General features: G+C 46.8%; 2 protein-coding genes and 1 long non-coding RNA gene across 15 annotated transcripts in view; 2 read left to right on the top strand and 1 right to left on the bottom strand.

Annotated features, from left to right (window-relative positions):
• Positions 1 to 47, top strand: part of ETV4 (ETS variant 4) — a 16797-nt gene extending 16750 nt beyond the window's left edge. For 8 of the 13 annotated variants that reach the window (XM_021066917.1, XM_013980928.2, XM_005668784.3 and 5 more), the window contains one exon: positions 1 to 44. This exon is cut by the window's left edge and continues 848 nt beyond it. The gene's annotated coding sequence lies outside the window, so the exon portion shown is untranslated. The other 5 variants (XM_003131377.5, XM_021066923.1, XM_005668782.3 and 2 more) reach the window with 3 other exon arrangements.
• DHX8 (DEAH-box helicase 8) lies at positions 1024 to 33834 on the bottom strand. The gene is given in 23 exon segments (XM_003131379.5): positions 1024 to 3951; positions 4980 to 5159; positions 5632 to 5828; positions 6001 to 6129; positions 6875 to 7012; positions 9551 to 9706; positions 12267 to 12407; positions 14838 to 15019; positions 15676 to 15886; positions 16017 to 16202; positions 16498 to 16692; positions 18717 to 18898; positions 20295 to 20442; positions 21662 to 21759; positions 23988 to 24075; positions 24754 to 24957; positions 25049 to 25193; positions 25871 to 26206; positions 27079 to 27188; positions 28080 to 28165; positions 28588 to 28660; positions 29167 to 29252; positions 33687 to 33834. Coding segments are annotated over 23 exon segments (3639 nt in total). The 3' UTR covers positions 1024 to 3731.
• Positions 51526 to 66152, top strand: LOC106505424. The gene is made up of 3 exons (XR_002337100.1): positions 51526 to 51555; positions 53665 to 53754; positions 65264 to 66152. It is a non-coding gene; the product is annotated as an uncharacterized LOC106505424 (long non-coding RNA).

Genomic DNA, 71856 nt, shown 5'->3' on the forward strand with positions numbered 1-71856 from the left:
TCCACTACACCTGCCAGACCTAATAAAGGCCCCTGCTTCTCCTCTTAGTTCCCCTTTGTCCTCTTTGTAGTCATCAGAGAAGAAGCTGGGGTTGAGAGAACTCTGGCCTTGGGGGCAGAGGACCAGAGTTTGGGGCTTGGCCCTGACACTTAACTTGCTGTGTGGCTTTAGGCAAAAACAACTGACCTCTGACTTTTTCCTCTGAAATCCGGGCTCAGTGATACCTGCTCTTTCCCCCTCCCAGGATTATGATGAGGATGGCAAAATAACAGACAAAGGGGACATTGTAATCTGGCCTGGTGCCTGTTGGGCCCCTGCAGTGCGGTTCCCACAGCCATCTCCCTGCTCAGGTAGGGAAGGGGGGCAGGTAGGGCTCCTGAGCCTTGAGGCCTCCCGGAGCTTCCTCGGGCCGGGTTTGGCCTGCGCTTTCTGTGATCTCAGTTGTTCCCGTGACCACGCTATCCACGTGTCTCCCCTCCTGCCGTGGCTCCAGGTTGCTGTTTGCTGACGTTGGGGACAAGAGTTTGTATGGAGGATCTGGGAGAAAAGAAAGGCACCCAGGCAGGAGGTGCTAGGAGGCTGGACCTTTGCAGGAAAGGGGAGGGGATGGCGTGGTGTCTCCTTGCCCGGATCTGAGACAGACCAGAACCTGGGCCGAGTTTTCAGGGCTCGGGGGAGGCCAGGCTGGAAAGGGTGACACCTAGAGAGGAGGTGTGACAGCAGATATGACAGAGGTGGCTGTGGAGGTGGGAGGGCAGAATGGGTGGTTCTAGACCCAGCCCCTGTGTAAACAGCTTCCAAAGGACCAGGCGCAGGTGAACACAGGTGCCCCCCATCCACTTAAGTCAAGCGGAGGGCACCACAGTGGCGCAGAGGCTGGGCTGGCCAACCCAGTTACTGCCCGGCCCACTACTAATGCCAAGACCGCAGGAAGACACCTACCCACAATTTTTTGTGTGTTCTTCCCCAGAAACAGAAAACATAATGTGCTGACGTTTATTATTTAGAGCAAAGACCAGAACGTGTTAGGAAACAAAAATATACGATTTATTTGTACACAAAAACCAAGGTATCATGGTGAGAAGGGTGAACGGTCGAGTGGAAACCCTGAGGCCCCCAGTACGTGCGCATGAGGTGCGCAGGGATTTAGGAGAAGCAGCCTTCTCGAAAAGGTTTCCACGGGCTGAGGCATGTGCCCAGTGCCCTCTGAAATGCTCTTAACAAGCCATCCTCACGGCTCTGTTCAAATTCTCATACTTGGAGTGCACTGCTCAGGAGAAAAGATGCTACCACGACTGCAACCACCAGAGAGAAGTCTCTGGCTGAAGGAGAGAAGCCAAAGCCACATCGTGCTCCAGACAATGAAGGTGAACCGTGGGCCCAGGCACCTGACCCAGCAGCAGGGCTTACACGTACCCTGTGGGGATGGTTCCCCGACACACAGACAAGCGCAGACTCAGCACAGGGGCAGGGCAGGAAAGTCCTGAGCCAGGCTCCCGCAGGGATGGGGTGAACACTTTAAATGGGCGAGAAGATTCCAGCTCCCTGCACGAAGACCCACATCCTCTCCTGGGCTGTCGCTCAACCTCGGAAATATTGGTTCAAGGAAGAGAAACAAGGGCCCATTGTGTAGGAGCAGCAGGCGAGTCCTTCCCAATCTGGCCCGGAGCCCCCTTCTCCCTGGAGCAGGCTCGGCAATACTGCCTGCCTGCTGTTTCCTGATGGACAGTCAAAAGGTCAGGCCCCAGCCATGTTGTCATGGCAGAAAAGTGACCCCAGGTCTTGGGGGAGGTGTTCAAGGAACACCTGCAGGGCTGGGGTCCTTCTTTTTGCTTTTTTCATAACCTAGGAAGAGGACCAGCCAGCTGGTCTCTCATCCTTGGCTTGTTAAACATCCACTTCTCAACTTCAGCTTAAACCCCAAACCTCCCTCCTTGGGGGTGATGACCCCAGGGGTGCCAGGGCCATTGGTGCCAGTCACTCAGCTGAGATGGGCAGGCTGCCAACCAAGCCCAGAGTTTATTCCTAAACTGGAGAGACCTGGACTGGAATTACGACTCGGGAGCTGGGGAGTTCCCTGGTGGCCTAGCGGTTAAGAGCTCAGCATTGTCACTGCTGTGGCTCGGGTTCAATCCCTGGCCCAGGAATGTCCACTTGCCACGGGCACAGCCAAAAAAATAAAAGACTGGGGAGCTGGGTACCCAGCCCGTTTTCCGCTCAGTTTCCTCTGTCGGCACCTGCCCTGTCTCTCCCCACCAAGGCCTTAAAGGTTAGCATGTAAAGACCTGCGCTCAACTGCTGGCCTGGACTTCCTGAGAGGCGCACCCAGAACGGCAGGCGCTCGCTGCGCTCTATAGAGGGGTGGGGCCCTACAGTCAGCAGACTCTGCCAGGTCGTTGCAGAATGATGTCTCTGGAGGGGCTGGTTTGCTGCCCGATGACAGATGACTTTCCCGCACATCCTCGTATGTCCTCCAGCCTCCCCCCGTGTCCAGCGCGCCATCGCTCAGTACCTCCGCCGTTCACATCATTTCCCAACTTACTTGGGGGGAGGTGAGAGGCAGTTTGGGCCATAACACAGGATGAGCCCAATAACCCCACAAGACCACCTTTCCAGAAGTTCCACAGTCTGGCCTGGCAGCAACTGCCTGATGTCCCAGAGCCTTCTCAGGAAATGTGAGAGGGGCACTCGGAGGTGGCCATCCCCAGCAAGATGCTCAGAGAAAACAAGAAGCACGAGGCAGGGAGCAGAGACGCTGGGCGCCACAAACCAGCTCGGCTCTGAGAGGTGTTAGGTTGCTTTTCAGTTTGGGGCAGAAGAAGGGAGGTTTTGACCAAAACACCCTTTGTTAAAGACCTCGGAGGAATAAAAATAAAAACAAAATAAACTGAAAGTTGTGTTCTTCCTTGCATGTTTCCAAAGGAAAGAGGACACGCTGCACGTCGTGAGCGCGGCGGTGGGAGAGGGCGCCAGGGAGAGGCTCTGTATTGAGCAGGCAGCATGTGTAACCACTCAGGCGCCTGTGCGGTGAATGCGGCTCGTCACGGGGTCGCCCACAGCAGAGCCGGAGCAGCACCGCTGCTGCGAAATGAGGCTGGGGGTCTGGCCGTGGGTCACCTGCCCGTCTGAAGAGGCCCTGGGCTCTGGTTTCAGGGGACTCTTCACTGAAACCAGGGATACCAAATCTCTCCACCCGGTGCCCAAGAGAATACCCTAACCTTTCAGCTAAAAGAAACAGCCATAGAAAACCATCTTTGTTTCCTTAAGAAAATAAATATTTCTAGGAAGTTAAGCAAAAGGACAGGGGCTGAACAGGGGCAGGAAAGGGGGCCAACACGGTCGCAGAGCTTCTTGCCTCCCTCCTCCAGAGAGATGCCGGCCAGGGCCTCAGGGCCTCCCCGAGTCCAGGAGTCAGATGCCCTGACTCCCCTTTCCCATCCTAGGGTTCCAGAAGTTGCCTCCTTCTTGCAGGTGATGCAGTGGGCCCCCACGTTGGCTGTGAGCCCCTCTGGCCCAGCGCCTTGGGGGGTGCAGCCTGGAGGCTCTGGTCAAACCAGGCGTAAATCCCTGTTTCTATTTTCACCACCAGGGAAGAAATGGGAGTCAAGTTTAGGAAATGCCTGGTTCAGATATCCAGTCCCTGGACAGCTGTATCCTCAGGACGGGCATCGAAGAGAGCGAGGCCGAGCCCTGGCCCACGGCTGCAGGAGAGGCAGACAGACGCCTGTCTTTCAGCGCCGCCGGAAGGCTCGGGATATTCTCCAGGCATTGGGTTCCTCATAGCGGTTGTACAAGGGTTCAAGACGCTGCTGCTTCTTCTGCTTGCTGAGCTTGGTCGGGTCGGAGACCTTGAAGAAGGCCGGTGCAAACTCCACGAGCCACCGGGGGTCGATGGTGGTGACCTCGCGCATGTACTCCTTTGTGGTCAGCACCAGCTCGTGGTAGACCACCCTGGGGGGCACAGAGAGAGGGCTCGAGCCTCCCACACGGGCCCCGCTGCACGGCCAGCCGGGTCCCTGGTGGGCCTCAGCTGAGCTTGCCCTTGACTCTCTTACCTCCCCCGCCTGCTCCCCAAGGAGACCACGGTCTCTGTTTACAACGGCCACACCCCAGTCCCGAGGAGCCTGCACACCTCTAACCACCAGAAAGCCGCCGGTGCAATGAGTGAGGCGACACGGGGCCAATCACATCCCTTCCCTGGACCTCAGGTTCCTGTTCCGTGAAACAGGAGGGGGGTGTTCTAGGCTGTCTCCGCAGAACCCTAGGGCCCCGAAGAGGACCTCGGAAGCTGCCACAAGGAGCTGGGAAGAGCCAAGCAGGCCTCTATGCCTCCAGCCCTCCTCCACCACCACGGTGGGAAGTATGGTGGGATATAGTTTTCAATCAGTTTTATGTGAGTGGCTAAGATTCCAGGTTTTGGGGTTTTTGTTTTTTTTTTTTTTAGTGCTACTTAGAAAAATTTTTTAACCATCTCACAGATTATCTCTAAGATCCTTCCCAGTTCTCACCCCATGATTTTATTTCTCTCAAAAGGGCCTGATATTGTGTCTTAGATTTCTGCTGCTCTAAAAATATAAGCAGGAGCTCCCTTCGTGGCTCGGTGGTTTATGAACCCGACTAGAATCCATGAGGATGCAGGTTTGATCCCTGGCCTTGCTCAGTGGGTTAAGGATCCGGTGTTGCCATGAGCTGTGGTAGAGGTCACAGACACGGCTCGGATCTGACATCGCTGTGGCTGTGGTTTAGGCCAGCAGCTGTAGCTCCCACTCGACCCCTAGCCTGTGAATTTCCATATGCCACAGCTGTGGCCTTAAAAAGCAAAAAAAAAAAAAAAAAATTAAAAAATAAAAGTAAATAAATAAAAGCAATGCCCGAATAGGAAGTGCTGGGGGTGGGAAAAGACACAAACACCAAGGGCCAGTAGATTCACAAGTTCTCTCCACCCAGAACAGTCCCCAGACCCAGACCCGTCCACCTACCATTCGGGCTGCCTGTTGAAGAGAGCGCTGGAAGGATGGATGTAGACCACCTGCTGGTCAATCAGGGTCCGGTAACCTTCCTGTGGGTCTTTCTTGGCAGCGTTCCGGAAGAACCCACTGCAGATGGCCTTCTGCACTCGGACGGTGGACTTACCACAGGAGACCACGTCCAGCTTGTGTCTATCAGGAGAATCAGTCAAGAGAGGACAATGATAGGAGACTACGCTGCTGTCAGAGGTTCTATCTTCCAGAGTGATGGTGCCCAACACCCCCTTCTTGGGGTCCCCAGAGTAGGCACCAGGACCCTCCTTTTAGCTCTAAGAGCACTACAGGAGCAGCTCTACACAGTGGGCAAGACAGATGCCAGGAGACCCAGACACTCGGCCTGGGTTACAGAATTCGACCCAACTAATAATGCTGCAGATATACGTCAACAAAGTATTTGCAACAACGAGTAAGTCATCTTTCTCAAAGTGATTCTGAGCTGCATCCTTTGCTGGGGAGGAGTACCACACACACGGAAAAGCTGGAGGAAAACAGGTAAGTGAGGGGCAAGCGGACAGGCGCCGACAGCCTCACAGGTACATCCAGGGCTGAAGGGACATGGCGTTCAGGAGGCTCAAGTCGAACATGAGACGTGGCCAAACATTACCTGTCCATTATGCCTAACATCTGCTTGCGAATGTCCTGGGCCCGGCGCAGAGAACGCGCCTGGATGAAGTTCTCGTAGCACCAGGGGTTGGAGAACTTGTTATTCTTCCAGGAGTTGTACACAGCCAGCAGGGTGAGGTGGTCCCCTTCAGTCTGGTGGAATTTCGCCTTCTTCTGATCTGCAAGGGCTTGTTTATCCTGCAAGCAATGGGAAGAGGATCCTTTTCCGCCCACCTGCTACTAACTGAACATCTAGCCGTTCTGGGGAGCCCCTCATGCCGCCGTCAAGTGCCCAGCACTGCAGCGGCAAGAGACCAATGTCAGGCAGCTTCACCCGACCCTTATCTGAACGTGGGTCTGCGCTCCCTACCTTGGGCCTGTAGAAGACGTTCTGCACAGACAGCATGGACACAATGGTCAGCATTTCCTCACTGCAGCCGAGATGCACAGACATGATCAGCATTTTGCACAGCATTGGCTCCAGAGGGAACTCCGCCATCTAGAGGGAGAAGAAGAAACTACGACTGCTTCCCTGTGGCAGACCCGCGGGTGTGCAACTCTGGTCAGAGTGGGTGAGAGACCACCAGAGCTTTACCTGAGCGTCATGATGTGGGATGCCTGGCTCTAACAGAAGAATATTGGGGGTGTTTTGTTTTGTTTTGTTTTTTAATTTTCCAAATAGACCACAAGAACATAACCACTGTTGGGTTAGGGTTGGGAATTTTGCAGGCATCTTATCAAATTAAAGCTAGACTCAATAATATACCATGAGGTAAAATTAACTGGATTTCGTTTTCTGTAAAGAAGAAACAGTTTTAAGTGATAGTGGAAAATCCAAGTTAAAAAGAGGCGTGTAGAATTCTACTCAAAGCTTAACCAGGGGAGTTCCTGTTGTGTTGCAGCGGAAACGAATCCGACTAGTAACCATGAGGCTGTGGGTTCAACCCCTGGCCTTGCTCAGTCGGTTAAAGGATCCTCTGCTGCCATGAGCTGTGGTGTAGGTTACAGACCCAGCTCGGATCCCGTGTTACTGTGGCTGTGGCTGTGGCCGGCAGCTGTAGCTCTGACTTGACCCCTAGCCAGGGAACCGTCGTATGCCGCAGGTGTGGCCCTAAAAAGCCAAAAAAAAAACCAAAAAAACCTTAGGCAGGTCCTCAGAGCTTAATTTTTTACACAGAGTAGAGCACGGGAAGGTGAGCCAGGGAATCTTCCCCAAAGCACCAGGAATTAGGGCTGTCCCCTACCCTGCGGCCCAGTCGAGTAAGTAGGCCCTCGTCGTCCAGGGCCCCCAGCGTGTACAGCTGCTCCATGGCTGTGATCAAGGTTTCCATCGGGGGGGCATCCATGAAGTCAAAGGACAGCAGGTCATTGATGCCCATGGCCTAGAATCAGAAGGAAATAAAGCGTGTGAAGGGAGGGTCAGCCTCACCAGTGATAACATGGAGGGAGCCTCCTTGCCAGCTCCGCTCTTATTCCTTCAACTGCAATTAGGAAGCCACCAGGAAGATCAGCGGTAACATCCAGGGCCAGGCCACACAACATTCAAGACTGTTAGAAAGCAAAACTTTCCTGGGAAACTCTGAAAAACAGTCTCTCATAATGACAGTATGCACAGCTCAACACAAAAAATGACATCCATTTAGAAACTGGGCAAAGGTAGACAGTTCTCCAAAGAAGATATAAAAATGTCCAACAAGCACAAGAAAAGGTGCTCAGCATAACCAGCAATTAGGGAAATGCAAACCCAAACCACAATGAGATACCACTTCATACCCACTAGGATACCCACTAGAGCTATAATTGAAAGGGAAATAAAAAGAAAGAGAATAACAAGTATCAGCAAGATATTGAGAAATAAGAATCTTTGTGCATTGCTGGTGGGAATGTAAAATGGTGCAGTCACTGTGGAAAACGATTTGGTGATTTACCAAAACATTAAACACAGGATTACCAAATGGCCCAGCAATTCCACTTCTAGATACATACCCAAAGGAACCAAAAGCGGGGACTCAAACAGATACTTGTACATTAACGTTCATAGCAGCATTATTCACAACAGCGAAAAGGCAGAAACCAGCCAAATGTCCATCAAAAGATCATAAACAAAACGCCGAATATACATACAATGGAATATCATTCACCCTTAAAAACAAGTGAATTTCTAACACACACTACACTGCAAGGTTCATGAAAACATCACGCCGAATAAAATAAGCCAAATCAAAAGGACAAATGAATAATTCCATTTATATGAGGTACCTGGAATAGGCGAATTCATACAGACAGAAAGGAGAATAATGGTTATCAGGGGCAAGAGGGAAGGAAGAAGGGATATTTTCGTTTAATGGGTACAGAGTTTCGATTTGGGATGATGAAAAAGGTGTGGAAATGGACAGTGGTGATGGCTGCACAACACTGAATGTACTTAATGCCAATGAACTAGATATTTTTAAAAGATGACAACGACAATGTGTTGTGTATTTTATCGTAATTTAAAAAAAAATAAAGACAATAACCAGCTTGTCCTGTCTCTTGCACACATAATTTCTACTCTGCATCTAAGAGGCGCCCTGTATCACGCTGCAGGGATAGAAGGATGATTATGCAAGTTCCCTTGTGGTGCAGCAGCAGGTTAAGGATCCAGTGTTGTCACTGCTGTGGCTCAGGTTGCTACTGTGGTGTAGGTTTGATCCCTGGCCTGGGAACTTCCGCATGACACAGGCATGGCCAAAAAAAAAAAAAAAAAAAAAAGATCAAGATATAGTCCCTGCTCTCACAGTTCACAATGGTGAGACATGGACCAAAAAACCACGACAACACAGTGCAATCTGTGACAACACAGGGCAACTTGTGTGCCTGCCACAGAGTAGGCATTTGATACATCTGTGAGCTAATTTAATGAATAAAAGAAACAAATGAATGAAGCACTATCCAAGTGCATATCAAACGTGAGGTGGTAGGACCTAAGCTTTCTGTTTCTTTCCCATAATGTGACAGTGACCATAAACACAGCAGGTGTCCAATAAATGTTTACTGTATGAATAAGAACAAGGAATTATGTCAGCAATCAGTAAGCACTGTGCCAAGCGCCTTTACCTGCATTATCTCATTTACCTTCACAAGAGAGATTGTTAACAGCCTCTCTTTTTGAGAGAATACAGAGCAGAGGGCCGAGCAGATAAATCTGCCAAGGACACACAGCTTAGAGCAGAAGTTTGAGCCACAGATGCCTCTCTGTTCTTACTCCGGAGACCGGAGCAGGTTTTTTTCTGACGCTCTGTTCAGCCTCTCTTACAGGGAATGAATAATAAATTACAACAGAGTACTCGGCACCACTGAAGTGCCAGGGCTCCAGGGCGGCATCGGTGTCGGAGGCGCGGGGATGCCATCATCTGGGAAATTACTCATGTGGCTCCCCTGCCAAAAGAGAATGAAGGTCCTCACTGGGGACTGAGAGAGGAAGAGTGACGATTCAGAATGAGAACCAAGCCTCCAGGGGCCAGTCTGAAACCTGTACTGACAGTTCCCTTGCAAAGTTTCTGGACTGGGAGTTTTGCTTCTGTTCTAAAAGGTTGGATCCGAAAGTTAAAGGGTTGAGAGAAGTGAGTTTGTTCACAGTTTGGCACTGATTCGATTTTTCTAATATCCTGTTAGAAAACGCTCCTAACTAAAATCTGTTATAACCAAATATCCTGCTAGTTACGGTGGCAAGAAAAAAAATGTCACAGCACACACGCCAATTTAGCCCCAGAGCCACAGTGGAGAGGCTGTTATCACAGCCATTTGCATTCCACTCAAAGGGACTGGTTCCATGAGGTTGCTGAAGTATTTAACGAGGTTCATAAAACTGAGATTCATCTACTAAGGCCATAGGATCGGACTGTTCCACCAACTCATTCTAACAAGACAGAGATTTCTACCTTGAGCGAGAGCACTGTGCTTGCCAGGTTGGTTCTCTGGATTTCCGGCACATTGGTGGTCAGCATTTCGTCTCGGTAGGCACGTTCTGTGTACAGCCTATAACACTTCCCTGGGCCTGTTCTCCCAGCTCTGCCAGCTCGCTGTTTTGCCTGAGCCTAGAGGGGTGGGCATATAAAAGTAACATACCCATTAAACACTGCTTACCGGCTTTTCCCAGGGAATCTGTTAAAAGGGGGGCCCTCGGCAACAGGCAAAATCCGAAATGGGGTTTAATTCACTTCCTTTAGGACCACATCCAAACCTACCAATGCTCCGGGAATTCCCGTCATGGCTCAGTGGTAACGAACCCAACTAAGTAGCCAGGAGGACCCCAGTTTGATCCCTGGCCTTGCTCAGTGGGTTAAAGGATCCGGCATTGCCACAGCTGTAGCTCGGATTCAGTCCCTCACCCAGGAACTTCCACATGGTGCGGGTGTAGCCATAAAAGGAAAAAAACAAACAAACAAAAACCCCCAAATCTTAATGCATACATACAAACTACCAGAAGTGAAAAATTAGGAAAAGATACCCTAAAATGTTAACTGTGGCCCTAACTCTTACGATAGGCTTGTAGATGAGTTCTATTTTCTTTATCAAATATCTGACATTGAACATATATTACCTTAATAATCAGGCAAATGAAATACTTAACCAAAAATTGCACACTTACTACGCTAGAATTGCAACCTGAAACAAATATGGAAAAAAGATGGGCAAGAAAAATATCAAAATGATGATAGTGGCTGCTGGTAGTAGGACTATGGGTAATTCCCAGAATAACGTAATATCGCTTCTGTACTTAAGGGAGAAGGGTGCTAATTTTTGAAATGAAAAAAAAGAAATGTAGTTTAGTCCTAGGTTGCTAGGAAACAGCGCATAGCAATGTGAAGAGGGCCATTTTCTGACAAAACCATCTGTCTTGTAAACAGTATCAGAATTTACAAATTCTTATGCCAGCTCCAAACCAAAGGATGGAGGATGAAAGGTCGCTACCTGCTCGAAGGCAGGCAGCAACTACACACTGTGGCAGATGCCACAGCATCCTACAGCTGTCTCTCCAGATCAGGGAGGGCAGAGGTAAGCACTTTCTCCATCACTGCAAGTTGCATGTGTCACTCCCAGGAGAACTGGTACAGGGCACACATGCCACGGCCAGACTGGCCAGGTTTAAGTCCTGGCTCCGCCAGCTGTGTAACCTTAGGCAGGTCACTTGACCCCTTCGGTAAGTCTCATTTGTGAAATGGGAATGAGAACAGCTACCGCAAAGGATGTGAAAGTACCCGGGACAGTATCTGGCACTGAGGAAGTACCCCACAAGTGTCAGCTGGTACTACTTCAGTTTCAAAATGAAAACAGCCTTATGATTTTATAGACTGTCAAAGTAGTACCTGCCTCTTGGAAAACGTTAAGACAATACACGAGAGTACTGGGAAGAAAATGTGCTTTCCCCATCAGCACAGTGACCAGCCAGCAGCACCCCCAAGAAATGCCCTCAGCTAACACTGGACCTACGTGCTTGCAGTCACAGGCACGTGCACGCATTTTGTGCACAAGCACACACCATCTATTTTTAAACAAAAATTGGATTATACTACTCATGCTATTCTGCAGCTCACTTTTTTCAAATAATAGATCACCGTTATATGCTTATGTCATTAAATATAGATACACAACACCATGTTAGTGTCACAGAACATTCGATGGCATGAATTTACCATATTTTATTAAACCACGCACGTCTCTGGCGGAGCTCATTTAGAATTGGTCCAGGTTCCCTCCAACAGAAACAATGCTTCAGCAAACATTCTTTTCCATTACCTTTGGATACATAGTCAATCATTTCTAACTTTCGGGTGTTTCTAGAAGCAGAACTGTTAGGTTAAAGAAATGAGCTTTTAAATTTTGGATACAGTCTGGCCAAACTGCCCTTAAAAAAGGATGATCAGGTTATTCATTTTTAAATATAATTCAGGCAGGAAATTATTCCGTAATTACCAAGGAAACATATTATCATCTCATGAATTATTACCACCTCAGCTATCTGTGGCTAAGTGCAGTACTTTAAAATAAAAAAATAAAAAATAAAAAATAAAAATATATTCTTACCACCTATATTAGATAATCTAGGGTACTAGGATTCAATTTTTTTTTTTTTAAGTTCCAGTTTTATGAGGCTTTTTAATGTTGAAAAACTATTTTAAAGATTAAAAACAGGAGTTCCCGTCGTGGCGCAGTGGTTAACGAATCCAGCTAGGAACCATGAGGTTGCGGGTTCGGTCCCTGCCCTTGCTCAGTGGGTTAACGATCCGGCGTTGCCGTGAGCTGTGGTGTAGGTTGCAGACGTGGCTCGGATCCCGCGTTGCTGTGGCTCTGGCGTAGGCCGGTGGCTACAGCTCCGATTCAACCCCTAGCCTGGGAACCTCCATATGCCGCGGAAGCGGCCCAAGAGACAGCAACAACAACAACAACAACAAAAAAAGACAAAAGACAAAAAAAAATAAAAAAATAAAAAAATAAAAAAAAAAAGATTAAAAACAAACAATGTTAAAATCTCCCTTATCTTAAGAAAGCAACCCCTATCTTAAAGCAATAAAGTTCAAAACACAAAACCATAAAAAATTTCAGAAAGGCCCTAACCAGGATTTTCAGAAAAGCTGTTGGGAGAAGCTGCCATACCTGAGAAATAGGAGTCACCACGAGCTGGTCGATCCCTGTCTTGGAATTGTAGACCTTCTGCTTCACGAATCCAGGGTCCACCACATAGTAAATGCCATCGATAGTCAGTGACGTCTCTGCAATGTTGGTGGCAATCACAACCTGCAGGCAAGAGGGACACGGCGGCACTGAGCTGCCCAGACACCCTCCCAAAGGGACTGTGTGGCTCTCCCTCTCCCTAGATAAAACGGGAGGTACCTTCATCTTAAGGGCTAGGGGGGTGGGGGCTGGGGGGTGGTACCTAAGAGGAATGCAAAGGGAAAAAGCAATGGCCAATCAAAGCCAATTTCATTTGGTGCAAATGGCTACATAGCTCATTTTCTAGATTCAATGTTGATTACTACAATTTTAATTTTCTAGCACCCTGGGAAAGCAGGGATTTCCTGGCTTCACATGTGCCAGTGCAAAATGAGATTTTCCTTCCCGCACAGGGACATCTGGACTACAAAATGGGATGTTTGTGTATGCGGAACAAGAGGGAGATTTTTTTTTTTTTCTGATCATAAAATGAACCACGAGGCGGCAGAGGAATTTCACAGTTTGTGTGCATGCAGCAGTATGTGTGATCTAGAAGATTATTGGTCTCAGTTTGGCACTGCCACTGTTCTTCCACCCAGAGGTTCAGACAATAAAACACAACTGCTAGGAAAAATCATTGCTAGGAGGCACCAGAACATCTCACATCATGCCAGCATCTTACCGGCCCTGAAAGATTTCTATCTGCCACAGAGTTACCAAACCCTCTCGAAAAAAAAAACGCAATCACCAGGAACAGAAGAGAGGAGGAATCATCCTTCCCCCGTCTGCCCCTCCTCCTCATTTCCCTGCTCAGTACCATCTCCCGCCTAGCTGCCCAAGCCAGAAACCCGGCAGTCATTCCTGACTTCTCTCCTCTGCCCTTCCTAGACCTCCAGGTACCCACTCTGTCTTGACCGTTCTAACTCTCTAATGTTATTCAAATCCATCTGTCTTCCAGATGGTTATTAGACTTCTCATGGTGATCATTTTATAATTATGCAAATGTCAAATCACTCTGTGGTGCCCCCAAAACTAACATAATGTTGTACATCGACCATATTTCAATTAAAAAAAAAATCCATCTGTCTTCCATTCCTAGGTATGTACTCAAGAGAAATGAAAACATATGTCCACACAAAAACTCGTAAATAAATGTTCATAGCAGCATTATTCATAACAGCTAAAATGTGGAGACGATCCAAAGTCCATCAACTGAGGAAACAACAAAATGCGGTACATTCTGTTCCACAACAGAATATGACACAGTAAAAAGAAGTGAAGTACCTCTACGCAATATATGCACGATACGGGACGAACCTTGAAAACAAGCTAAGTCAAAGAAGCTAGTCCCCAAGGACCACATATTCTATGATTCCATTTATATGAAATGTCCAGAATAGGTGACTCCAGAGTGACAGAAAGCAGATTAGTGGTTCTCAGGAGCTGAGCAGAGAGGTAACTGGGAGATGACGGCTAAAGGGTACAGGGTTTCTTTTGGGGGTAATGAAATTGTTCTAAAAAATTAACTGTAGTGATTTACGATTAATGATCGTAATCATTAATCAATGATTTAATATTAATCATAATATTGATAATAGCTGTACAATTCTGTGAATGTACAAAAAATTCTGTGAATATACTAAAGTGCACTGACTTGTATGATTTTTTTTTTTTTTTTGCTTTTTAGGGCCACACCCGCAGCAAAAGGAGGTTCCCAGGCTAGGGGTTGAATCGGAGCTGTAGCCACTGGCCTACACCACAGCCACAGCAATGTGGGACCCAAGCCAAGTCTTCGACCTACACCCCAGCTCACAGCAAATGCCAGAGCCTTACCCTACTGAGCAAGGCTAGGGGTTGAACCCGCAACCTCATAGTTCCTAGTCGGGTTTGTTTCCACTGCGCCACGACAGGAACTCCTGAATTGCGTGCTTTAAAGGGGCAATTGCATGGCATGTAAATTGTATGGCATGTCAATAAAGCTACGATCTTAAAATTCATCTGTCTCCTTTCTCACTGTCTCATTCACACTCACACAGTCAATTTCAGCTGCTGCAACTACACAGCTCCCTCAAATGGCCCTGCCCTCTCACCCCTAGACCACAAGGCTGTTCCGTCTACTAAGAATGCGTGTTCTCCTGCCCTTACTGCCAAGATGAACACCCAGTGTTCTTCAGGACTGTAAGAATACGGGTTGGATGTCCCCCACCACCCCGGGGCGGGGGGTACCCAACACACTAGGAGCACTTTCACACTATATAGTTATTGGTGGATGTCCCACAGCAAGAAGCCTGTCCTCAGACTGTGGCCCTATGTCTAGGCCAAAGCCTGGCAGATGCTCAGGAAATAATTGTCAAAAAAGGAAAAAAAAAGAGGAGGAGCAGGGAGCACATACAAGACCCTCACTCCTTAACAAACCGGTTGGACTACTTTCTAAAACACAATAAACAAGACTCACAAACACCTTAAGCAATCCCCACTAGGGTCAGCTGCATACACCGCAAGGGCCTGGGTTACCTTTCTGCTGCCAGGTGGCGCTGGGTCAAAGATTCGGGTCTGCATCTCACTGGGAAGAGCGGAGTACACCGGGAGGATGATCAACTCCGGAACGTCGGGTCCCAGGGATTTCATTCGTTCATACAGGATCTCGCAGGCGGTATCGATCTCTTCCTGACCCGTCAGGAAGACCAGGATATCACCTGAGAGGGGAACCGGAGCAGTAAGGGACTTTCTCATTCTGCATGTGTTCTAGGCAGAGGCCACAGTGACATTCATGGGACTCCAAATGATGGAAAACACACTCATATGCTGACCTCCAACAAATCAAGAGGTTTTCACCTCTCCGTGTTTATTCTTTTTTTTAAAAAAAAATGTTTTTTAATGTGTCTATGGAAGTTCCTGTTGTGGAACAGTGGTTAACGAATCTGACTGGGAACCATGAGGTTGCAGGTTCGATCCCTGGCCTTGCTCAGTGGGTTAGGGATCCAGCGTTGCCGTGAGCTGTGGTGTAGGTCACAGACACAGCTCGGATCTGGCGTTGCTGTGGCTCTGGCGTAGGCCGGCGGCAACAGTTCCGATTAGACCCCTAGCCTGGGAACCTCCATATGCCACGGGAGCGGCCCTAGAAGAGACAAAAAGACAAAAAAATAATAATAATAATAAAATAAAATAAAATGTGTCTATGTTTAAATAGATGCATTTAAGCCCTGCACACCATTATTTATATTTTCATCACCACCATTTCAAACATGCAAACCTGAGACTTACAGAGAGATCAATATTTAAAAAGCACTTTTAAAAAGATGATCGAAAAAGACCCAAGTTAAGACTTTTGGCCTAAGGCTCTTTGCCCCACCTGGTGGCTCCGTTAAATGGATCTGCATGACAGTGATCAAGCTGGCATCCAGATAATCTGTCTCGGGCTCCTTTGTGTACAAGATTTCCACAGGGTATGTTCGACCTGGGATGGTGAAGATGGGCGCTTCATAGAAGTACTGGGAAAACTTCACTGCATCCAAGGTGGCTGAGGTGACGATCAGCTTCATGTCCTGCCGTTTCTGAACCGTCTAAAGGGAAACGCGACGCAGTTTACTAAGAAGGACTGCCCAAAGAGGCACGGAGACCAAATCCAATTCTCCGAACGGGGAGAACCATCCTCCCAACGGGTAGAAGCGTCACCAAGGAGCACCTGGTTACCTTTTTCAACAACCCAAAGAGCACGTCAGTGTGAATTGTTCTCTCGTGGGCCTCGTCCAACATGATGATCGCATACTGGGTGAGGTCGGGGTCAATCAGGCACTCTCGGAGCAGCATCCCGTCGGTCATGTACTTGATGACTGTTTCGGGGCTGGTGCAGTCCTCAAATCGAATGGTGTAGCCCACCTAAAGCAGAGCAGAAGCTGAAACCTTAAGACACCAACCTCTCCGCTTTGCAATCGCCAGCCCAGACTATGATCCATGATCCTCATGGAGAGAAGCGGACGAAGATGTACAGGGATTTCCTCATAACACAATCTGCCTCGGATGTGATTCTGCACAGATCAAAGACGACCATGAGAAGACCCTCTCCCTCAGGAGAAGCCTGAAAGAAGGTGGTATGATTCCCATTTTACAGCTAGAGATCTGGGCCTTTATGCTTTCCTCCAATCCTTACACAACAGTTGCGCCACCCACTCACCTCCTGGCCTAAGCAACAACCAAACTCCTCCGACACTCTTTTGGCCACTGACATGGCTGCTACCCTTCTGGGCTGGGTACATCCAATCTTGCCCCTGGAGGTGTAGCCCGCCTCCGCCAGGTACTGGGTGATCTGCGTTGTCTTCCCAGATCCTGTTTCTCCAATAACAATCAGGATCTGGTTATCGTGAACAGCCTGAAAGCAACCGAATATAAACATGGTCATTAAAACGTGTCACACGTTACTCTGGAGTAAAATGATAATGTTCTAACACGCAAGGAGAAGAGGAAACAACAGCACACCTATGCAGGATGATAATCAGGGTTTAAATTATTTTTAATCATGCATAGAAAAAAAATTATTAATGGTGATTTTTCTATGGGCTCTTTCATATTTTAATTGCCTGTACGATAAATTAAAGGCTTTACACTTTATGGGTTTTCTTGTTTTAACTGACTCAAATTTATTTTTTTTAACTTACTGGTCTTGTTAATTTCATAAAAAACACAAAGATGATGCTAAAAGCATAAACTATCACCCATGTAGCCCTGATATTTTATTTTATGCATGTATATGTATGTTTCTCCAAGTATTACATGCATATGATTAAAGAATTCAGTAGTAAGTAAAAAACATACAGCGTTCCTTTCTTTCCTTTTTTTTTTTTTTTTTTGTCTTTTTTTTTTTGTTGTTGTTGTTGTTGTTGTTGTTGCTATTTCTTGGGCCGCTCCCGCGGCATATGGAGGTTCCCAGGCTAGGGGTCGAATCGGAGCTGTAGCCACCGGCCTACGCCAGAGCCACAGCAACGCGGGATCCGAGCCGCGTCTGCGACCTACACCACAGCTCACGGCAACGCCGGATCGTCAACCCACTGAGCAAGGGCAGGGACCGAACCCGCAACCTCATGGTTCCTAGCTGGATTCGTTAACCACTGCGCCACGACGGGAACTCCTCCTTTTTTTTTTTTAATTTTTTTGCTTTTTAGGGCCACACACAAGGCATATGGAGGTTCCAGGCTAGGGGTCTAATCAGAGCTACAGCCATTGGCCTACGCCACAGCAACGCAGGATTCAAGATGCATCTTCAACCTACACCACAGCTCATGGCGATGCCGGATCCTTAACCCACTCAGCAAGGCCAGGGATGGAACCCGCAACCTCATGGTTCCCAGTCAGATTCATTTCTGCTGCACCACAGTGGGAACTCCTAGCATTTCTTTCTACTGCTACTCCCAAATCTCCAAAATCTTACTCTCCAAAATCACCCAATTTCTACACTGTTTACAACAGCAAAGGACTGCCATCAACCCACATGCCTATTAACACAGGACTAGTGAATAAGCCAGAGCATATACATATAACAAAGCACTTAAAGGAGTTCCTGTTGTGGCTCAATGGTTAACGAATCCGTCTAGGAACCATGAGGTTGCGGGTTCAATCCCTGGCCTTGCTCAGTGGATTAAGGATCCGGCATTGCCATGAGCTGTGGTGTAGGTTGCAGACGTGGCTCGGATCCCGCGTTGCTGTGGCTCTGGTGTAGGCTAGCAGCTATAGCTCTGATTAGACCCCTAGCCTGGGAACTTCAATATGCCGTGGGAGCGGCCCTAGAAATGGCAAAAAGACCCCCCAAAAAAAAAAAAAAAAGCACTTAAAAAAAAACAAGAAAAGAATAATCTGAGTTACACCATTAAAGGCAAAAAGCAAGATACAAAACAATACATACAATATGCTGCCATCAAGAAATACATACAGTATGTGTAAAACATATATCTGTGTGTGTGTGTACATGTACTTGTGTGTACATACACATTGGCTTATATATGTACAAGACATTATTGAAAGGATTTGCTGGAAACTAATAACCTCAGGAAGGTTTAGTGGTCTTAAATCAGATCTCCAGAAAATGGAAATAAGTACCTGAAGCAAGGACTTGCCTCAGTGGGAAGTCAAGTATCCCCACTTTTCTTATTGACCAGAGCTGTTGGCCTGTGTCCACCTGTAACTGCTCCAAGGATTCCCAGTTCAAATAGACTGATTTCCTCATAGGAAAAAAAAATGTGTAAACTAGTATATACATACCTTTTAAGTACCTGGAGATGTTATGGTTTTCTTCCATCCCCTTTGAAAAAGCCACTTCGAAAGTGCTAATTTCAATTAAAACGTCATCTTCCTTTTAGAAAACACCCTGACTCCCCCACCAACACCCAACAAAGGTCTCACCTGGACAAGCTGCTCCTTCAGTTTGTAGATGGGTAGGCTCTCTCTCTGCTCGATGATTGACATCTGGGTCTTTTTTCCATAAGAAGCTTTGTTGCCCCCAAAAGCATGCTTCTTCCACTCAGGAATGTCATTGGGCATCATGCCGATGCCCCGCATGTTAGCAGCAATCTGCCTGCCTTCCGCTGCAAAGGAAAATGGGTGACTGATTATCATCCTCAGGCTCCCTCGCTGCTGTCTCTCCACACTCAACAAATCACCTTTCTCCAGTACATCCCTCCATCTCTCTCCACTACTACAAAAGCCTCCTAATTCACTGCACATCTACCCTTGCCCCTTCCAATCCATTCTGCAGGGCACCCTCAATAACCTTCGGAAAGGCAACTCAGATCTTGCCACTGTCCTGCACAGAACTCTGCCGCATTTCCCCACAAACTTGAGAGTTAAGCTCCAAATTCCTAATGCCATCTCCAAAATCCTGGTGGCCACACCTCAGCCCCCACCACTCAGCCCATTGATCTCTTCCAGCCACACGGGTCTTCTTTCAAAGCCTCAGCACAGGCGGTTTCTCAGCCTGGAACATGCTCCCCAATCCCCAAGCCAATCCCTCCAACAGATTAAGTCCTGTTTATCCCTTGGGTAAATAGGACTACCCAGGGAAGTGACCCACCATACCCAACTACACTTCCCATACTTTTTCATGATTTTGTTAATTACTTATTTGGTTAATTCCACCTTCCTCATTATATTGTAAAGTCTTAGTAAGGATCACGTCTTGTTTTCTCCACAGCTATATCCCCTGTTACCTAACACAAACTAATAAGTACCTGTTAGGACTGTATCTAGGAATTAGTTAATACTTACTACACAGTTTCAAAACATTTTAAGTTATTCAGAAGAAAATTCAGCCAGTCTCAATGATTTGACCACAGTTAAGGAAAACATTTAAAAAACAAAAGCTGGAGTTCCCGTCGTGGCGCAGTGGTTAACGAATCCGACTAGGAACCATGAGGTTGCGGGTTCGGTCCCTGCCCTTGCTCAGTGGGTTAATGATCCGGCGTTGCCGTGAGCTGTGGTGTAGGTTGCAGACGTGGCTCGGATCCCGCGTTGCTGTGGCTCTGGCGTAGGCCAGTGGCTACAGCTCCGATTCAACCCCTAGCCTGGGAACCTCCATATGCCGCGGGAGCGGCCCAAGACCAAGAAATAGCAAAAAGACCAAAAAAAAAACAAAAAAAAACCAAAAAAAACCAAAAGCTCCCGCTATGGCACAGTGGCTCAGGTCACTGTGGAGGCACAGGATCCATTCCCAGCCCAGCACAGCAGGTTGAAGGATCTAGCACTTCAATGGCTGTGGCACAGGTAGCAGCTGTGGCTTAGATTCAATCCCTGGCCCAGGAACTTCCTTATGCATAAAACAAATAAACACCATGCTCTAAGTGAAGGGAAAAAAAACCCAAATCACCAAAGCCAAGGCTACATCTTCACTTATGTGCTGGAACTGCCCTCTTCCTGTGTATATGATGGTTCAGTTTTTTTTTTTTTTTTTTTTTTAAGTCCAAATACCCCCTCCCAGAATCCTACCATCAGGCAGAGGATCAACCCAATGTTTGTTGAGTCCCATGGGAATAGAATCCATCTCGGCTTCCCGCTGGGCCTGCTTGAGTTCCCGCCTTTCTTTGGCTAAGGCACTCTGCATCATCGCTGCCTGGGATAGGGAGCCATCCGGGTTCTAGTGCAACAGAGGACAAAGCAACATCAGAATGCGATCTCAGCATGCATTAAATGTAGATGTGAAGCCACGCGAATATAAAAAAAAGAGATCCACCCAGAAGAAAGCTCTTATCCATGTACCAGACTACACAAAAGAAATGGATAAACTGTACCATATTCTAAGAAAATGAACAAGGACAATGAAAAATCACTGAAGGAACGGGGGATGTGGGGCTTGACGATGAGAGCCCCAAAAGAGGGTACATATGTGAAAGGGATAAGAATTCTTCCATATGGTCCTGAGAACTAAAATTAAGACCAACGTAGACACCTCAGTAAGATATATCAGCGCGACCTAAGGAAAGCTATGGGTCAGATCCATCTGAAGATGGAATGGGTGAATTCTCTGTCACCAACAATGTCCAGCAGACATGAGAAGACCATGTGGGAAGAAACTGCAGAAGGAGGGAGGTCCCATCGTGGCGCAGTGGTTAACAAATCTGACTAGGAACCATGAGGTTGCGGGTTCGGTCCCTGCCCTTGCTCAGTGGGTTAACGATCTGGCGTTGCTGTGAGCTGTGGTGTAGGTCGCAGACGCGGCTCCGATCCCCCATTGCTGTGGCTCTGGCGTAGGCCAGTGGCTACAGCTCCGATTCAACCCCTAGCCTGGGAACCTCCATATGCTGCAGGAGCAGCCCAAGAAATAGCTAAAAAGACAAAAAAAAAAAAAAAAAAAAGAAACTGCAGAAGGATACAGGGGTAGATCATAAGCATCACTGGGCCGGGCGATCTCGAAGATGCCCTTTCCCGAACCTAAAATTTTACCATAATTACGTCACAAATTCTTCTCGCAGATCTGCCCTCCACAGCACCCAGTGCTAGAGCTTTTTACTGGGGACCCCAACTGGTCAAACAAACCCTTCAAAACTGCCTTTGAACCTGCAAGGTAATTTAAGCTGTAAAGCCTGGGCAAGGGCAAGGATGGCAGATCAAGCACACATATTTATCTCTGCTTCCTCCCGAAACACACTAAAATGAAAGCAAAAGAATTTAAACGGCAAAAGCAACAAAGCTAAGTCAAAGTTCCTCTAAAAGAAAAATATCCTAGACCCTGAGCAATTCATCAACACTACGGCCTGAGTTCTGCTTACTCAGATTTAGTAACTACTCTAAAAAACGGCATTGTTACTGCAGGAAAAGCAGCTCACAGGTCCGGGTCAGGGTCCCGTGTTTCTCACCTTAACGATTTTGATGGGGCTCATGTCCATGCTCTGCTTGGTGTGCCCTCTCAGGAAGGGAGGCTATTCCTCCACCAGTTCGATCTCAAGGTCCTCATCTAAAAGTTCCCCAAAAGAAGAATTAGCCAAAAACTGAAAAGAGACATGACTATTTTCACCAAAATGATTGATTTCCACATGCATTAGCAATCTTTATCCAAGAGAGCTCCCAAGGTCAAAACTCTACCGCAGGTGACTGTGTCCCCTCCCACAGCCATTTCCAGGGAGCTGGTGCCACAGGCCAAGATCTGCTCAGGGCTTCTTCCGAAAGAAGCTGCCAAGCCTGTGGAAAAATGCTGTCTGACCTTCTTAATGGTACTAAAGCATCTGCCATCCAACTTTATATGGAATAATTCTTAATCCACAAGAGACTAGGGAAAAAAATTCAGGTGGACAATTGGACAACACCAAATGTTGGAGCAACAGGAAGTCACTTATAGTAGAAGAGTAAACTGGTAAAAGACTTTAAAAAACAACGTGGACTGCCTGGTAAAACTGAACAAGCACATTTCCTACTACTCAGTAATTCTCCTCCTACATATTTAGGAAAAAGAGACAATCTTGCACATGCGCATTAAAGGACAAACAGAGGAACTTCACTGCAGTCCTCTCCACAAAGGTAAACAAACACAATCAGAAAATATACCACATGCCCATCAAAAGTAAAATGGACAAATTATGGTAAATTTAATTACAAGAAAACGCCACAGAAGTGAAAAATTTTTTAAAAAACTGTAAAAATAAATATAGATTAATGTCAAAAGACGATGGTGAATCAAAAAAGGAAAAGTTGAAAAATGGACAAATTAAATACTACAAGGTTTAGGGGTAGACAGAGGGGATGGTAAAACACTAAAGAAAACAGGAAATCATGCAAAATTTAGGACGGTAGTTACCTAGAGGAGGAGGGAGGAAGATCTAATCAGAGTGTGGCAGGTAAGGGTTTCAAAGGTGGTAAATTCTACTTAACTGGGTGGTAGGTACATAGATGTTCATTTGTTATTGGTATATAAACTGTACATGCCTCGTTAAGGAATTTATTTCACAATTTTAAAAAACTGCCAGAGTTCAAAAAGAAAAAAAACTAAAAAACAAGCCAAAAAAAAAAAAAAAAAACCCCAAAATAAAAAAATAATAATAAAATGAAACAAAACAAAAAATTCCCAGAATTCCCATTACAGCTCAGCAGTAACGAACTCGACTAGTATCCATGAGGACTCAGGTTCGATCCCTGGCCTTGCTCAGTGGGTTAACGATCTGGCGTTGCCGTGAGCTGTGGTGTGGGTCGCAGACACGGCTCAGATCCCACGTTGCTGTGGCTCTGGCGTAGGCCGGCGGCTACAGCTCTGATTCGACCCCTAGCCTGGGAACCTCCATATGCCACGGGAGCGGCTCAAGAAATGGCAAAAAAAGACCAAAAAAAAAAAAAAAATTGTTTCCAGGGTGGGAATTCCTGTCGTGGCACAGCGGAAACGAATCCAACTAGGAACCATGTGGTTTTGGGTTCGACCCCTGGTCTCGTTTGGTGGGTTAAGGATCCGGCACTGCCACGAGCTATGGTATAGGTCGCAGATGCAGCTCAGATCTGGCATTGCTGTGGCTGTGGCATAGGCTAGCAGGTGCAGCTCCAATCAGACCCCTAGCCTAGGAACCTCCATATGTCACAGCCCTAAAAAGCAAAAAAAAGTTAAAAATAAAATAAAATTGTTTCCAGGGCAATTCAGAGGTAATCTAGGTGAATCTAGACTTTAAAGAGCAATTAATAAGAATACAAGATGAAATTTACCCCCTAAAATATAACTTTTTATATCCTAAAAATTGGTTATAAGCAAAAAAATAACAATATAGAAACATTTATCAGAAAAATAAGTTTCCTGGGGGTTCCCATCGTGGCCCAGTGGAAAGAGATCTGACTAGGAACTATGAGGTTGCAGGTTCAATCCCTGGCCTCGCTCAGTGGGTTAAGGATCTGGCATTGCCATGAGCTGTGGTGTAGGTCGCAGACACGGCTCAGATCCCGAGCTGCTGAGGCTGTGGTGTAGGCTGGCAGCTACAGCTCGAATTCCACTGCTAGCCTGGGAACTTCCCTATGCCTCAGGTGCGGCCCTAAAAAGACAAAAGACCAAAAAAAAAAAAGGGGGATTTTCTTGTTCTTTGAGAGATGAGTGGTGAGACCAAAGGAACAAATGAGTTTCACCACTGTGTTAAACTACAAAGAAACCCTATCCCACGGCTCAACCTGCCAACTTCCCACCCATTATCCTGCTCAGTCTAAGTTGCTGGTTACCTTCTTCATCATCCACTTTAGGCAGAATGCCAGTCTCTTCATCAAAGTCTGGAAACTCTTCTTTAGAAAGGACATTGGCAGCAATCATCTAGCCAAAGGCAAGAAGGAAGCATTTGTCACCTACTGGGATCAAAACTCTTCTTTTGTAAGAGTTAATACAGAGATTTCACCTTGGAAACCAAGGTGTTTTCCTCTTCGGCCCCAGGACTGCAGGGCCTCAAACACCATAGATCCCACCACTAAGAGGCACTAGAACCTGTGCTCAAAAGCACAGCTCAAGGGCCTCATCCCCTGGAAGTGTCACTGCTCTTTCCCTCGACTCCACAGAACTCTGCGCACTGCTTATCATGTAACATGTAAACTTTGGCAGTTATTTGTTTCATTCTGTCTCCTCCACTGGACTCAGTTCCTCAAGGGTCAGAACCATGATACATTCGTCCTTGTAGCCCTAACAGCTGCCCAGTGGCCTGTCACACCGGGGTTTTGATGTTTCCTGAAGAATGACGAAAACAAGAACCAACACTTACACACCACTCAGCACACACAGGCACTAACCCCAGGGCGTCACTTCTACTGACTCATTGACTCCGCACAGCCCCACCACTGGCCCTGAGGTACAAAGAGGCAGTGTCACCTAGCTCAGGATCACACAGCTAGTAAGTGGCCAGAAGTCCCCCCAGGCTGTTGTGCTCCAGGGCCCACACTCCTAACCACATCCAGCTCCACGCTGCGTGACTACGTGGCCATAAGAGCAAATGGCCCCAACCTGCTTGATCTCCCACTTCTCTGGGTCAGAGATGCGGGTAAGGCGCTTGCGCTCCAGCGAGTCATCTTCTACTTCGGGGGCGCTGACGAGGGAGAGGTGGGTGGGTCTGTCCGGATTCCTCATAGACGTCTCCTCATTGGTCTCCCCAACCAGATTCCGGCGTCGATTTGGGTTTAGATCCTCGCCAGTCTCCTGATCCACGTCCTAGCGCATAAAAACAAGAGAAACAAGCCACTTGCTGCCCACTTGTTTCTCTGGCCACCAGGTGTGGAAACCGGCTGGATATCTCCCCTACCTTCATACTCAAGCTGGTCTTGGTCCCGGTGAAGGACAGCACTTTGACCTTGACCCTCTGGCCTTTGCTCACCACATCAGCCACGTTGGCCACACGGCCTTCCCGCCGGAGCTCAGAAATGTGCACCAGGCCTTCCCACCGCTTCCTGAGGGAGAGTCAGACACATCTGGAACATGCTTCAAATAGCTTTTCCCCAACCGATTTCTACCCTTGTTGGAATTGAACAAAGGGAAATTGTCCTTTTTTTTTTTTTCCCCCTGCTTTTTAGGGCTACACTCACATATGGAGATTCCCAGTCTAGGGGTCAAACAGGAGCTCCAGCTGCCAGTCTACACCACAGCCACAGCAACACCAGATCTGAACCACATCTGCGACCTACACCACAGCTCATGGCAATGCCAGATCCTTAACCCATTTGGCGAGGCCAGGGGTCAAACCCACAACCTCATCGTTCCTAGTTGGATTCATTTCCACTGAGCCACAACCAGGACTCTAGGAAATGCGCTTAAACTCAAGAAGGTGGCTGTTTGATAAAATTGTTTGATAAAATACTATTACCACCTTCCAAAGGAAAGACATAGGGGGATGGGGGTGACAAATTCTCATGTGTCTCAACCAATAAAAGGGCAGGTTCCTGAAGACAGAGGAAGAAATAAATGGCTCTCCGACATTTCAAATAATAAAAAGCCTATTTCTAACAACCTGATGTGATTGATTTGATTTAAATGTCGTCATTACAATAACTTTTTAAAATGTGAACATCCCCAGTGATAGAAGAAATCTCGCCCTTCACTGGTGTGAAAGAAGGGCACCAGCCATTACCTTAGTCCCTCCAGCTGCACAAAGCATCCAAACTGCATGATGCTGGTGACCTTGCCGTTGTAAATGTCCCCGATGGCGGGCTCTTCGGGGGGAGGGCGGTCCACATGCTTATCCCGCCATCTGTCCAGATTCCTCTCCCCGTACTTGTCTCGGTCCTTCCGGTCTCTGGGGGGACTCTGACTTCTGCTCCTGGACCGATACCTAGACTTCCCCTTATTCCTCTCCCGGGTCCGGGAACGTGAGCGGGACCGGTGTCTCCGCTTGTGGTCTCTATCGCGCTCACGATCGCGGTCGCGGTCTCGCTCTCGACTCCGCTTCTTCTTCTTCGTCTTGTCCCTAACACACCAACAAACACCTGTTGGAAACAGAAAACAGGCTCCCCAGGCACCTAGCGCCGTGCCACTCTCACAGTAGTACCCACCAAATGCTGAAGAGAACTAGAGTTTGAATAATTATGACGTGCCCTGGAGTTCCCGTCAAGGCGCAGTGGTTAACGAATCCGACTAGGAACCATGAGGTTGCGGGTTCGGTCCCTGCCCTTGCTCAGCGGGTTAACGATCCGGCGTTGCCGTGAGCTGTGGTGTAGGTTGCAGACACAGCTCGGATCTGGCGTTGCTGTAGCTCTGGTGTAGGCCAGCAGCTAAAGCTCCGATTCGACCCCTAGCCTGGGAACCTCCATATGCCGTAGCAGCGGCCTAAGAAATGGCAAAAAGACAAAAAAAAAAAAAAAATTATGATGTGCCTACAGGCCAGTAAAGAAGGCCATAAACACACTTAGCCCCTTTCAACCCAGATTTCTATCCCATGAGCATCTGAGTGTTTGCAGCAAAAACACTCCTGGCAGGCAGCAATGAAAACAGATGCAACAATATGGTACATGGCCGGAGTTCCCGTCGTGGCACAGTAGTTAACAAATCCGACTAGGAACCATGAGGTTGCGGGCTCGATCCCTGGCCTTGCTCAGTGGGTTTAGGATCCAGCGTTGCCACGAGCTGTGGTGTAGGTCGCAGACGTGGCTTGGATCCTGCGTTGCTGTGGCTCTGGCGTAGGCCGGTGGCTACAGCTCCGATTAGACCCCTAGCCTGGGAACCTCCAAATGCCACAGGAGCAGCCCTAGAAAAGGCAAAAGGACAAAAAAAAAAAAAAATTGTACACGGCCAGTCTGGATTCTGTAAACTTGCCCCAAGGATCGGATGCTAAGGACAAACCGGTGCTCGGTGTCTCTGTGCCGCTCCTGGCCTGCTGCACTTGGCATCAAGGCCTCCAGCTCTTTGAGGACATCCACGGCAACTTTCACATCATCCTCGTCCAGCATGGTCTACAGGGGCAAAGGCAGCCAAGTTAGGAGAAGGGACAAAAAAAAGTCACTCAAGAATCGCTATTTCAGGTACATCTGCAAAACTGACAGCCTCTACGCGTCTGACCATTTCTGTGAAGGAAGCCGAAGGGGACAGAGATTTCCAACACAATTTGACAGAGAGGAAGAAGGAACGAGCAAAGGCTCCCGGAAGTCATCTCTGCACTTGGCAAATGCCCTGCATCCTTCATACAAGCCTACACAAGGCAATTAGCTAGCATCCCTCCTGTGAAAGCACGCAACGGGTGATTATGAACAGAAAATGATGTCCACGTTTTTGAAAAGCAACACTCCCTCTACATTCCCATCCCTCTTTCACCTGCTTTATTTTTCTTCTGTAGTTGTTCTCACTGACTGACTTGTGTGCTGCCTGTCTCCTCCCCACTAGAGGAGTTTACATGCTTCTTTCCTGCCCCTGCCCCAGGCCTAGGATGTCATCTCCAAGAGGGCAGACACTCTAGGGTTCTGTTCACCGCTGTACCCTGGTAGCTAGGACAGTGCTCAGCACATAGTAGGCACTTAATAAATACTTGCTAAGATAAAATTAAAAGAACAAAACACTTCAAAAATAAGGCCTTCTAACATATAATAGATTAAAAAAATCTAATTTCATACATCGGGCATCTGTTCACACTTATTTCATATTTCTAATCACTGCTTCCCACAATTCCTGATCTCAGGTCCCTTGAATATCATTCCCCAAACCTTCTAACATTATTCTATGCATAGGAAGTGACCGCTTTGACTTACAGTGAAGGCAAACTTAAAACTAATAACTAATGAGACAAAGAAAAGAGGTGCGGTGGGGGGAACATGCAGTTACAGTCAATATCCTCAAAATGGTATCAGTACCCGCACAGAAGGGTTGTCTGGTTGGCAAAGGACTGGGAAGAGTTCCTTCAGCTTTTCTTTTTCAGTTTTGGGTTTAACAACTGGATCTTGTTCCATTAAAGAGCATGAGGGGGGTTAAAAAAAAAAAAAAAAAAAAGACACATTTAATATTCTTAATGGTTAACAAAAGAATTTCAACATTAGATTTGCATCAAACTAAAAACAGAACATTTTCCCACATATTAATCATCTATGTTCCTATAAACAAAATTCAACTTTCTAAAAAAAAAAAACCCACTGATTACGAAACCCTCAACAAACTACCTGGCTGTGGGGGTGGGGGTGGGATTCAGTATTCATTCAACTAGTGATGTCTCATAATTTTAATCTTGTCTTAAGTCATTTGAAAATTTCACTAGAACAATTTACTTGCTCAGCAGCTGCTACAAGGGAAACAAACACAATTTACAGGAAGCTCACTATCTAAACCATACTCTGAAGAGGAAGCTTGGCCAGGAGCTCTGCTCACCTTTGCTAGTGGAAGGCTTTGCTGGAGGCCGCATGGTTTGTATGAGACGCAGCAAGTTACTAATGAGAGAATCCTTTGAAAAGAAACAGAACAAAAGTTGTCAGCTCTTGGATCCGTGCTTAAAAACACCAAGAAAAGGGATGTCCTTTAGAAAAAGGTGGTTATGCACTTGAACTTAGCTAACTAGATAAATGAACTATAGTTATCGACCTGATGTGGCCAGGATCTAGGACCGTAGCCTCAGAAAAAATTGGTATTTAGGAATCTGTGGGGAGGGGGAATAATTTAGTTCCCTTCAATCATTTTATCTCCTATGGATTAGAACTACCTCGCAAACCTAAGACTCTTGTCTTTGACTTCCTGATTCACAGACCAAGAATGTAAACACCCATAAAAACTTTAATAATGGAAATGTGCCCCATTTTCCTAGAAAGATGTCACAGGCAATTTGGTTACATCATCACTGCTTAGTGGCATGAAAACATCACACATTAATGGTTTATTTGATTGACACGTACTATCAAAATTTAAATCCAACAGTGATATTAAAACAAAACAGGGGTCTCCACACACACATACCGTGAATTCTGCACCATTTTTGACCAGAGAAGCCTTAAAAGTATCAAAGGTGGTATTTTTCTCAGCAAGACTGATCACAAACTCAGCTGCAAAGAAGAAAAGGGATTAAAACAAGAATGTTGACTTGAGCAAGAAATCTGTTTCAAATATGTTAAAAACAAAACCAGTTGGGCTACTCAACAGTCATAAAAACCAAAGACCACCATCCAGTAAGAGTAAAGAAATAATTTAAACTACCGAGATTATCCACGTTCTCGTTAATTTTTACAAATGAAAAGAAGATATTACTACAAAATGGCTCGCCAGGCCCTTGAGTGCATTCAAGGGAGGAAGACCTCCTTGTGCCCGCTCACCGCACTCTCCTGCAAGGAAACTACAAGCTGTGCACATTGCCATGCAGATTCTGGAGGTAACCACGTCCAAGAATGTGAGCCCATGCGCGTATGCACGCGCACACGCAGACACACGCACACACTTTCTGGAGTTTCTGAAAGGACACGCTCAATCTGCATGTGAGGGCCGGGCAGCTGCTGGATGGTACAATCTCCAAGCTGGTGAAAAGACTCGCTACCCCTCCCCACAGACCGTTCTCTACATACCCGCCTAGGTCTTAAAACTTCTGATATTAGAACTATTTATTAATTAAGAGACTTCTAGGAGAAAAGTGCATTTTATGATTATGAGCGGCTGAAAGGTTCGAATAAGCCTCATGCTGCTGTAAGTCCTGCAAGAAAATGTTAATAATTTCATTTGGCTTTTTTTTTTTTTTTTTTTTGGTCTTTTTAGGGCAGCACCCGAGGCATATGGAGGTTCCCAGGCTAGGGGTCAAATCAGAGCTGTAGCCTATGGCCAACACCACAGCCACAGCAACACCAGAGCTGAGCCGCGTCTGTGACCTACACCACGGCTCACGGCAACACTGGATCCTTAACCCACTGAGCAAGGCCAGGGATCGAACCTGTGTCCTCGTGGATGCCAATCAGATTTGTTTCCGCTGAGCCACGACAGGAACTCCCTCATTTGGCTTTTAATCTTAAAAAATAATAACATGGGGAGTTCCCATCGTGGCGCAGTGGTTAACGAATCCGACTAGGAACCATGAGGTTGCAGGTTCGGTCCCTGCCCTTGCTCAGTGGGTTAACGATCCGGCGTTGCCGTGAGCTGTGGTGTAGGTTGCAGACGCGGCTCGGATCCCGAGTTGCTGTGGCTCTGGCTGAGGCCGGTGGCTACAGCTCCGATTCAACCCCTGGCCTGGGAACCTCCATATGCGCGGGAGCAGCCCAAGAAATAGCAACAACAACAACAACAACAAAAGACAAAAAAAAATAATAATAATAATAACATGGACGATCTGGATAACTAACTTATAAATTAGTCCTATCATATAATTCCCAAGCTGAAGTTTGCCCTTACCTCTTTTAGGATATTAAGTGAAAGCCAGATGCCATTAGGCTTTTTTAAATAATAAGTGAATAACAACAATGCCAATGATTGAGACTTTTTCAAACATCTACTACATGCCAGGCACTATGCTAAGTGCTTCGCACGGGTCACCCGCATGGTTCTTACAACCACCCTCATAGGTTGGGGCCATTATTGTCCCTGCTTTACAGATGAGGAAGCTGAGGGTTTGAGACGCTGACATACCCAATAATAACTGGTGTAACCAGGACTGGAATCCAGAACTCTGACTGCAGAGCCCAAGTTCTTTAGAGAAATGTGGAGACAAAACTAAGCCACGTGGTGCTAGTCATAGGATGCTCAAAAGAGCCAATCCTAGAGCAGTCAGCAGTATAACCACATTGCAGCCGTCGTGAATGTGGATTTTTTTACTCTTCAGAACTACACAAGGGCATCGTTAAATTAACTGAGCTACTGAAAATAAACAGGTAGTTAAAAACAAACCCATTGTTGAAAACAGAAAAAATAATGACCCTGATTTAAGTGACAATACATCGAGGTCAAAATCAAAAGAATCAAGTCAGCAGATAAAACAAAAGAAGTAAATATACATCTTTTTTAAACTAAATCCAACTCTGGCAATTTAGTTTCAACAAAACAATACCATCTATCACTCTTTCCAATGCTAGTATTTTTAACGTTACTGGTTTTGTAAGTCTGTGTTTGTGATACTGTGACTTATAAGAACTATATATTTGGCATGAAGTGCCTAAAATCCTTGGAATTCCCAAGTGCAGAGAGTGTTTTATTTTTTTTTTTAATGTTCCTGAGATAACTTTAGCAAAACCCTAAGTAACTAGAGGATGAGGGCTGGTGATCAGGGAAACTAACCAGGACATGAGAGGGTGGGAACTTTCAGACCCACCCTGATCTCCGGGGAGGGGCAAGGGGCCTCTCACCCAAGACTGAGTTCACTCATCAATGGCCAAAGATTTAATCAATTGTGCCTATACGATGTGGCCTCTATAAACACCCAAAGGGACTAGGCTTGGAGAACTTCCAGGCTGGTGGATACAGGGAGATTTGGGAACTTGAAAGGCATGGAGGTTCCTCTTCCTTGCCACGTACCTTCCACTTATGCACTTAGCTGTTCCTGAGTTATATCTTTTTATAATAAACCAATTAGTAAAATGTTTCTCTGAATTCTGTGAGCTGCTCTAAGTAAATTAATCAAACCCAAGGAAGGGGTTGTTGGAACCTCGGATCTATAGCCAGTGACAGTCTGGACTTGCAACTGGCCTGGGAAGCTGCGTGTGGGGCAGTTTTGGTCTCAATAAGTTTTTGTTTCTTCTAAAAGGGGCTAAGGCATTAGTAGATGCTAGTTTAAAAGAGAGAGAGAAAGAAACCTAAGCTTGCTGCCAGAGAGGGGAAGAAACAACGCAAACTCACTGACCAGAGGAATCTATCTTGTCCTCCACTGTATTTCTAATCCCCTAGTTCAACAAATACTTGCTGAATGAAGGAACATATTATGCAGAGAGACAGCACACTGACAAGAATAGCACTTTATTATCATCTAAAAGAGGAGACTAAGGGGAAAAAAATGACACAGGATAGGCACATCTTGATGGGAGGCAAGAGAAAGGTAAACTAAAATACACAGAGCATCTTCCCAGGTGCTACAAGGTAACCCTGTGAAAAACAGAGTATCGTCCTCATGTCACAAATGAGAGAAACATCTTCAGAGAAAGGATGTATCTTACCCAAGGTCACACATCTAACTCTGTGACTCCTCTTTATCATATGCCCCTGCCCTTCCATCTCTCCAATTGATGGCTTCACTTAATCTTCACTTAGAAAATAGAAAAAATTAGGGGGAGTTCCACTTGTGGTGCAGCGGAAACAAATCCAACTAGGAACCATGAGGTTGCGGGTTCAATCCCAATCTTGCTCAGTGGGTTAAGGATCCGGCGTTGCCGTGAGCTGTGGTGTGGCTCGGCTCTGGTGTTGCTGTGGCATAGGCCGGCAGCAACAGCTCCAATTCGACCCCTAGCCTGGGAACCTCCATATGCAGAGTGAGTGGCCCTAAAAAGACAAAAGACCCAAAAAAAGAAAGAAAGAAAATAGAAAAAATTGGAAATCTCTCCCTCCTCTCCAATCCCTAAATCCATCTGCATCTACAACCACACTGTCCTCCTTGCTCTTAAAATGGATGAAGCATCCCTGTACCTATCAAAGCTCAATCCCTTCACCGACGCTCTCCACCCATCTATCCCTTCACCTTCATGAGAACTTCCATCTGCCTGAGGCCTTAGCTGTAGGACTTTTCCATTTCTTCAAGGTTTCTTAAAAAAATAACCTTTTCTTTCCTTTTATTATTGGCTGCACAGTTCCCCAGCTAGGGACCGAACCAGCGGCGCCACAACAGTACCAACGCTGGGTCTTTAACCCAGTGAATCTCCAGGGAACTCCTCCATCTCCTCAGTTTAGGTTCTCCCGTGTACAGTTTGCCCCAAGACATCTAATGTTTGGGAGGCACCAGACACTAGTGTTAGAGAGACAGCATAAACATTAATGGTTAAGAGCACTATTAAAGCCACAGACTACAGAAGACTTGAATTCCAGACCAGTTTCACTCACATTTGATATGTGATCTTGATGGGAGCTACTTAACTACTTAGAGCCTTGTTTTCTTAATCTAGAAAGAGATAATACTATCTCACAGGGTGATAGAAAGACCAAATAAAATAAGTAAAACACTGGGCAGAGTATCTGGCATGTAGTGAGAACTTCTTGAGTGTCTGCCATTAACATCATCATGCGGCTGCTGCCGTCGTTGTTGTTAACGCTATTTAATCATCGGAACTTAAAAAAAAAAAACCCACTAAAACAAAAAACCAGCAAGCAGTGATGGCCGCTCCCAGGTTTCACTGACAGCTCTGGGAAATGGTTTCTAACAGCTCCGCCTGGAAGGCTCTCAAGAGGAGGCCACGGCCGCAGGTTCCCTGGGCCGTCCCTGTGACAACGAAACAGACGATCACGGACCCACACACTCGGCCCATCAATTCCGTCTCCCTCCACCCCAAAACCAGAGGCCGCAGGGACCTCCGCGGACTCACCCAGATCCTTGTCGTTGATCCCCAAGTGATTGTCCAGCTCGGTGCAAACCTTCGACACCAAAGACAGATATTCGAGTTTGGCGAGCTCTTCCGCGGGGCCCAGCTCCATCCCGGTTACTGCTCCCGCCACAGCCACAGCCACCGCCATGGCTACGGCTTCCCACTGCCCCTCACTGCCGGCTTTCGGAGCTGTTTCTACTCGGCTCCAGTTTCAACTTCCGGGTCGGGGCGCCCCCCCCCGCTTTTGTTTACAGTAAATTGAAACTTCCGGCAATTTCTCTTGACGTAACCGGATGGAGCATAGAGATGAGAGCGGAAATGCTTAAGGAAGGGACGGCCGAGTGGGTTACTCTGCACGCTGGCTGGCGCCCTCTACTGGCCAGGGAGCTTCTTGCCCGGCTCTCAGGCCCGGAAACTTTCACCCTCCGTGCACTCCCGACCTACGTCGGCAGAGGGCGACCGTGGCCTACGCAAGGGGGTGCCAGAGGCGGTCGTGGCTATCCCATCCCACCTTCCCCGCCGCCGTGTCTGCGCCTTTGAAGCCTTGAAAAAATTCGAAGTTCGGAAAAGGCAAGATTCGCTTTACAATGGGGCTCTATCTTGCTGGGGTTTTGCTTCCGCTTGGGTCATGACTATCTCAAGGGCCTCAAACAAACCAGCAGGCGATGGAGTTTAGTTCTGTCATTAATTCATGTTACATACGAAGAAACCGATAATTCCACTATCTAGCTGTGACCTTGGGCGGATTAATCTCTCAGGTCTGAGTTTTCTCATCTGGAAACTGGAATAATGTTGCTCTAACTAGGTTTAGGTGATGACCAAATGAGATAACTATGCAAGGAGCCTGACATACAGTAAACACACTGCAAATGGCGGTTGCTGGAATCCCAAAACGGAGTCAGTGGTCACCATAAAGTGAGTCCCTATAGCACAGACCTCCTCGGCCTGAGACCCCAGAGAGTCACCTGGCTCCTCTTGTGACAACCACTTTTAATCCCCCAAATAGCAACTGTGCTGTGAATCCCAGTCATAAGCTCAGGTCTCCCAAGTCTTCCGCTTCAGGTCCCGTTTTGCTTTATTGCAGCCCTACGGTGAGGTGAGGGTTTTTTCCCCACATCACACCGCTCTGTGTGATGAATAAGGAAACGGAGGTACTCCAAAGTGAGTGGCCCTCCCGTCAGAGGGGAGGAAATCAGACCCTTTTGCCTGTAGCTTCAGGCTGCCTTAGGCTGCTGCACCTTTGAGCTCTGTTCCTCCAACATCTCACCATGGACTAAAGGATGGCAGAGGGAGACAACCCCGGAGCAGCAGCTCTCACTGCTTCCAAGGACTCCATGTTTCCAGGTTCCTAAGAAATCAGTGCTGTACTCTCTGCACTCTTCCCACTTCCCTTTCTCTTAATCCTTCTCCCCACGAACTGAATGGAATATCTTGCACTTGATTCAGGGAGCTCAACCTGCCAGCTTGGAATTAGGATACCAAGAGCTTATCCCATTGACTTCTTTTCTCTGTTCTTCTTTACCTTTAAATATATATATATATTCATAGGAGTTCCCGTCGTGGCGCAATGGTTAACGAATCCGACTAGGAACCATGAGGTTGCAGGTTCGATCCCTGCCCTTGCTCAGTGGGTTAACGATCTGGCGTTGCCGTGAGCTGTGGTGTAGGTTGCAGACGCGGCTCGGATCCCGCGTTGCTGTGGCTCTGGCGTAGGCCGGTGGCTACAGCTCCGATTCGACCCCTAGCCTAGGAACCTCCATATGCCGCGGAAGCGGCCCAAGAAATAGCAACAACAACAACAACAACAAAAGACCAAAATAAAATAAAATAAAATAAAAAAATAAAATAAAATATTGAGACAAAGGAGTTCCCATAGTGGCTCAGCAATAATGAACCTGACTAGGATTCATGAGGATACAGGTTCGATCCCTGGCCTTGCTCAGTGGGTTAAGGATCCAGCTTTGCTGTGAGCTGGGTGTAGGTCACAGACATGGCTCAGATCTGGTGTTGCTGTGGCTGTGATGTCATCCGGCAGCTATAGCTCCGATTCAGCCCATAGCCTGGGAACTTCCATATGCCAAGGGTGTGGCCCTAAAAAGCAAAAGCAAAATATATTTATATACAGAGAGAGAGAGAGAGAGAGCCTGTGCTTAATCACTATCATCTCACATGATGGTTAAGAAATGCTTTCCCACCACCCTCCTGTAGTAACAAAGGGCTTTGCTGGTATGCCTCTTCCTAGACTGATGTGCTTCTTTAATCATGCCCACAATGCCCACGTCATTTCTGCTCTGTCCCAGAGACTGGTCCCAGCTGCTAGCACTGGGATAAGAATTTGGAGGTTGGGGGAAAGTAGGAAGCAGAGAAGAAAGTACTGAACCTCTCAGCAACCCTAGATTGGATGGAAGGGGGGGCAGAAATAACCTAAGTGTGTGTAGCTAAAAGTTGGCATCCTCAGGGAAGTTGGTGAGAAAAACCATAGGACTTCCTGTCACCCAAACAAAATGGTGTTGCAGCAACCAAGACAGCTCTGACTTTTTCTGCCGGGGTGAAACTGGGACCTTAGGGCGAACACCTCTGTTCTGGAAGGCAAAATCGGAATGATGGCTTCTAAGCATGTAACTGCCCCTCAACCATTAATGTTATTCATGCAGGGAGATTTCAGAAAAAATGGCACCCACTTCCCTGCTCCCCTGGGGCCCTGACCCAGCTGGAGAGCCTGGGAACCAGCCTAAAGACGTTGATGAGACCGGCCTGAACCCCTTTTCCCAGGATCTCAGAGAGAGGAAAGGAGTGAAACACCCCTCATCTTTCCCTCTTGACTTTTCCCCCAAATTCTTCAAATTTGAATCCATGTATCAAACATGTATTGAAGATTCCTTTGTGCCCAGGCAGTGTGGGAGGTCCTGGAAAGGACCTCTAGGGGTCAGAAGGGCAGTGGAAAACCATCAAGGAAGAGCTAGGATATTCTTAATGCCACTCTCGGGGCTGGTGGCAGAGCTGTGTTTATTACTCTGATCTCTCTGCTGCCTAAACATGAGGGCAGGTGACTGGAAGACAAAAAATAAAACAGGTCTGCACCCTGTCCGCTTGAGGGCAGTTGCGGGAAGGGAAGGGGGCAGAGAGGGGCCAGGGCCATCTCGAAGGGCAGTTCCTCCTGTTGCAATCCATTATTTGTCTGCCTTCACTTTCAACGCCCAAGCACAGCCTCAATTTCACCCCCAATGTCCCTGACCTAAAATTTCCCCTCTGTCCTAAGTCATCAAACTGCCATCATTAATAATGGATGCTTTGAACTCTAATTCTCCTGAGTGGGGGTGGGTTTGTTTGTTTGTTTGTTTGTTTTTGACGGGGCAAACCCGAGGCATATGGAAGTTCCTGGGCCAGGGATCAAATCCCAACTGCAGCTGCAACCAATGCCACAGCTGTGGCAGCGCCAGAGCCTTAACCCACTGTGCCACAGTGGGAACTCCCTCTCCTAAGTTTTATACTATTAGGCAAAAAACATTCCTTTTTCACAGGCTTTTTCTCTTTGGTTTTTAGGGCCGCACTTGTGGCATATGGAGGGTCCCAGGCTAGGAACCTAATTGGAGCTACAGCTACCAGCCTGCACCACAGCCACAGCAATGCCAGATCCTTAACGCATTGAGCAAGGCCAGGGATCGAACCCAAAACCTCATGGTTCCTAGTCAGATTCATTTCTACTGCGCCACGACGGGAACTCCAGGCTTTTTCTCTTTTGTCACAGTGAAATTTCCTCCTTCTCTCTCACTTTAAGGGCTGTCTTAAAGATGTCAGGAAAAAAGGAAGAACCAGACACCCTGCCACCCTTAAGATGTGAACTTGTTCGGAAAATGTATTCGCCCATCGCTACCTCCTCACCCTCTGTGGGAATGGTAAGAAAATTTCACATATTTATTTGTGAGTTAATCATCCTTTAAGTGACGCTGCTTCGAGATCGTGTGGATATTTTGTAGACTTAATTTAGGCTGGTTTTCTTTCCAAAGTTTTTAAAAATCAGTATTCCAAGTCTACGTGACAAAGGGACAAGTTACACAAGTTACACTTTTTTCTCTACCTAGCCCCCACTTCTGGGAGCAGGGAATTTTTGTGACCTCTGCTTTCTGTTTGAGGTCCATTTTTAAGGAACACGTAAGGCTCTCCGCGGGAGAAATGCAAAAAAAAAAAAAAAACAAAAAAAAAAAAAACAAGGCAAACCAAGAAGCGTGTGGATAGGAAGAAAGCGAAGAGGAGCTGGCGTCCTCTTTGTAAGCCAGGCACGTCCACGGCTGTCTCCTTAGCCCAGGGCCAAAGGTCTGTGTTAATGTGCTCACTTGCCAAACTCCAAAGAGTCTGCTCCTCCGCAAACGCCATTTCTTCACCCAAGAGAAGGAGGATGCGTTCCCAGGGCGCCCTCCATGCCACATCCGAGGGTGCCCACAGCTCGAACCATGTGGGACCGCTCCCCAGGCTTTCCTGAGCCTCCAAAGGGCTTTGGTGGTCGCAAGAGCGGCCGCCTTGCTGCCAAAATAGCGCCTCTCCGCCTTGGGATTATAGTCATCATGGTGATTGATGCCTCCAGAGTGAAAATCAGCAATCTGGTGAGGTAACTAAAAATGAATGCATCTCCTTCTAGCGTTCACTCCACCCAGCCGAGCCCCCCCCTCCCCGTAGAACCAGCACATGGGGCAATCGGGCGGCCGAGCTCCTGCTTTCAGAGTCGTGCAGAAAGAGAGTTCGGGGGTCTGGGCTCCCCCGCCCGGTTCGGCAACATCACAAACCCTAACCATCGTCCCCTCTGCCTTTCGAGAGGGCCCCTGGTCTGACTCCTCGCATAAACGCCAGCCCGTGGGTTCACCGTTCGAACAAAGTCATTTGTTTCACACATCAGCATCTTACCATCTTCTGTTGCAAGCTGGCTGGCGTGGAATGGGGGCCGGGGTGGGAGGGGGAAGGAAAGAGGGAAGTGAGGATAAACCTTTACCACATGGGGAGTTCCCGTCGTGGCCCAGTGGTTAACGAATCCGACTAGGAACCATGAGGTTGCGGGTTCGGTCCCTGCCCTTGCTCAGTGGGTTAAGGGTCCGGCGTTGCTGTGAGCTGTGGTGTAGGTTGCAGACGCACTTCGGATCCTGCGTTGCTGTGGCTCTGGCGCAGTCCGGCAGCTGCAGCTCCGATTCAACCCCTAGCCTGGGAACCTCCATATGCCGTGGGAGCGGCCCTGGAAAAGCCAAAAAGACCCAAAAAAAATGTTTTAATAAAAAAAAGAAACGGAGAAATCCAATGCTGATTGATCATCCCCATGACTGAGCTTCAGTAGAAATCCCCGGCCTGTTTTATTCCCACGGACTTGGATCAGATGGGGCTTCACGTGTGGCAAGGATTGACTGGGGTCCTGCTGTCAGCTCCTTGCAGATCTGGATTTAAATGCAGATTCACTTGCTTCCACTTCTCACGAAAGTACCTCTACTACTTCTACTTCAACCCTTTTAGAGTTGGAAGGGGTTTAAGAGATAATGTAATCAAGCCCACACATCTATTCCATCATTAATTGAAATGGTTCTAGTTCCCTGATCTGAATATGTGAAATTTCTCTTTCTAATTCAGTGTATTCTTTTTTAATTTTTTTTTAAATTTTTTTGTCCGTGCCCACAGCATGAGCAAGTTCGGGCCACAGCAGTGACCCGAGCCACAGCAGTGACAACACCAGATTCTTAACCCACTGAGCCACCAGGAAAACTCCTAACTCAATGTATTCTTTCTACCCCTGCACCTCTGTTTAATTTTCCTGGTATCTCGGGGTTCCCATCATGGCTCAGTGGTTAACGAATCTGACTAAGAACCGTGAAGTTGCGGGTTCAATCCCTGGCCTTGCTCAGTGGGTTGAGGATCCCGTGTTGCTGTGGCTGTGGCGTAGGCCAGCAGCTGTAGCTCCGATTCGACTCCTAGCCTGGCAACCTCCATAGGCCACAGGAGCGGCCCTAGAAAAGGCAAAAAGACAAAAAAAAAAAAAAAAAAAAAAAAAAAAAAAAAAAAAAAAAAAATTTCCTGGTAGCTCTAAATCTTTCATCTTCCTTCCAGTCTATCAGCATTCTTTGAATTTCCCTCAGATTCCCTCAACCCTTTGGAAATATACTCACACCTGTCAGGGAATCAGTTCCCATTGTGGCTCATCGGGTTAAAAACCCGCAGAGTGTCCGTGAGGATGTGGATGCCATCCCTGGCCCCGCTCAGTGGGTTAAGGATCTGGCCCTGCCACAAGCTGGAAGACGCAGCTCGGATCTGGCGTGGCTATGGCTGTGGCTCAGGCCGGCAGCTGCAGCTATGATTCAGCGCCTAGCCTGGGAACTTCCATGTGCCGAGGGTGCAGTCGGCTCTAAAAAGAAAAAAAAGTAGGTCAAGGACTCCCCCTGCCCCAGTTTGTTCTTCCCCGTCCCTTCAGTCCAGCCCCAAGCACCTCCTCTTGCTCTGTGTCTTCCCTCGCACCCTGCTGGGCACTGCTGGCGCAAGTCCCCAGGATACATGGGTCTGACCCAGTATAAATTCAAAAGCTTGAGCCTCGTCTGGGGCCCCCGCTTCCGCTCTTCTGGACAGTGGCTTTCCATTTCGTGTGACGCAAGATGTCTCAAATCTCCTGAAGTCTCAAGCCCACTCCCACCACAATCATTCTCAGGAGACTTCACCACCTGCTTACAAGGAGGATGGCGGTCATTCAAGGCCATTCAAGGCTTCCCTCCCATCCCTGGCCTCACCCCCGTGGCAGAATCAGTCTGTACTTCGACCTGATGTTTCTTTCTCTCTCTAGGAACATATTCCTTCTCCTTCTCAAAGCTCATGCCTCCGCCATGCTCTTCGTCTCATCCTCCCCCTTGGCCCCCCTCTTAACGCCAGCACCCTTACCCTTCCTCTCTCCTTGCTTCTTACCTTCCTCCTAAAACATCTTCAAGTCCCCACCAACCTAAAAATAGGAAACGGTTTTTTCTACCTGCTTTCGCCCAACCTACTTCCCTTCTCTGTTTCCCGATACAGCCAGAGTTCTGAGAAAAGTAAACTCTCCTCCAAGCTCTCTGCTCCTCTTCCTCCTATCGCCTGCCCCCTTCTCCAGCTGACCCCTCCAGCCTTTGACATTTGATCCCACCCTCATGACGTTCCTCATTCATGTCCTCATTCATTCAACAGATCGTGTATTGAGAACCCGCTCTGTGCCGGTCATTGTGGACACTCGCCTCTCAGAGAGCGTACCGTTTGTATCCTAAGCCAGTGGTTCTCAAATTTTGCTACACGTTGAAATCCTATGGGATCGTTTAAAAATACTGATGTCTGGGAGTTCCCACTGTGTCTCAGTGGGTTACGAACCTGACTAATTTCCATGAGGATGAGGGTTCGATCCTTGGCCTCACTCAGTGGGTTAAGGATCCGGTATTGCCGTGAGCTACGGCGTAGGTTGCAGACTCGGCTCAGATCCGGTGTTGCTGTGGCTGGGGCATAGGCCAGCAGCTGCAGCTCCCATTCGACCCCTAGCCTGGGAACTTCTATATGCCGCAGGCGGGGCCCTGAAAAGCAAAACAAAGCCAAAAAACCCTGATGTCTGGGTTTCACTCTGAGATACTCTGAGTTCATTGGTCTGGGTATGGCCTGGGCATCAGGATTTCTAAATGCTTCTCAAATGATTCTAGTGTGTAGCAAAGTTTGGGACTCACTGCCCTAATCCTCTAATGCAGGGTTTCCCAACCCCAGGACTGCTGGCCTTTCGGGCAGGGATCATTCGTCACTGATGGTGGGGCTTTCCTATGCACTGCAGATTGCTTGGCAGCATCCCTGGCCTCTACCTACCAGAGGCCAACAGCATCCTCTGCCCCCAGTGGTGACAACCAAAAGTGTCTCCAGAGATTGATTGCCCAGTGTCCCCTGAGGGGCAAAACCAACCCTGGTCGAGGGCCACTGCCCTAATGTCTTCAGTTTTCTTCCTCCTTGACATGTTGGCGACATGGTGAAACCCCTCCTTCAGAAGACTCTCTTTAACTTGGCTTTCGCAACAGTGCCCTCCCTGACTCGTTATGCAAGGACATATTGATATTCAAAACATGTTTATAGACTGGACCTAGACACATGTCTCTGGCTCACCTCTAATTGGTTACTCATCTACAAGGAAGAAATGTAACCTTTATCGTGGGCAGCCACACGTCCAGCCAAAGACTGGGGTTCTGGTCCCGCAGTACTTTCGGGTCATGTCGTTTTCCAGTTCTCCTCCCTTCTCTCCTGCAAGTACAGAAGTGTGATAGTGTTGCATCGTCTTGGACCCTGTGAACAAAGTCATGACCCTGGGGGTGGCGGAGCAAAAAGGTAGAAGGATCCTAAGTTTCTAACCTCCCAGAGCCACCATACCAGCCCCAGACTGCTAACTCTTTTTTTTTTTTCTTTTTACCGCCGCACCCCTGTGTAGAAGTTCCTGGTCCAGGAGTCGAATCAGAGCTGCAGCTGCTGGTCTAAGCCACAGCCACAGCAATGCCGGATCCTTAACCCACTGAGTGAGGCCAGGAATCAAACCCATAACTCCATGGACACTATGTTGGGTTCTTAACCCACTGAGCCATAAAGGGAACTCAGTCACTCTTTAATTTTATTAAAGTATAGTTGATTTATCCTAAATTTCTTCATATTAATATATTAGAGGTTTTCTAGTTTGCTACATTATTTTTCAGCTTCTACTACTAGCTAAATCTAAGGGCATGAGAAGGTGTCCACTGTGGCATTGGACAGTATTATAGGTCTTATTTCCATATTAGAAAACTGAGGCTGAGCGAGATGAAGCAACTGTATAAAACGGTATCAGACTCACAGTGAATTTCCCAGTCTCTAGGATTGGTTTTGTCCCCACTACAAGACCCCCCCTTGCCAAAGTTGATTCGTCTAGGACCAGACATGTGACCCAAGCCAGCCCAATCTGACTTCTTCTCCGAAATTTTTTTTTTCTTTTTAGGGCCCAACCCACAGCATGGGGAAGTTCTCAGGCTAGGGGTCAAATCTGAGCTGCAGCTGAGGCCTATGCCACAGCCACAGCAACACCAGATCAGAGCCGCATCTACAAGCTATGCTGCAGCTTGGGGTAATGCTGGATCCTTAACCTACTGAGCGAGGCCAGGGATGGAACCCACATCCTCACAGAGACAATGCGAGTTCTTAACCAGATGAGCCACAGCGGGAACTCCCAGAATTATTTATTTTTAATTTTTATTTATTTATTTATTTTTGCCATAGCCATGGCATATGGTTCCCAGGCTAGGGGTCCGATCGGAGCTGTAGCTGCCGGCCTACCCCACAGCCACAGCAATGCCAGATCCGATCCACATCTGCAACCTACACCACAGCTCATGGCAATGCCAGATCCTTAACCCACTGAGTGAGGCCAGGGATCGAACCCTCAACCTCATGGTTCCAAGTCGGATTCATTTCCAATGCACCACGACAGGAACTCCTGCTTTACATACTTTTGACATGTGAAAGTAAATACTGCATGTCACCAATTTTTTTTTTAATTTTATTAAAGTATAGTTGATTTATCCTAAATTTCTTCATATTAATATATTAGAGGTTTTCTAGTTTGCTACATTATTTTTCAGCTTCTACTACTAGCTAAATCTAAGGGCATGAGAAGGTGTCCACTGTGGCATTGGACAGTATTATAGGTCTTATTTCCATATTAGAAAACTGAGGCTGAGCGAGATGAAGCAACTGTATAAAACGGTATCAGACTCACAGTGAATTTCCCAGTCTCTAGGATTGGTTTTGTCCCCACTACAAGACCCCCCCTTGCCAAAGTTGATTCGTCTAGGACCAGACATGTGACCCAAGCCAGCCCAATCTGACTTCTTCTCCGAAGAAGACATGGCATATGGAAGTTCCTGAGCCAGGGATTGAATCCAAACTGCAGCTGCAACCTATGCAACAGCTACAGCAAATGCCTGATCCTTTTTTTTGGTCTTTTTGTCTTTTGTCTTTTTTGTTGTTGTTGTTGCTATTTCATGGGCCGCTCCTGCGGCATATGGAGGTTCCCAGGCTAGGGGTTGAATCGGAGCTGTAGCCACCAGCCTACGCCAGAGCCACAGCAACTCGGGATCCGAGCCGCGTCTGCAACCTACACCACAGCTCACGGCAACGCCGGATCGTTAACCCACTGAGCAAGGGCAGGGACTGAACCCGCAACCTCATGGTTCCTAGTCGGATTCGTTAACCACTGCGCCACGACGGGAACTCCCTTCTCCAGAATTTTTGACACTGGAATTGAGAGAAGAGACCAGGCCTTCTGTAATGGTAAAGTGATGATCCATGAGACACAAGAGCTACCAGAAGCCATGATCCCCTCTCTGGGGGAAAAGCTGAACTGGAAGAATAAAGCCAACAGAGGGAGGAAAAAAAAAAATCCAGAGAGGAAAGCGTGTCCTGGAGGCATTTAAATACCTGCCTTCCATTATCCCTGATTCTAGATGCGCTGGGATCCTTCCCCTAAATTCTCCTTTTTGCCTAAGCTGGGTCAAGTCGTCTATACAATTAGTAACTGGCAGAGCAGATGTCTGGATTGGAGGGTCTGACTCCTAAGCCCGTGCTCTTTTTGCTGAAGATCAAGTTCACCCGATGGCTCAGATCTGGTCTCTGGCAATGTGGGAACAAACAGCACAGAGGCACGGAGCTCAGCCCTTCAATTTCACGTGATTCACACACCTATTCAGCCTCCATCTCCCACAGTGTGTGGGAAGCTAGTGTTCCCACAGATGTAGATTTCAAGATGACACGTGTGCCTCAGGGCATGGGTTCGGAAGGAAATGCTACACTCCCAGCTATGTGTCTACACTGGACTTGGGTGGCCGGTGAATAATCAGCCCCGTGAAGCCACACCCAGACAAACTCGTACAGACTTGGAAGGAGGGGAAGGGAAAACAGAGGAAGTGGAAAATCTGAAATAAAGGCAAAGGTAACAGGCTTCTGCAGGGTTATACAGTCTGCTGCTGGTTCCAAGTGCATTCCCACGCCTTCTCTTGTTTCAGTTCCACCGCATCCCTGGAGGCTAGAGAGCTGGACAGTGGTACCTACACTTTACAGAGAGGAGACCTGAGGGAAGAAACCTACCACAGTACCTGGGGCATGGTGGGCGCTTAATAAATTCATTCTCTCTCCCTCTCTCTCTTTTTTTTTTTCCTTCTTAAAGCCACACCTACGGCATATGGAAGTTCCCAGGCTAAGGGTCAAACCAAAGCCGCCGCTGCTGGCCTACACCACAGCCACAGCAAGGCCAGATACGAGCTGCATCTTGGACCTACACAGCAGCTTGTGGCAACACCGGATCCTTAACTTCCTGAGCAAGGCCAGGGATCAAACCTGAATCCTCATGGCTACTAGTCAGGTTCTTAAACCACAGAGCCACACAGGAACTCCTTTTTTTCTGGGGGGTGCGCCAAGCCTGCATCATGCAGTAGTTCCCAGGCCAGGGACTGAACCCTCGCCACAACAATCACCCAAGCCACAGCAGTGACAACGCTGGATCCTTAATCACGAGGCCAACAAGGGAACTCCATAAATTCATTCATTTATTCCATGTGTTACTGATGCTCAGTGACCATTTGAGGAATGAATGGATGTGGCTTAGAAGCATGAAGTGACTCCTCCAGGGCAGAACTTGGGTTGTCTCGCTCTGCAGTACACTGCATGATGCTTTATCTATACCTGTCAGTATGTCTAACCCCATCAGGAAGGCGTGTATTGCAAGTTCCGAGACCTTGAATCCCCACTGCATGAGAGAGGCCTACCAGCAGTGCAGAAAGTTCTTAAGTCAGTGCTTACTGGCCCTAGAAGCAATTAGACCCTCTCAAATTGAGAGGACTTGCTACTCAAGAAATCAGTGCCTTAGATTTCCTGTTGTGGCTCAGCGGGCTAAGAACCCGAGGATTCAGGTTCTGTACTTGGCCCCAGTGGGTTAAGGATATGGCATTGCTGCAGACTGCAGCATAGGTACAGATGCGGCTTGGATCTGGTGTTTCTGTGGCTGTGGTGTAGGCCGGCAGCTGCAGCTCTGATTGAACCCCTAGCCTGGGAACTTCCAAATGCCGCAGGTGTGGCCCTAAAAAGAAAAAAGAAGGAAATCTGTGCCTTGAGCATGAAAAAAATACTCAAGAAAAAAAAAAATTACTGCAGGAGCTAGCGAATGATTTATGGATCAGACATGCAGCCCCAATCCCTCTTTGCTACCCTTAAGGCATGCGAAGCTAATTCAAGGAGACGGGAGGACATTTCATTGCCCAGGTCCTGTGGAGGCGAAAACCTTGCCCTTCTATTAGTAGACAATCCCGGCAGCAGGAAACGTGATTTCTCCCATTAAGCACATGAAGATGATTGAGGCCTGTCATTGCTTTATTCTCTTGTCATCAGAAGAGTACCAGTTAACCACATGCAGAAATTAGACCCAGATTTAAGTGAGGGCAGAGGTGTTGCTGTCACTTGGGGAATCTCCTCCAGCTGAAGTTGCAGAAGCTCTTCCTGAGCCCCCTGGGAGGCACCTGTTACTGGCTTCCCAGGCACGTGATGGATGCTTCAATTCCTTGGACAGATAGAATCAGCTTTGCTCGAATCTCTAACTCCGATCTGCCTTGGACAATCAGATTTTCTGGCTAGATCCCAACCAGACCCAATCGAAAGGAAATAAAGAGAATAAGCCCCATGGGAAGATGATCTGACTCTTCCAGGCCAGCCAAGATCAACCTAGGATCCCCTTGGGCTCTGAGGAAAATGAGACCTTAGACTTATCCCAGGTGTTAGGGTAGCTCCGAGCATTTGGTCATTCAAGCCAGCAACCCAGCCAAGCAACTGAGCAGAAGAGGCTAAATGCATCCGCAATACAGCCACCCTTCGGCTGATTGTCTCAAATCTCAAGTGAAGAAGATAAATTATAAATTTCATTGGTCCCTATACTGGTGAGCGTTCTCCAGAGAACGTATTGATACTCACCAAAGTCATCAAGAGACTGACTCGGAAAACAGAAAGCTAAAATGACCACTTAAAGGAGATCCTGCTGAATAGCATTGAGAACTTTGTCTAGATACTCATGTTGCAACAGAACAAAGGGTGGGGAAAAAAATGTAATTGTAATGTATACATGTAAGGATAACTTGGTCCCCTTGCTGTACAGTGGGAAAATAAAAAAATAAAAATAAAAAATAAAAAATAAAATGACCACTTAAAATGAGGATGGGAGTTCCCACTGTGGATCAGTGGGTTAAGGAACCCAGCACAGTGTCCATGAGCATGCAGGTTCCTTCCCAGGCCTTGTGAAGTGGATTAAGGATCCAGCATTGCCACAAGTTGCAGTGTGGGTAGCAGATTGGGCTTGGATCTGGTGTTGCTATGGCTGTGGCTGTGGCATAGGCTGGCAGTTCTGATTTGCGCTCTAGCCTGGGAACTTCCAAATGCTGCAAGTGCAGCCCCACCACCAGCACCACACAAAAAAGAAAGGAAGGAAGGAAGGAAGGAAGGAAGGAAGGAAGGAAGGAAGGAAAGAAGAAAGAAAGAAAGAAAGAAAGAAAGAAAGAAAGAAAGAAAGAAAGAAAGAAAGAAAGAAAAGAAAGAAAGAAAGAAAGAAAGAAAGAAGGAAAAAGAGAGAGAAGGAGTTCCCTAGCCTGAAATTATGCAGGTGCCAAAACCACATGCCACCTTCCTCAGCTGGATGGTTCTGACTGACTTACTAGATGGGCATTCCTTCAGCTTTATAGAGTTACAAGAGCCTGACCAGGCTTCTCAAGAAGTCAACAGTTTTCTTAAGTTTTTATCTTTCAGTAGTTGGCCATAGCCATCCAATTTTCACATCTTGTTTCAAGGAATTTATCCTATAGACAAGTGCACATAAGGACACAAACCATATGTCCAAATGCATGAGAATGTGCGTGGCTGCACTGCTGAGTAAAAAACTAAAATCAAGCCTCATGCCTATCATCAGAGAAATGACAAAATGAGTCATGGCACATCCATATGGGGAACATATGGCAGTGGTGAAGTGGCAGAGTGACAGGAACAATAATATTCCATTGTTCTTTTTTTAAAGAATAAATGATATAATAAACATATTTTTGGGGACCAGAAAAAAATTAAGAGAATAGATTATACAGATGGAATACTTGAAAACATGTGGTTTTCTACCTATTTAATCCAGAAAGAAGCACTTCTAGAAACGGGAGAGAGAACTAAGGAGGAACAATTAATTTGCTCTTTAAATCCTTCCATATGGCTTAAAATTTTTATAATAGAGCACCTATTATCTGTAAATATTTTTAAAACTTTTTTGAAAATTCTATTCCCGAAATTCTTCAAAATAATGTCAGCCCAGCATCTGTCCCATCTGACTGGTATCTGTTCCACTAATTACCCAGTGAGCTTGCCCCTGAACCTGATAAGCCTCTGCAAACTGAGTCCAAAGCCCCTTCCCTGCTCAGAGTTGTAAAGGAGGGATATTTAATCATCTGACCCCAATTAGAGGCAGATGATTTGTGTGGTTATAGAATCATTTCTTCCTAGAAACAGCGATGATGGAAAGCTGGATCAATCAAGGAGAGACGAATTCACGTTTTAGGTGCTTCTTCTGACCATCTTAGCACATCCTAGCAAAAGGAAGGTGGGGGGCTCCACTGCGGAGTTATCGTTTAATGGACACAGAGTTTCAGGTTTGTTAGATGAAAGAGTCCTGCGGATGAATGGAGGTAATGGATGTCCTACAGTGTGAATGTGCTTACTGCCACTGAACTGGCAAATCCTGTTTATGTCCATTTTATGACAATTCAAAAAAAAAAAAAGAATGCACATACAGACAAGCTACCCTTCCACTCAGTCTCATGGACTGAATCACACTTTGTATATCCATTAAATCAGGATTTTTTTTTTTAAGCATATGATAACGAGAAGATGAAACCAAACAAACACCTTACTCCTTTGGTTAATGCATTCCACCTGAAAGCAGAATCAAAGGCAGCCACGAGATTTTGGCAAACTAGGGCTGCTCCCTCATCAGAATAAAAAAAGTCCTTCATATGTAACCCATCTCTAAAGAGATCTTTTCTATTAACAGAGTACTATTTTAAAAGGAAAGATTTTTTTTGTAGGACACCAGGAAGGGAGCCATTTTTAAACTTCTTGTAAAGGATGAGGACGAGTGAAAATGAATTGCAGGAGTTTCCGTTGTGGCGCAGCAGAAACAAGTCCGACTAGTATCCATGAGGGTGTGGGTTCGATCCCTGCCCTCGCTCCTGGCTCAGAGCGTCAGGGATCCAGTATTGCGGCGAGCTGTGGTGTAGGTCACAGACGAGGTTTGGATCCCGTGTTGCCTCGCCTGTGACGTAGGCTGGCAGCTGTAGGTCTGATTCTCCCCCTTGTCCAGGAATTTCCATATGCCACCGGTGAGGCTCAAAAAGCAAAAATAAAAAAAAATTAACTGCAAGCCCTTAGGGTTGACAGCTAATGCATCATTTTTTTATGGATAAAATAAAGCAGTGGCCTTTCCAAAGTGGCCCAGCAGCTTCTCCTGCAGCACATGGGACCTCCTACAGGGAATTGTCTCCATGTGTTCTCATCAGTCACTCATTCACATCCAGTTCTCTGGTCAAGTCACATAGGAGACGCCTGACTCTGGCCCACTCAGAAAAACCACAGACGTGTGGCAGGTTCTGCACGTATAAGTTCACTGATTGCAGGGAAGTATCTGGTGAGCGAAAGGGACAGGCTGGCACTCAGTCCTTACCCTGACTTCCAGTTTGAATCTGAGGAAACTGCAGGTCTGGAAAAAATGCTCTGTCCTCAGAGATTCTGGGAAAATTCCAAATAGGAATTTTTTTCTCAAAAAATTTTTTTTTCTCGAGGTACATGAAAGTTCCCAGGCCAGGGATTGAACCCGTGCCACAGCAGTGCCCCAAATCACTGCAGTAACAGTGCTGGATCCTTAACACACCACAAGGGAACACCTTGAAAAATCTTTTTTTGTTTGTTTGTTTGTTTTTGTTTTGTTTGTCTTTTTTTGCTGTTTCTTTGGGCCGCTCCTGCGGCATATGGAGGTTCCCAGGCTAGGGGTCTATTCGGAGCTGTAGCCACTGGCCTACGCCAGAGCCACAGCAACTTGGGATCCAAGCCGCGTCTGCAACCTACACCACAGCTCACAGCAACGCCGGATCGTTAACCCACTGAGCAAGGGCAGGGACCGAACCCGCAACCTCATGGTTCCTAGTCGGATTCGTTAACCACTGCGCCACGACGGGAACTCCTGAAAAATCTTTTGAGCCAAGAACAAGCCTGGATCCACACCCTCTTTCTCACCCAGAAACCAGCTGCTTCCTCTGCAGCTTCCTTTGCTCCCGATGTAACTTCTTTGGGCCTCAATTTCGTCTCTGTGAAATGGAATAACAGTAGTGCCTAGCTCACATGGCTGTCCATCTTTAGGACTGAATGGGTTAACCGCGCTAAAATGATTAGCACAGAACCTGGCACGAGGCCCTCAACCGGTGTTACAGAAACACCACCAATTGTCTGGCCAATTAACGTCCAATTATCTGGCCAAGTCACATAGGAGACGCCATCATCACCTTCATTATTTCATGTATTTCTGTCTGTGTCCTGGTTTCAGCCACAGCCAGCTCTTTGCCCTCCCCATTTTCTCTCAGTCATTATTTATCGTTGATCTGGAAATATTTTCCTTGGCTCCTGTTTTTGTCCTCTCCACAGATTTTCTCCATATATTACCCACTTTAATAGCAAGAGCCCAGCAAGGTCATTTTCACAACCACGCTATCTTATTACTGATCAGTGAACTGAAAGGTACACAAGCTAGAGGTAATTACGACTCTACTTAAAAATAGCTGACCTTGGAAAACTGTTCTTGAGAGGCAGAAGCAAGGCGACCAGCCATCCTGGGTTGCCTGGGACTGAAAGAGCTCCCAGGAAGTGGGGATTTGGGGTGCCAAATCCAAAAAGTCCCAGGCAAACCAGGAGAATTAGTCACCATGGGCCAAGGATAATGTAGGCTCTGGAGACTGGATTCAGTTTTTTTTGGTTTTTTGGGTTTTTTACTTTTTTTTAGGGCCAAATCTGCTACATATGGAAGTTCCCAGGCTAGGAGTTGAATTGAAGCTGCAGCCGCCAGCCTACGCCACAGCCACAGCCACAGCTACGCAGGATCCTTAACCCAAGGACCAAGGCCAGAGATCAAATCCGCATCCTCATGCATATTGGTCCGGTTGGTTACTACTGAGCCACGACGGGAACTCCTGGATTCAAATTTTGATCCTGTCATCTCCTAGCTCCGTCATCTTGGACAAGTTACTTAAGTTATCTGAGCCTCAGTTTTCTCATCTGTGGAATGGAGATAATCAAAGTACTTACATAGGATTGTTGTGAGGATGAAATGAGTTAATGAATGTAAACAGCTCAGGATAGTACCTGGCACACAGTATGATACGTTTGATAATGGAATATATGTCATAGTGTATGCCACCTGCTATTAGTAATTCAAAGTTGTGTAATATCAAAGCATAATCCAAGTGTACAATAAAATCTCTGTTGACCAGACAGACACAATCTACCCTGGAGCATTAACGGAATTTTGTTTCAGCACTTCCCTTCTTTTTTTTTTTTTTTTTTTTTTTTTTTGTCTTTTCTAGGGCCGCTCCCTCGGCCTCCAGTCTAGGGGTCTAATCGGAGCTGTTGCTGCCTTGCTGCCAGCCTACGCCAGAGCCACAGCAATGTGGGATCCAAGCCGCGTCTGTGGCCTACACCACAGCTCACGGCAATGCCAGATCCTTGACCCACTGAGCAAGGCCAGGGATCAAACCTGCAACCTCATGGTTGGGTAAGTCGGATTCGTTAACCACTGAGCCATGACGGGAACTCCTCAGTACTTCCCTTCTAACTGAAATGTACAAAAGCAGAACCAGCTAATATTTTGTTCTCCCCAAATAAAATAAAGTCCAGGCCTAGACTTTGGTGCAGAATTGGTTTTAGCCCAAATCATCTGCACATATTTGCTGTATATGCCTATCATTGCTGGCCAGGAGTTACCATTTCAGCAGAAATGATCCTAAATCAAGAAACATGCAGGAAGTTCTTGTTGTGGTTCAGTGGGTTAAGAACCCAACATAGCCTCCACGAGGATGTGGGTTCAATCCCTGGCCTCACTCAGTGAGTTAAGGACCTGGCATTGCCACAAGCTGTGACGTGAGTCACAGATATAGCTCAGGTTAGCGCCCTAGCCAGGGAACTTCCATATGCCACAGGTTCAGTCTTGGGAAAAAAATAAAAGATGCAAAATTTTGGAGTTCCCTTGTGGCCTAAGGGTGAAAGATCCAGCATTGTCACAGCCGTGGTTCAGGTTTGATCCCTGGCCTGGGAACTTCTGCATGCCGCGAGAGCGGCCAAAAAAAAAGATGCAGGATTTTAAGTGATAATAATCTATTGGACAGACTTTCTCTACTGAGACACAACATATGTGAAAGTCCCTAACATAGTGCCGGGCACACAGTAGGTGATCAATAGATATATAAGCTAAATGTTTTCGTGGAAACCATGCCATGATTCTGGAATGATGGAAAGAGTCCTACCACAACCTCCATCTATCTGTGCATCAGAACTTCCCGCCTTTTTCCAAAGAGGGTGTTGTTTGTAATTCAGACACATCTGTTTGTGAAAAAACATGATCCCCTGTTGATTCATTAAGCAAATGCCTATTGAGAACGCTTTAAGTGTCGAGCAGTCATGCAGGTACTGATGATAGACAGAAATGTCACTGGCTTCCTAGAGCTTCTAATCTAGACAGAGAGACAGCTGCCAAATAAGCAAATAGATAAATAAACAGGATAATGTTTGATAGGAATAGGGCTATGGGAAATATAAAGCCAGGTGAATAATTCATTCATTTTTCACTTAAACAAGATATATGAGCCTCTACAACCAACCAGGTACTGTGCTGGGTGCTGGAGATAAATCAATGAGCAAAACCTCACTGAGGGATCCCTGCCCACTTGACCTTGCATTCCAGCTCCTAGAGGTGGTAGAGGGTGTGGGGGTAGAGGAAGGGACCCTATTTTAGAAGCAGTGATCAAGGGAAGCCTCCTCAAGGAAGACTTTGAGCTGAAAGAGCCATCTCTCAAGAACCTGACAGGAAGAACAGCAGGTGCAAAGGCCCTGAGGCTGGAAAGTGGCTTCCAGGAACAGAAAGGAGGCCAATGGAGCAAAGTAGGAAGGAACTGACACTGTGGAAAAATCCACAGATTCTCAAACTTCCAAACTATAGCTGGGCGGAGGAGTCCTGGCACACTGGGCCTGGGAGTGGGAGTGGGAGACGCGAAGGTTGGCATTTCCTTCTTCTGCCTATTCATTTTTCCTGTGCCTGGGACACAATCCTGAAAAGAACATGTCCCAGCTTGCTTTCTTTTTTGGACATCCCCTCGGCATATGGAAGTTCCCAGGCCAGGAATCAAACCCGCACCATTTCAGTAATCAAAGCCACAGCAGTGACAGGGCCAGATCCCTAACCTGCTGAGCCACAAGGGAACTCCCCCAGCTTTCTTTCTAATTCAAAACTCCCAAGGAAGTGAGAGTACAGGAGAGGAAACACTGATGCCCCACCACCCACCAGGCCAGGACCCAAATTTTGGAGGCTTCCTCTGCTGCATGCATTTCCACTCCTTTGCTGGAGGGAGTGGAGGCTCTCAGGGCAAAGTGCTCTACTGGTTATAACTGGATTCACACCCCCCTCCAGCCCCACCCCCATTCCAAATCCAGGAGCCAGCCACGTCTCACTTCCCTGCTCTGTTAGAGCTTAGAATTTATCTGCCCCCAGGTGCAAAACAATGTGAGATACTCTGTGTTTTGATCTGCTTTGCTTAGTTCTGTTTGTTTTCTCCCACCCAAAGCAGCAGAGACAAACCCACTTTCATTCTTGTGTATTTCCCACCTCTAGGTGTGAAGCTGTCAGACCCAACAACTGGCAAAGAAAGCCATCTCTGCAAGGGCAGCCTCTCTGCAAAGGTGTAACAGGATGCTTTTGAAGGTAATTGACACTGGAAGTAGATGTTGGAAGTTATTCTTCATTTGCAGCTCACTGGCATTTCACACCCTGACAAAACTCAGTGGTCCTCTTGGTAAGGGGCCAGATCAGTGCTGCTTTTTGTATCTCTCTCTTTCTCTCTCTCTCTCATTCACACACACTCACTGTGATTTGCCACTTTTCCTTTTACTTCAGAGGAAAAAAGAATTCAGAGCCTTAAACCCTGGCAGCAGAGACCGGGTGTGTCAGGACCTTCACTTCCACAGTCCTGACACTCATTGTGGTGAAGATTGAACCAGCCTCCCTCGCCCCAGGGCTCAGCACTTCCTCTGCTCCCCAGCCTGTTCTGGGAAGGCTCTCCTTTATCTACCTGGAGAGCTGAGAAATTGGCTGTCTTGCTTGCTTTCCTGAACAGAGAACTTTATCATAATTACACTGATGAAGTTGCAAAGAATTTCTGTTTTTATCATGTCACCAATTTAAAAAGGTCAATGCAGGAGTTCCCATTGTGGCTCAGTGGTTAACGAATCCGACTAGGAGCCATGAGGTTGCAGGTTCGATCCCTGGCCTTTCTCAGTGGGTTAAGGATCTGGTGTTGCTGTGAGCTATGGTGTAGTTTGCAGAGGCGGCTTGGATCCCGCGTTGCTGTGGTTCTGGCATAGGCCGGCGGCTACAGCTCTGGTTCGACCCCTAGCCTGGGAACCTCCATGCCTCCGCGGGAGCAGCCCTAGAAATGGCAAAAAGACAAAAACAAAAACAAAAACAAAAGGTCAGTGCATACTTAATCCACTATAGAAATGAAAAATAAACTTACATTATATTTGTTCTCAGTTTTTTCCCTTCTTAGCTTTTCTCCTGTTTTTCATATGGCTTGCTTGCTAGCTTGCTTGCTTGCTCTTCTTTTTTGTCTTTTTAGGGCCACACCTGCAGCATATGGAGGTTCCCAGGCTAGGGGTCCAATCAGAGCTGTAGCTGCTGGCCTACCCCACAGCCACAGCAACGCCAGATTCAAGCTGTGTCTGAAATCTACACCACAGCTCATGACAATGCCGGATCCTTAACCCACTGAGTGAGCCCAGGGATTGAACCCCAGTCCTCATGGATACTAGTTTGGGATCCTTACTGCTGAGCCATGACAGGAACTCCTGGCTTTGTTTCTTAAATGACAAGAGTGCTCATCCATTACAGATCAAGAGGTGCTAAGGTGAGAACTTGGAAGAAGCCCAGTCTTAGGTTGGGCATTCACCTCTTTAGAAATGCAGTTTTCTAGAGGCTGGTAGAGTCGATATTGTCTGTCTGATGAGCAATCTTGGAAAGAGTTTTCTAGATGGAGAAATGGGAAAGTCAAGGGGACAGAGACCCCCGTTCCCAGCCCTGGGAGGAGCAGTGGGGGCAGCAAGGGGTGTCTTAGAGAGGCTTGACCAGTTCCTGTGACCAACCAGCCCTGCTCCGTGGCTTTGATGGTGACTGGGCTTTGTTTGCTTGTTCGTTTTTTGCTTTTTAGGGCCATGCCCACGGCATATGGAGGTTCCCAGGCTAGGGGTCCAATCAGAGCTATAGCTGCCAGCCTACACTACAGCCACAGCAACATCAGATCCGAGTTGTGTCTGTGACCTACCCCACAGCTCACGGCAATGCCAGATCCTTAACCCACTGAGCAAGGCCAGGGATCAAACCCACAACCTCATGGTTTCTAGTCGGATTCCTTTCTGATGCGCCACGACGGAAACTCCCTGTTTGTTTGTTTTTTGGCTGAGCTGCCTATGCAGAAGTTCCAGGACCAGGGATAGAACCTGTGCCACAGAAGTGACCTGAGCCATAGCAAGAACAATACCAGATCCTTAACCTGCTAAAAGCTGCCAGAAACTCCGGGACTGTTGATTGATATTGACTATTTCCAATTTTTTCTAAAGGGCAAGCCCCCACTCCTACTCTCTCTGTGGTCACCCTTTAAGCCATCCTAGATAGAAATTTTGAAGCCATGCTGGTAAACGAAAATAAAAACAAAAACTCAGAAACCACTCAAGACCCTCTGCGGTACACACTCTCAACATCAAAATATTTCATATTTATAGAACACAATTTCCACACTCTTTTCCTCATAAATTATTGATTCCAATTTCATGAAAAATACTTGAGGTAATAGGTAGGGGGTTATGAGCCCCTTTTTACTGCAGCGGAAACTGATGCTCAGAGAAGTTAAGTAATTTGTCCAAGGTCACCCAGCCAATATACAGTAAGTGGTGAAATCAGGACCCAGATCCAATCACGCAGATTCAAAAGGCTTAACACTGTAGCCGTCTGCTCCGTGGCATCTCAGAGGCACCCAGATCTAGGTGGTTGGCAAACAGAGACCGCAGGTGCTTAGGCTGCTAGGGAAGACGTGTAACAGGCATTCCCACCAGAGGTGGCCGACAGAGCGTGTGCTCAGTGACAGCCTGGTTACAGTGATTAAATCATCCTGTGATGGTGACAGATTGGAAGATTGGGAGGCAGGTGGACTATGAACCCAAAAGCACCTCTGGGACAGTCTAACCAATGGGAGCCATCCATCACCAGGAGCTGGCAGGGCCCATGGGCTCCTCCAGCATCTCCGGGGACAAGACGGCCAGGGCCCTGATGAGCCAGATGTTATCCATGGCCATTTGCATCTAAAATTCCTCATTTCGTGGCATGAATTGATGGAGGAGGCATAAAGGGGTGGTATAATGGGGCTGGCACTTTTAATTCCTTTCTGACCCCCATTTAGGGTGGCGTCAAGGGAGAAGTTCCCCAAAGATTAAATGACTTTAGGTGATGAGCAGGAATACAATTACACAACTCAGCCAAAAAGTGTCAGAGGCCTGTGGAGGGCAATTTGGCAGACTCTCAGGTTTTTAAACGAATGAATTTATCCTACGAATATATTCTCTCATGGGCCAAATGAAGCATTCACAAAGACATTCACTGTAGCACTGGTCCATGTATTGAACAAATAAATATTAAGCACTGTAGATACAGCAGGAAACATGCCAAGGGAGCTGCCCTCCTGAGATTTCATTCCAGATAGAAAACAGTTATTCATTCATCCAATAAATCTTCACCGAGCCCCTACTTTATGCTAGGCGTTGTTCTAAGATAGGATGGACAAATAAAATACAGGCCACCCAGTTAAATTTGAATTTCAAATACACACAGTATTTTTTTTAGTGTAACTATGTCCCAAATGTCCTGCACTCTTGGGACATAAGTATGAGACATACTAAAAAAATTATTCACTGTTCATCTAAAATTGAAATTTAACTGGAAAGCCTGCACCTCAACATGCTAATTCTGGCAACCGTAGTCTAAGAACATTGGTTTTTTTTTTTTTTTTTCTTTTTAGGGCTGCACCTGCAGCATAAGGAGGTTCTCAGGCAAAGGGTAGAATTGGAGCTGTAGCCACCGGCCTACACCACAGCCATAGCAACACAGGGTCTGAACCGTGTCTGCGACCTACACCACAGCTCAGGGCAATGGCAGATCCTTAACCTGCTGAGCGAGGCCAGGGATCGAACCTGAGTCCTCATGGGTACTAGTCGCATGTGTTAACCGCTGAGACACTATGGGAACTCCTAAGAACATTGTTTATAGGAGCAAAGGTTCAGAAATAACCTAAGTGTCCATCAACAGGGGACCTGTTAAGTAAAATTAGAGAAAATCCAAACAATAGGAAATCATTACAAAAAAATAATAAGGTAGAGCTGTATGATGATTTGGAATTTTTTCCAAGATACGCAGTGAGTGAAAAGAGGAAAGCTCAAAATAGTGTACGAGTTATCCTACCATCTGGTAAAGAAAAAGAAATATGGAGATAAGTACATGTATGTTCCTCAAAGCATAGACTCTCTTGGGAAGGTGCCCAGAGATGGGTAACTGTTTGCTTCTGCAGGAGAACAAAAAAATGAGGGGGAAACAAGTGTACCTCTTCTGTACCTTTTGAATTTTGAAATAGACCCATAAATTTCTTATTTTTAAGCAAATTCCTTTTCTGTGTCTGTGTTTTAAGACATCTTGGCTGGTAGAGTTGTAAGATTCCCTTTCGGCTGGGGGCGAAGGACAAAAAAAATAGCTTTATTGCTCCAGGCAGAGGAGGCCACAGCAGGAGTGCCCATTGTGGCTCAGAGGGTTACAAACCCGACTGGTATTCATGATGATATGGGTTCGATCCCTGGCCTTGCTCAGTGGGTTAAGGATCCAGCATTGCCATGAGCTGTGGTGTAAGTCCCAGACGCGGCTCAGATCCCGCATTGCTGTGGCTGTAGTGGAGGCCGCAGCCGCAGCTCCGATTTGACCCCTAGCCTTGGAAATTCCATATACCGCAGGTGCAGCTCTAAAAAGCAAAAAAAAAAAAAAAAAAAAAAGAAAAGAAAATTTAAAAAAAATTGTAAAAAGAGGCCACAGCAGGCTAATGCCCTATGCCCTCTAGGGCCGTCAGATTCTTGTAATGAGTCTCCATGACCTCCCTAAGGGTCTTCCACAATCAAGATTTCAGATGGTCCTGGAGGCAGGAGAAAGGACAGAATGACCTTGGAGGGTCACTCATGTTCAACATCAAGAACCAAGATACACACACAAGACCGGATATATAATTTTCAGGGCTCAGTACAAAATGGTGACCCTTTGATCATAAATTACTGTGAATTCCAAAAACAGTAACAGCAGAGCATTCACTCCAGCATGGGCTGCCTAGTCAGGCAGAAAGGAGCAGTTTCACTACAAGACATCCCAGCTCTGCAAAGGAGAGAAAACCCAGGGTTGCTGGCTGCTGGTGGGTTTCCTAGAATAAGGACACCCGGGGAACCTAATTCCACATACGGCCATTTTCCACACTCACCACTGCTCTGGTCATGAGCTCAGAAGAGAAACCAAAGCAATAAAATAAACATAAATCAGAGGGATCCAAGGGTCAGTGTGGCAGGCGGGACATTAAAATTCAGACAGCTTTAGGATCCTCCCGGACAAATGACACAAATTGCTGTCAGAGGTGTCCCAAAGTTCATACAAAATATGCCTCCTGGCTCATTTAACTCCCATTTCCCAGCAGTAAATTACTAACTGAACAAGCTCGAGCTGATCCAGCTGTTGTCCCATCATAGGCCTGACATCCACAAAGAAAAAGGCTCAATAGTTTGTACTGAAAGTGACCCAGCACTAAATTCATCTCTCCCTGAGCACCAGCACCAGCCGCAGGAGAAGAATCCTTGATACAGCGTCCTGCCTCCCTTTGGAACTGGGTGCAGAGTCCCCGTTGAGCCCCCACTGAGTCCCCACTGTTACTTAATGTAACAGTTTGCATCTACTAACCCCAAACTCCAAGTCCATACCACTCCCTCCCCAAGTCCGAATGTCTTTAATGCTTGAATGGATAAACTGAAATCCATCTACACAATGGAATATTACTCAGCAATAAAAAGAACCAATGTTTGGTACACACAACCTAGATGAATCTCAAAGGCATTTATGCTGAGTGAAAGAAGCCAGTCTCAAAAAATTTCATGCTATAGAGTTCACACTGCGGCACATCGGGTTAAAGATCTGGCACTGCTGCAGCTGTGGCATAGGTCACAGCAGCAGCTCAGATTTGATCCCTGGCCTGGGACCTTCCACATGCCATGCGTGTGCGCCCCCCCCCCGAAAAATTATGTGCTATATGATGCCATTTATATGACATTCTCAAATGATAAACCTGTAGGGAGAGAGAACAGATCAGTGACTGCAAAGGGTTAGGTGTGGGTCGGGGTGGAATAAAGGGATGGCATAGAGAGATTTTTGGATGATGGAACAATCCTGTGTCCTGGTTATGGTAGTGGTTTTATAAATCTGTGTATGTTGAAATTCATAATACTAGTCACTAGGATGGCTGTAATCAAAATGACAAGTAATAAAAACTGTTCGTGAGGATGCAGAGGAATTGGAACTCTCATACATTGCTGGTGGGAATGTCAAAGGGTTCAACCACTTTGGAAAACAGTCCGGCAGTTCAGAAAGTTAAACACAGAGTTGCCGTTTGATCCAGTAATTCAACCCTTAGATATATGCGCAAGAGAATATGTCCATACAAAAATATGTATGCAAATGTTCATAGCAGTATTATCCTTTTTTGGGAGGGAGAGACTGTTCCCGAGGCATGTGGAAGTTCCTGGGTTGGGGATTAAACCCACACCTCAGCAGTGACCTGAGCCACTGAAGAAACAACACCAGATCCTTAGCCCACTTGTGCCGCAGAGGGATCGCCAATATTCTTTTTTTTTTTTTCTTTTTCGGGCCACACCTGTGGCATATGAAAGTACCCAGGCTAGAGGTCAAATCAGAGCTGCAGCTGCCAGCCTACGCCACAGTCACGGCAACTTGGGGTCTGAGCAGCATCTGCGACCTACACCGCAGTTCATGGCTCAGCAGTTTAAGAACCCGATGAATATCCATGAGGATGCGGGTTTGATCCCTAGCCTCACCAGAACGCTGGATCCTTAACCCACTGAGGGAGGCTAGGGATCAAACCCGCATCCTCATGGATATCCATTGGGTTCTTTTTTTTTTTTTTTTTGCTATTTCTTGGGCCGCTCCCTCGGCACATGGAGGTTTCCCAGGCTAGGGGTCTAATCGGAGCCATCGCCACCGGCCTACGCCAGAGCCACAGCAACACAGGATCTGAGCTGAGTCTGCAACCTACGCCACAGCTCACGGCAATGCCAGATCGTTAACCCACTGAGCAAGGGCAAGGACTGAACCCGCAACCTCATAGTTCCTAGTCGGATTCGTTAACCACTGCGCCACGACGGGAACTCCTCCATTGGGTTCTTAAACCACTGAGCCACAACAGGAACTCCAATTCCATTTTTCTTAATAGCCCAAAAGTAGAAACAACCCAAATGTCCATCAGCTGATGAATGGATAAACAAAATGTACATCCATACAATGGAATATTAATCAGCCTTAAAAAAGAAATAAGGTACTGATACATGCTACAACATGGATGAATCCTAAAAGCATTATGTCAGTGAAATGAACCTGACACAAAAGGTTACATATTGCTTAATTCCATTTATATGAAAAGGCAAGAATAGACAAATACACAGAAAGTAAATTCCTATTTGCTAGGGGTTCAGGGGAGGAATAACTGCTAATGGGTATGGGGTTTCTTTGGGGAATGATGAAATGTTTAGGAACTTATGGTGATGGTTGAAGAGCTTTGCAAATACACTAAAAGCCACTTAATTGCGCACTTTAAAAGGGTGAATTTTGCAGTTCCTTGGTGGCACAAGTTAAGAATCTGGCTCAAGTTGCTGCCGTGGTGAGGTTTGGTCTCTGGCCCAGGAACGTCACATGCCATGAGCACAACAACAACAAAAAAAGGTGAATTTTATGGTATGTGAATTATATTGACAAAAAAAATCATAGAACTCTACATCCACAGAAAAAAATAAACGTAGGGTTCCCTGGTGGTACCAAAATGTACCAATTAATTGATTGATGAAACATCAAATTTAATACAATTAATTATTATCCCTTGAGGGGAGGAACAAAGTTCTAATCTGCTGTGTTTCAACCAAAGTGTCTTACACACTAAATACTTTGGACGGTCGTTCCCACACTTGGCCACACATTGGAACCACCTGGGGGGGGTGGGGGGGTCTTTAAAAACTTGTGATGCCTGGGGAGTTCCTGTCGTGGCGCGGTGGAAATGAATCTGACTAGTAACCATGAGGTTGTGGGTTCGATCCCTGGCCTCAATCAGTGGGTTAAGGATCTGGTGTTGCCAGGAGCTATGGTGTATGTCGCAGACGCAGCTCAGATCCTGAGTTGCTGTGGCTATCGTGTAGGCCAGCAGCTGTAGCTCTGATTCCACCCCTAGCCTGGGAACCTCCATATGCCACTGGTAAGGCCCTAAAAAAAAAAAAAAAAAAAAAAAAAAAAAAAAAAAGGAACAGAAAAAAAATCGTAGGAAAAAAAAAACCAACTTGTGATGCCTGGCAGCCACCCCGGGACATTCTGGTTTTATTGGTTTGGGGTACAATCTGGTTATTGAGAGTTTTTAAAGCTTCCCAAGAGATTCTAACATGCAGCAAAATTTGAGAACCCCTGGCTTAGGAAAAAACTAAGGAACAGCCATTCTTGGGAGCCAAAAGCCAGCCCTCTCCCCAACTTCACCTCAGAGCAGTCAGATCAGATTTGTCCTTGGCACAGAGAGAAGCTACAATCATCCCCGCTGTTCCCCATGCTGAACAGAAACAAATCAGAACATTCCTTCTGGTTCCTTCAGGGCCACTGCTCTCTCCACAAACACGTGGTTGAGGAGACCACCAGCAATTCGGAAGGAGGATCTGCGCTGCGACATCCTTCTCCTTCATCCTCCTCTGGCTCTCCCTGGCTGCCCCCTGTTTTTAGTGGGAAAGTGGAGGAGGAGGGAGAAGACCCCTTAATAAATACAGTCGCAGCAGGGTGTAGCAGGCTTTCTGAGTTAACCTTCCCAGGGACATTCATCTTTTCAAAGGCTCCCTGCAAAACAGGGCTGGATCTCTAGGGGTGGAATTTCAGATGCTACTAGCGGTGATTTTGAGGGAGCTCTCTGCCCTTGGCTTTTTGAGACACGTCCTGATTGCTCGGTCTGCCTATTTTCTTAGCACAGAGAATGAGATCCTAGCTAGCAGCATTCCATACACTTAATGACTGTGGTTTGAACTGAAGCCTCATTCAGTTGTGATTAGGTATTGTCAGTGGCGTTTATGGATTTTCTAAGCCAAGAAATCTCACGCTTAATTGAAAGCCCTTTTGTATTGTCCACTGTTGTTTCATGCAGGTTAAGTCTTTTCTCACTGCCTCTGTTATTAAGACTTGGTTGCAGATTACAAAAACCTACTCGGGTAAATTCAAGCAGCAAGGGAGTTTATAGAGTGTCCGTTGTGGTTCAGCGGCTAGTGAACCCAACTAGCACCCATGAGGACACAAGTTCGATCCCTGGCCTCACTCAGTGGGTTAAGGACCCGGCGTGACTGTGGCTATGGCCTAGGCTGACAGCTGTAGCTCTGATTCAACCCCTAGCCTGGGAACCTCCGTATGCTTCGGGTGCGGCCCTAAAAAGCCAAAAAAAAATTTTTTTTTTTAATTCTAAAAGGAGGGGGTTCCCTTCGTGGTGCAGCAGAAATGAATCTGACTAGCATCCATGAGGATGTGGGTTCGATCCCTGGCCTTGCTCAGTGGGTTAAGGATCTGGTGTTGCCATGAGCTGTGGCGTAGGTCACAGACTTGGCCCAGATCTCACATTGCTATGGCTGTGGGGTAGGCTGGAAACTGCAGCTCCGATTTGCCCTCTGGCCTGGAAACTTCCATATGCCACTGGTTTGGCCCTAAAAAGAAAAAAAAAGAAAAAAAAAAAGATCCTACATATATTAACTCATTTAATCCCCTGTGAGGTTATTCTTATATTATTTTTCTTATATTACTATTGCTATTCCCATTTTATAAGTGGGGAAACTGAGGTACCAGAAGATAAGCAACAGTTCCAAGGTCTTCCAGCTGGCATTTGAACTCAGGTAGTCTATTTCCAGAACATACATGTTTAACCACCACGCAGTGGTGCCCTTAGGAGTTGTGCAGTGGGCAACCTGTACACTCATATATGGACCAGATCAGTGTTTCTCAACAGAGGCACTATGAGCATTGTGGGCCAAAAAATTTGTTGTGCAGGACAGTCTCAACCCCATTTAAGAATTGCCGGGTGAAGTCAGCCATACAATGAGACACCAACATCCAATGCTTTCACTGACATGTGGAATCTGAAAAAAGGACAGACTGAACTTCTTTGCAGAACAGATGCTGACTCACAGACACTGAAAAACTTATGGTCTCTGGAGGAGACAGTTCGGGGGGTGGGGGGATGTGCTTGGGCTGTGGGATAGAAATCCTGTGAAATCAGATTGTTATGATCGTTATACAACTACAGATGTGATAAATTCATTTGAGTAATAAAAAATAAATACATAAAAAAAGATTACACAAAAAAATAAATTAAAAAATAAATGCCAGAAGTAGTAAACCAATTATTCATTGGGAAAATCAAAATGCCCCCAGGAAATTATCAGCCTCAGTTGAGAGCCACTGGGATAAATAGATACCCCAAAGTGTGTCTAGGGAGTTCCTTTCGTGGCTCAGAGGTTAGCAAACCTGACTAGGATCCACGAGAATTCGGGTTTGATCGGCGGCCTCACTCAGTGGGTTAAGGATCGGGTGTTGCCATGAGCTGTGCTGTAAGTCGTGGGCATGGCTCAGGTCTTTCGCTGCTATGGTTGTGGCTGTGGCTGGCAGTTGTAGCTCCAATTTTCCCTAGCCTGGAAACTTCCATATGCCATGGGTGCGGCCCTAAAAAGCAAAAACCAAAACCCAAACCAAAAAACCAAAGTGTGTCTACCTCTCTATTTTATGAGCCCCTTGATGCTATTCTCATGTATTTTCTTTTCCTCCTCCTCCTCCTCCTGCATTTGGCCTGAAGGTACCCAGTTTCTCACTCCAATGCCTCCCCAGAATTTAGATGAACATTCAAGTTTTATTGTCCTGGGATGATAGATATGAAAACAAGAGTCGTACATGGTAAATTCACTTCCAATAAGCTTTCACAAATGTACAGTAATTTTCAGTGTAGGAATTAGTAATTTCTATTATGCACAATAATTTTTTTTAATTTTGCAAAAGAGAAAAGTAGCCATAATCCTACCCTCTGCATAACTACTCTTAGTTTTGCATGTTACCTCCATTCCCTGTCTACACTTGCTCTCACAGTATTCACGATTATAATCAGTGTACCATCTGGGGTTCTGCTATTTTCACTGAACACTTAGAAATGTTTTCCATGTTGTTACATGGTCTTCATAATGAATGGTCTTTTTAAATCTGCATGGTGTTCCATTGCACAGCTCTCCTTTAAATTTTTTTTTTTTTTTTTTTTTTCAGAGATGCACCCTCAGCACATGGAAGTTGCCAGGCTAGGGGTCACATCGGAGCTGCAGCTGCCAGTCTATACAACAGCCACAGCAATGTGGGATCTGAGCCATATCTGCAACCTACACCACAACTCATAGCAATGCCAGATCCTTAACCCACTGAGCGACGCCAGGAATCGAATCCCTGTCCTCATGTATACTAGTCGGGTTCGTTACCACTGAGCACAAGGGGAACTCCTCCTTTAATTGTAAACACTCTCCCAGTTGTTAAATACTTAGCTAATTCATTTATTCATGCTTTCTTTTTTATTTTTGGCCACACCCAGGCATGCAGAAATTTCCGGGCCAGGGATCAAACCCGAGCCTTAACAGCAACCCAAGATGCTGCAGTGACAAAGCCAGATCTTTAACCCACTGTACCCAGAGAACTCAGTTAATTTCTTTTTTTTTTTTAAGATTTTTATTTATGTTTATTGGTTTTGGGTTTTTTGCTTTATCCGTAATGCTGCAGTAAATATTTTTATGCACGTAACTCTGATTCTGTTTCAATTATTCAGATCATTCCCAGAACCAGGATTATTGAGTCAATGGGTGTGGACTTCTTCATGGCTCTTGGCACACAGTTCCATATCACTTTCCCAGAGGTATGTACCAATATACAAAGTTTCCTGGCAGTCTACGTGTGCCCCAATTTCATTACAACGTAACCTGCCTTAAGGACTGTCGTTTTAAAAAGTGAGCCATCTACATATGTAAAATGGTGAGTTTTCAAGTTGGCTAAAATTTGTTTTTCTGTGAGTTCTGTGAGTATTTTGGTGCTGTTTATTACTTGTATTCCTCCTTACATTCATAGATTATATTTAGTGTCTAGAATGGGTATTATTATCTTCATTTTATACATCAAAACCCCAGTCAAAAGGGTTAGGGGAAGTTGTCCAAGTTCACGGAGTTGGTCACATTAGAAGGAAACTGTTTGACCCGCCTAGTCCAGTACTCTTTCCACCCCACCCCATAGCTCAGCCTGCCTTAGCTCAGACAGGCTCCGGGCTGAAATCAGCTTACAGGATGCAGCTCCCACCCAGGAGCAAAGGAGGGGTTGGCTCAAAAGGCCTCCCTCTGAGCTCTGTAGTTAATGCCCCTCTGGCTCCAAATTTTCAGCCCAGGTCTAAAGAGATATGTAGAGCAGCCCCCCAAAAGGATCTCAACACCTTAATCTCCTTCCCTGCCTCTTTTGGTCTGGGTCCTGTGGGATTTCACCTCTGATACATTCCCTAGAGTAGTGATTTCCAGACCTGGCTGCTTCCCCAAATCACTTGGGAGAACCCTTCCATTTCCCATGCCCTGATTCCTGGCCATGGAATCCGAATCTTCAGGGGTAGAGTTCCCATTGTGGATCAGCGGGCTGAGAACCCAACTAGTCTCCATGAGGATGTGGGTTCAGTCCTTGGCTTCACTCAGTGGGTTAAGGATCCAGCACTGTTGTAAGCTGCAGTGTAGGTCACAGTTGCAGCTCAGATCTGGTGTTGCTGTGGCTACGGTGTAGGTCTCAGCTGCAGCTCCAATTCCACCCCGACCTGAGAACTTCCATATGCTTTGGTTGCAGCCATAAGAGGAAAAAAACAAGTAAATAAAGAATCTCCAGGAGTTGCCTTCGTGGCGCAGTGATTAACGAATCCGACTAGGAAACATGAGGTTGTGAGTTCAATCCCTGGCCGCTCAGTGGGTTAAGGATCTGGCGTTGCCATGAGCTGTGGTGTAGGTTCCAGATGTGGGTCGGATCCCGAGTTTCTGTGGCTGTGGCATAGGCCGGTGGCTACAGCTCCAATTAGACCCCTAGCCTGGGAACCTCCTTATGCCACAGGAAGCGGCCCTAGAAAAGGCAAAAAGACAAAAAAAAAGAATATCCAGGGTTTGGGCCTTGAGGATCTATAGTTTTTAACCCCCTCCAGATAATTATGAGGCTCACCTAGGTTTAGAAACCACTGCCTTGTGGTCCATAAGACCCCAGAGGTGTTAGTTAAAAATACAGATTCTTGGCCACCTTAGGATTGGTGTAAGGCCTTGGAATTTGCACTGCAACAAGTATGCTATCCACAGACCACACAAAGGAGATGGAGAAAGGGCCTCTGCAGCCACCACTTTCCAATTTAATCAAAATGTAGACAAACCTCAATAAGAAAAGGCTCTTCCTTCTTCCCAGAAGAACCAGCTAAACTTCCTGTAAATCCGGTTGCCTCTCTAGATCCAAAGCATTAGCATAAAAACATCTGAGGGTGAAAGAAAAGAACAGCTCTTCTGCCCAAGAGAAAACCCCTCCCTCCCCAGCAGAAAGGGGGCCAAGGCGGGGACAGCAGTGGCAGGTGGTATTTATCTGCAATCACAGGCTATTCAGTAAACTCCCAACAGCCCCTTCAATGCAGATTGTTCATCAGTAACACCACTTAGCCTTTCTGGGAACCGATGGCAACACCTTAGGTCTTTTTTTCCCCCCTTTCTCAAATCAAACTCCTAAAGAGCCAGCAAAGCCAGGAAGCCACACAAAGACACCACATCCCATGTCAGAGGACAGGACATCACCTCAAGGGTGGACCACCAGCCCCTGGCCTCAACACTAAGTGTTGAGTTTGTTTGTGTAGGCAAAATCTCAAAGATGATTTCACAGAAGTTCCAGAATGGTAGAGAGAATATTTAACTTTAGACTTCTAATAATCTCCTTATCTTTCCGTGTTCCTTTTTTTTTTTTTTTTTAATTTTTTGGCCACGCCCAGAGCCAGGGATCCAATCCATGCCATAGCAGTAACAATGCCGGATCCTTAGCCCACTGAGCCACCAGGGAACTCCAATGTTCTCCTTATCTTACCGAACACTTACCTGTGAGCAGGAATCTGGGGTCCCATCCCAGACCAAGTCATTTGTTTTTCTAAGAGTTCTTACTGCAGGTTCACAGCTTGTCAAAAGCTGACAGCCTTGGAGACAAAGGCCAGGTAAAACCACAATGAAATGTTAAAAAGCATGAGCGTAGCACAGGGGTCCTCAACCATGTTGCACATCAGAATCACCTGGAGAGCTTGAAAAACACAGATGTTGTTGGAGTTTCCATTGTGGCTCAGCAGTAACGAACCCGACTAGTATCCATGAGGAGACAGGTTCGATCCCTGGCCTCACTCAGTGGTAGAGAATCCGGTGTTGCCAGGAGATGAGGTGTAGGTTGCAGACATGTCTCAGATCCTACGTTGCTGTGGCTGTGGTATAGGCCGGCAGCTGCAGCTCCAATTTGACCCCTAGCCTGGGAACTTCCAAATGCCCCAGGTTCAATCCTAGAAAAGACAAAGAAAAAAAGAAAAGAAAAAATACAGATGTCAGAACCTTCAGGGTGCAGCCTGAGAATCTGTTTTTGTTTTTGTTTTTTTTTTAGGGCCACACCTGCGGCTCATGGAAGTTCCCAGGCTAAGGGTCGAATTGGCGCTACAGCTGCCAGCCTACACCACAGCCACAGCAACACAGGATCCGAGCTGCACCTGTGACCTACACCACAGTTCACGCAACACCAGATCCCCGACCCACTGATGGAGGCCAAGAATCAAACCTGTGTCCCCATGGATACTAGCTGGATTCGTTTCCGCTGCACCACAATGGGGACTCCTGGGAATGTGATGTTTAAAGCTTCCCAGGGAGCTCTTCCATACGCAAGGCAATAAGTCCAGGGTGTTCCCTTGTGGCACATCAAGTAAAAGGTACAGTGTTGTCACTGCAGCAGCTCAGGTCACTGCTGTGGCCCAGGTACAGTCTATGGCCCAGGAATTTCCACATGCCATGGTCAGAGCATGGCCAAAAAAGAAAGGGCAATAAGTCCAAATGATTTCAGTAGGTGGTTCTGGAACTTGGCTGCACACTCAGATCACCTGGAGCGTCTAAAACTCCCAGCGCCCTGACCGATTAAATCAGAATGCCTGTGGGTAGACTCCAGCATTAGTATTTTCCAGTGCTCCCTGGGGGACCCCAGCGTGCAGCCAAGTTTGAGAACCACTGAACTGAAGGAATTCAGAGGTGATAAGAGGCTAGGCTAGAGCGGCCAAGGAATGTTTCTGCAGGAGATGGGAACCGAGCCATGGCTTCAAGAATGAGCAGAAGAGAAGAAAGAAATTTGAGGGTGGAGGACAGTATAAGCAAATATTTGGCTTAAGCAAAAGATTCGTGATGAGAAATAAGGCCAAGAGCATAGGGTGGGGCTAGATCTTGCGGGGCCAAGAATGCCGAATAAGGGGTTTAACCTATATCTAAGAGAAAGTCATAGAAGATCTTGAGCAAGGAAGTGACTAATTTAAGATTTGGGTGAAGATAGGAGTTCCCGTCATGACACAGCGGAAACAAATCCAACTAGGAACCATGAGGTCGTGGGTTCGATCCCTGGCCTCGCTCCGTGGGTTAAGGATCAGTGTTGCCGTGAGCTGTGGTGTAGGTCGCAGACGCGGCTCGGATCCCACGTGGCTGTGGCTGTGGTGTAGGCCAGCGGCTACAGCTCCGATTAAAACCCTAGCCTGGGAACCTCCATATGCTGCAGGTGCTTCCCTAAAAAGATAAAGACCAAAAAAAAAAAAAAAAAAAAAAAAAGATTTGGGGGAAGATAAATGTGGGAGTGGAGAGCTAGTACCTAGACATGGGCTGGAGGCAGAGAGGCCAGATAAGAGAATATGAAAGCCATAGTACCTTTCTGAAGCCATAATATCTTGCAAGGGAGAAGGTGCAGAGATAAGCACATTCTCTCACACTGTTGGTGGGTATGTAAATTGTTACAGCCTTTCGGGAAGGCAGGGCAGCCCCAGCCCTTAGCTTGCCTCTGTGAGAATTGGAACAATGGAGTTCCCATTGTGACTCAGCAAATTAAGAACCCAACATCGTGTCCAAGAAGATGCAGGTTCAATCCCTGACCTTGCACAGTGGGCTAAGGATCTGGCATTGCCACAAGTTGTAGCATAGGTGGCAGATGTGGCTCAGCTTTAGTGTTGCTGTAGCTGCAGCGGGCCTGCAGCTGCAGCTCTGATTCAACCCCTAGCCTGGGAACGTCCATATGCCACAGGTGCAGCCATAAAAAGAAAAAAAAAAAGGGAATTGGAACAAGACACCTCCAGCCCCAAGGAGATGCAACCCCCTACCACAGTGCAGGGCTGAGTAAGCAGAGCTGAAGCTGAATTTTCAGGCCTGTTTTTGTCCCCTTAACCCAGGCCCCCATGTGCAACATCAACCCTCACAACTCTCTGCAGCAGCCCTGTTGGAGGGCAAGTTCACAAAGTTCTAAAATTGCACGTAATCAGCCTCAGCTATGGATCACTACATGCAGAGCATTTAGGGATTTTTCCTGCATCAGAGCAAATTCACCACAGAGCCACATGTACATTAGAAGTGACCAAGGAAGCAGTGAGGATTCTAGGAGAACTTGGACCAGGCAGAGCACATCAGTGGCAAGCTTCACTGATCAACTATTCAGTAGATACTCCCTCTTCTTTTTTTTTTTTTTCAGGGCCACCCCTGTAGCATATGGAGGTTCCCAGGCTAGGGGTCGAATCAGAGCTATAGTTGCCAGCCTATGCCACAGCCACAGCAATGCAGGATCCAAGCCACATCTGCAACCTACAGCACAGCTCACAGCAACACCGATCCTTAACCCACTGAGCGAGGCCAGGGATCAAACCCGCATCCTCATGGATCCTAGTCAGGTTCTTTAACTGCTGGGCCACAAAGGGAACTCTGATACTCTCTCTTCTGCTTTGATTCACAACCCTGCTTTTGTCACACAGCAATGTGTCCAGCACTAGGATAACTCAGGATTAGTCTAAGCCATTCCTGGTCATTTCTATTCCCTTTGCCAAGAGCTGGTCCAAGGGAACATCTAACGGTTCTAGCTGCCAATGATAAGAGGATTTGCCTCCCCCTGAAAGAGAGAAGTATCTGAGGTGGAAGTCTTAAGGCTGCCACCAAGACTTCCCATCCTTGTTTCCTGTTTGGAAGGCTGTTGTGTGAGGATGTGATGTTGGAGCTGTGGCAGTTATCTTGCAACCATGAAGAATCTTATATTCTCAGAGACCCTGAGCTGAGAGAATCTCAGAGATTTTGACTCAGTGGCCTGACCTTGCTGAGCTACCTAATTCTCAAACCACCTCCCTCCAGACTTCATGTTTTGTGAGATAATTAAATACCTTTACAATTTTAGTTACAATTCTTTAGGTATTGTATTACTTGCAGCTGAACACATCTGAACATTCTGAATTTTTTTTTCTTTTCCTCTTTTTGGTTTTTTAGGGCCGCACTCACAGCATATGGAGGTTCCCAGGCTATAGGTCTGATCGGAGCGACAGCTGCCAGCCTACACCACAGCCACAGCAACGCCAGATCCGAAACACATCTGCGACCTACACCACAGTTCACGGCAATGCTGGATCCTTAACTCACTAAGCGAGGTCAGAAATCAAACCCAAAACCTCATGATTCCTAGTTGGATTCGTTTCCACTGCGCCTCAAGAGGAGCTCCTGACCATCCTGAATATTCACTAATTAATTTGTTCAGGAGTTCCCACTGTGGTGCATTGGGTTAAGGACCAGGCATTGCTGCAGCTGTGGCAGAGGTCACAGCTGCAGCTCAGATTTGATGCCTGGCCCAGGAACATCCATATGTGATGAGTGCAGCCAAAAAAAAAAAAAAAAGGAATAATTTGTTCAACAAAAAACTAATGAGCTCCTACTCGATACTAGGAATTTAAAAACAGAAGTTTCCAGCCCTTTGGGAGTTTAAATTCTAGAGTAGAAGACCATTAAAATAAACAAACCTATGGGACAAGTTCTCTAGCAGAGGTATGAGTAAAGTATGGAAAGATGACCAAAGGCAAATTGACTTGCTCTGAGAATGAGAAGATATATAGATGGAGTTTGTCTTAGAAACTAGGTTTGAGGGATGTCCAGATGAAGATTCTACGATGCTGCAGCCCAGAGGTCTGGATTAAACATAAACGTGGCAGGAGTCAGCAGGAGGCTGGTAGTTGAAGTCATAGGAGATGTTGGTATCTCCCAGTATATCCATCAGGGATGTTTCTGGCAGCTTAAAAATTAGGAGTTCCTGTCGTGGCTCAGCAGAAACGAATCTAACTAGTATCCATGA

This window comes from Sus scrofa, chromosome 12, assembly GCF_000003025.6.
Source record: "Sus scrofa isolate TJ Tabasco breed Duroc chromosome 12, Sscrofa11.1, whole genome shotgun sequence".
In the NCBI taxonomy this organism is placed as follows: Eukaryota; Metazoa; Chordata; class Mammalia; order Artiodactyla; family Suidae; genus Sus; species Sus scrofa.